Source organism: Stegostoma tigrinum, chromosome 5, assembly GCF_030684315.1.
Source record: "Stegostoma tigrinum isolate sSteTig4 chromosome 5, sSteTig4.hap1, whole genome shotgun sequence".
Taxonomy (NCBI): Eukaryota; Metazoa; Chordata; class Chondrichthyes; order Orectolobiformes; family Stegostomatidae; genus Stegostoma; species Stegostoma tigrinum.
The window spans coordinates 33,497,445-33,569,533 of record NC_081358.1 but is presented as its reverse complement, the minus strand read 5'-3'; the positions used below and the strand labels follow the sequence as shown (position 1 = coordinate 33,569,533).

General features: G+C 40.6%; 1 protein-coding gene across 2 annotated transcripts; it reads left to right on the top strand.

Annotated features, from left to right (window-relative positions):
* The first annotated feature begins 26,567 nt into the window (after positions 1–26,567).
* Positions 26,568–58,586, top strand: ythdf3 (YTH N6-methyladenosine RNA binding protein F3). 2 transcript variants are annotated; one of them, XM_048529226.2, is made up of 5 exons: positions 26,568–26,951; positions 27,196–27,220; positions 32,467–32,546; positions 42,806–44,374; positions 57,629–58,586. In XM_048529226.2, the coding sequence occupies exons 1-5, from the start codon at positions 26,928–26,930 to the stop codon at positions 57,647–57,649; spliced, it is 1,719 nt and encodes a 572-aa protein (XP_048385183.1). In that variant the 5' UTR covers positions 26,568–26,927; the 3' UTR covers positions 57,650–58,586. The 2 variants fall into 2 exon arrangements, with proteins under 2 accessions (XP_048385183.1, XP_048385185.1); XM_048529228.2 differs by lacking the exon at positions 27,196–27,220 and having other exon boundaries at positions 26,570–26,951.
* Positions 58,587–72,089: the final 13,503 nt, after the last annotated feature.

Sequence of the window (72,089 nt, the reverse complement as noted above, 5' to 3'; positions counted from 1 at the left end):
GTTGCCCCCTATTTTTTGCTCACATCCTGCAAAATGTTACTTGCAGATATTTATCAATACATAGGAATAGACAAAGAAGGAGCAACAGTAAGATATTCAGCTCTTCGAGCCAGCACTGTCATTCATTAAGATCATTGCTGATCAGATTGTAACCTCAAATTTGCATTTTCATCCACTCCCAATAATTTTCACTCCCTTGGCTTAATGACAATCCATCTATCTCCTCCTTAAAAATATTCAAGGACTTTACTTTAAGCCCTTTCCAGGAAGAGACTTCCAAAGGCTTATGATCCCCCAAGAAAATATATCACCTCATCTCTGCTTTAAACAGGTTTCCTTAGTCTTAGATTGTCCCAAGAGAGGAAACATCCTCTTCACGTCTGCCCTGTGAAAACCCCTCAGGATCTAACCCCCTTCTGTTTTGTTTCAATCAAGTCACCTTTTATTCCATTGAACTCAAGTGGATACAAGCAGAGTGTATCTTTTATCACAATACAAATACCACATTCCAGGTATTAGTCTCGCAAGGTTTTGGAGTAGATACGTAGCTCGGGTTGTGGGCGTTGAGGTCGGTTGGCTTGCTGAGCTGGTTTGTTGTTTTGCAAATGTTTCATTACCATGCTGGGTAACATCCTCAGCGCACCCTCTGATGAAGCATCGGTGTGTTTTCCTACCTGGTTTTTAAACTTTGGGGTCCGTTGAGATGGATTGCTTCACCTCCGGTTTTCCTTTGGAGTGGAGCGTATATGGGGTCAAGTTCAATGTGTTTATTAATAGCATGCTTCGTGGAGTGCCATGCTTCCAGGAATTCTTGTGCTTGTCTCAGCCTGGCCTGTCACAGGATCTTTGTCTTGTCCCAGTCGAAGTCATGGTTTTTCTTGTCCATGTGGATGGAGATGAGTGAGTATTGGTCGTGCCTTTTTGTAGCCAGTTGGTGTTCATGTTCTCTTGTTGTTAGTTTCCTTCCTGTTTGTCCAATGTAGTGTTTCTCAGTCTCTGCAGGGGATCTTGTAGATGACATTGGTCCTGTCCATGGCAGGGTGTGGGTCTTTAGATCGGGAGAGCAGTTGTCGTAGGGTTGACGTTTGCTTGTGTGCCACTCTGACTCCTAGCAGTCATAGGAGTCTAGTGGTGAGTTCCGACATGTTCCTGATGTAGGGTAGTGTGATGAGTGTGTCGGGGTGTGTAGAATCTTTCTGCTGCTACTCTTGTAGGCATCTTCTGACCCAGTTCTTTGTATAGCCATTATCCTTGAACACTTGGAAGAGGTGATATTCTTCCTCTCAGTGTAGTTCTGTGTTGCTGCAGTGTGTTGTTGCCCTTTTAAATAGTGTTCGCACGCAGCTTCGCTCGTGTGTGTTGGGATGGTTACTGTTGAAGTTCAGTACCTGGTCTGTGTGTGTGGCTTTTCTGGGAGTCTGGAGTTTCCCATTTGTCTTTTGCTCTACCATGACTTCCAGGAATAGGAGTTGTTTATTCTTCTCCTCCTCTCTGGTGAATTTTATTCCGGTGAGGGTGTTGTTTATAAGTTTGTGTGTCTCTTCTAATTTGGTCCGTTTAATGATGACAAAGGTGTCGTCTACGTAGCTTAGCCACAGTTTAGGTTGGATTTGTGGAAGGGCAGTTCTTTACAGTCTTTGCATCACTGCTTCTGCTTTGAGTCCAGAGATAGGTGATCTATTAGTCTACACTAGTCATTTGTCTAGTAAACCATCTCACTGTTGCCTGCTATGCATTTATATCCTTTCTTAAATAGAAGTGACCAGTTAATGTTCACAGTATTTCAGATGCATACTCACCAGTGCCCTATTTAACTAAAGCATAACCTTCCTACTTTTATAAACATTCATTATGAGGGGAATTGAAAACATTCTCTTAGTTTTCCTAATTACTCTAAAGCTGCATACTAACCTACTGCAATTCATGCATGAACATGCCTAGATTACATTACCTTTTGAAGGTTATTAGTGCATCTGCTTCCACCATCCTTTAAAACATTCCAGATCATTAATACTGAAGGAGTAATTATTTCTCATGTTGCCTCTGCTTCTTCTGAAAATTACTTTGCATCTCTGTCCTCTTGATACTAATTCTTCTTTAGGAACTAAAGATTAATTGTAACAATCTATCATGCGCTCATAATTTTGAACAAACCTGTTCTCTTAATCTTTTCTGTTCTTAGGACAACAATCTCAGTTTCTCCATGAAATGGAAGTCTTCCAACCATGTACATTCCAGTAAAATTCTTTTGCACCTTGTTTAGGCCTGGACAAATTGGTATTCATATTTGACCAAACAACCTAGCTGAAGCCCAACCTGTGTTTTATAAAGTTTAGCCAAACTTTTTTGATTTGCCTTCCATGATTGGTATAGAGCTGAGGACTTCTTTTTTTTACAACTTTCTCAACTGGCCCTGTCATCTTGAACAGTTTACATGTTTCTCCATTCCTATACCACTTTGAAAAATGGTACCATTTATTCTGTATCACCAGTTCTTACGAAATATGTTATTGTTCAGTTCTCTGTCCTCAGTTTAATTTGGCTTATGTGTTGTTTTTATTCACCAGCATTTATTCCCATCCCTAATGATGCTTGAGAAGGTGGCAGTGAGCTGCCTTCTTGAACTGCTGCAGTACATTTCTGTCCATTTCACCAGTTTCACTTCTTCTGCAGCCTGTTTCTTTCTATTTTAACTATATTGTGAGGATCTGCACCATCTGCAAACTTTAGATTCATATTCTATATACCTAAGCACAGAGTATTAATAGAATCCCTACAGTGTGGATATATCTTTGGACTGTGGGCACCGACCAAAGAAAACCCACATAGACATGGGGGAGTGTGCAAACTCAACGCAGACAGTCGTCCAAGGGTGGAATCAAACCTGGGTCCTGGCGCTGTGTGAGATAGCAGTGTTGACCACTGTGCCCCCATGATGCTCATGTAGAAAGTGCAATGTTCTCAGTATTGACTACAGGAGATATGAATGCACACTTAGCTGCAGATTATGAAAGATGTCAATCTGTATTCTAATAAATGCAAAAAATGTAGATGCTGGAAATCGCCAGCATTTTCTGTTTTTATTTCACTCAGCAGTCTTCTCTTGGTTAATACTGGGCAGAATCTTCTGACTACAGCACCAAAAAATATTTGCCAAGTTTCCAAGAGGTAGACAAAAGATATTTGAGGATTTCCCAACTAAGAATGAAAATTAGAGCAGGCAAAAAGGACAAAGCTTGGAATTTTGTTACCAGAGGCAAGGTGTTGGTAGTCGCCTCTGTAGAATTAATGAAAGCAAGATTCACTTGCCCTTATGGGATGGCATAGCAGTTCAGCAGTTAGCATTCCTGCCTCACAGTGCCAGGGACCCAGGTTCGAATCCAGTTTTGGATGACAGTTTATGTGGAGTTTGTACATTCCCCCTGCATCTGTATGGGTTTCCTCCTACAGACCAAAGATGTACAGATTAGGTGGACAGGCCATGCCAAATTGTCTGTGGTGTCCAGGTGATGGATTAGCCATGGTAATATGCAGGTCTACAGGGACAGGGTGTGGATTTGGAGTTGAGTGGGATGCTCTCCAGAGAGTTGGTGTGGACACAATGGGCCAAATGGCCTCTTTCCACACTGGAGGGATTCTATGATGAAATCAAAAATAAACTTGACTAGTACTCAATTACGTAATGAGTAGTCCAGACAGGATAAAACGTATAAGAAAGTGTGTTATGATTCTATGTTAAATCAATACTATGAGAGGGAGAACACTGAGGGGGAATGGTATGTTTACCGTGATGAAAGAAGTTGGGAGTGAAGTAAAATATTTGAGCAATGTAATAATGAATCAGAAATGGAAAATATTAAGGTGAATCTCCAATAATCAGATTGAGTAATGTGATGTGTTAGAAAAGTTACATGAAGATGATTTAAACTATAGTGGCAGGTGGGTTGGGAATCTGATCGGAGAGTCAAGAGTAAGCTGACATCAAAGTTGGAAAAGTAGAACAGAGAAGTGGAAAGCAGAAGAACCATAGTACATAAACTGGTAAATGTGTCAAAAAACATGTCTTTTGAATGCAACAGAGCATTCATAAGAAGACAGACGAATTAACATTGCCAGTAGCTATGAATGGATATGATATTACAATTATAGTGATATTGCTGCAGGGTGACCTAGACTGGCAATTGAATATCCAAGGTTATTCTATTTTTAGGAAGGACAGGCATAAAGGAAAGGAAGGTGGAGCATTGTTGTTAATGAAAGGTGAAATCAGCGCAATAGTGAGAAAGGATATTGGATCAGAAGTCTAGATGTAGAATCACAAAGAAGAAACAAGACATTGAAAACATCAGTGAAGTTGTCTATGGGCCTCCTAATTATTGTGGTACAATTGGGCATAGCATTAACTAAGGAAGTAGAGATGCATGCAACAGTAATCATGGTCGATTTTAAACTACATATAGATCAAGCATATTAGATTTCTGAAGAAGAGTCTAGACCCGAAACATCAGTTTTCCTGCTCCTCTGATGCTGCTTGGCCTGCTGTGTTCATCCAGCTCTACACCTTGTTATCTCAGATTCTCCCGCATCGGCAGTTCCTATTATTTCTATAGATTAAGCAAGCCTTGTTTGCAATTATAAAGTGGCAATGAATTCCAGACTGTACATAAGATGGTTTTATAAACCAGTGGAACCAATAAGTGAACAGGCCATCCCAGATTTTGTTTTGTGTGATGAGAAAGGATTTGTTGTGTATTATGTATGTTGGACTGTCACTTTAAGGTTCCGATCACGTGACATCATGGTGTCATCACTATTTAGCTTGCAGAGTGAGCATCTTATATTGTAAAGCTCCTGCTGTGTTAAATACTTCAGTTTCATACAAGAAGGATGTTTCCTATGGAGAATGAGTCATCATTTCACCACATCTGAGGACAGATATTAAATGGTCACTGTGGCATTGTTAGAATGAAGGAGATATACAGAAGCTATTTATCATGGCCAAGGCTTGATTCTGAGATTGTGAAGGTCAGAGTATGTGCAGCTTGTGCAAGAAGTCAAACTTAACACCATTAGCACCATGGCAAAGAATCCATATTGACTCCGCCAGACCTTTCGAAGGGCAAATGTTTCTCTTCATGATTGACATCCATACCAAATGGCCTGAAGTTGCAGTCACAAGTGTGAAATCTTCAGTGAAAACTAATGAAAAATAAGGAGAGATCTTTGTGAGATTTGGCTATCCAGGACAACTTTTTAATGAAAATGGTCCACAGTTTATTTGACAAGAGTTTAAGGGCTATTTAAAACAGAATGGAATTCCACTTATCTGATAGCTCCTTATCATCCAGCCACCAAAGGTTTGGCAGAATGGCTTGCTCAGGCAGTGAATCATTCCTTAATGGTAACTCAAGAACAAGGATCGCTATCCAAAAGAATTAACAATTTTTTATTAATGCAATGGAACACAACCCACCTGATGACTCTACATTCTGCAGCAGTGCTTCTGGTAAACTTTTAGTGGACATGGCATTTGATTTGCTGTAACCGCCCTATAACAAAAAATATTGTTGACAGAAAATGATAGAATTTGGTTTTTCAATAAGAGAACGAAGCCAAATGTTGCATTTTTTCTGAAAGGTCAAAATGTATTGGCAACTGAGAAATGGGTACCAGCCATCATTATAGCACAGGCTGGACCAGTTTCCTACATGAGGGAAGATGTAGTAATGAACAGACATGCAAATCAACTCTTGGCAAGCAGAAGGAATGTGCCAGAGACAAAATTAATCTAAAATCCACATATAACTGTGCCAGAGACTGACCTGGATATTCCTGAGAACAGAACTGAAATTGGAGCATCTGAAGGAGACAGTACCTTAATAGGGATTTTCATGACATTGTGTGTGGAAACATTTAGTTGTCTCGGGAAAGGATAATAACAGATGATGTTCCAAGTATACCTGAAGCACCAGAGCTGAAAAGCAATCAGAAAAATGAACAGATGCCTGAGCTGCACTGGTAATCACACAGACTTGATGTGCTCCAGAACTTCTTATGATTGTAAATATTGTAAATGTTTTTATTGCATTTTTTGTTTACTTTTGGGGAGTCCTCAAAATTAGTTCCTGTATAATATCAAAAAACATGAAATTGTTTGTAATATACAGGCGTGGTTTGACAATTGATTAGCAGAAAGGAGAGGCAGTGGTGTAGTGGTAATATCTCTGGACTAGTCATCCAGAAACCCAAGATAAGGCTCTGGATACATGCATCCATAATCCTACCATACAGACGGCTACATCTGAGTTCAATAAAAGTTTCAAATTAAAAACTGGCCAAATGAGGATCATGTAACCACTGTTGATTATTATGAAAATGCATCTAGTTCACTAATGTCCTTTAGGGAAAGAGATCTGCCATTCTCACCTGGTCTGGCTGACATGTGATTCCATAGCTATGTGATTCACTCTGAAGTGTCTTATGGACAACTATGGATGAGCAATAAATGCTAGCCTGGTCAGTGATGCCCACATCCGTTGAACAAATTTTAAAAAAGAAACAGACAGTACGAATAAGTAGGTCTTTGTGGAAGTGAAAGTGACAAATGTGATGCAGCATGGATCAACGTTTGGACCCTAAGCTATTCACAATGTACATCAACTGTTTGGACAAGGGCATAAACTTTAATGTTTCCAAGTTTGCTGATGATACAAAACCGGGTGGGATGAGGAAGATCAAAAGAGTCTTCAAGGTGATTTTGACAAGTTGAGAAATTGGGCAAATACATAAGAGATGCAGATAAGTTTGTAGTTGCCCACTCCGGTAAGAAAAACAGAATGACAGTATGATTTAAACAGTAATAGATTGTGAAGTTTGATGTACGATGGGATATCGAAGTCTGAGAAGCAGACAACAGGGTGGCACAGTGGCTCAGTTTTTAACACTGCTGCCTCACAGCACCAGGGACCCAGGTTCAATAACAGCCTCAGGTAACTGTTTGTGTGGAGTTTGCACATTCTCCCTGTGTCTGTAGGTTTGTTCCCACACACCAGAGATGCGTAGGTTAGGTGGAGGCCATGCTAAATTGCCCATTGTGTGCAGGGGAGTGTTGGTTTAGTGGTTTAGCTGTAGGGGTTGCAAGGATAGGAAAGGATAGGGTGGGAGTGTAGTGAATCTGGGTGGAATGCTCTTCAGAGAGTTAGTGTGGACTTGTTGGGCGGAATGGCCGATTGCCACACTGTAGGGATTTTATGACTGGGTAACCGGTCACTTAGAGCAAGCATGTAGGTACAGCAAACAGTTTGGGAAGGCAATAGGTTGTTGGTTTTTATTGCAAGTGAGTTTGGGAACAGGAGCTGGGATGTCTTCCTGCAGCAAGTCAAGGCTTGCTGACCCAACACATTGTGTGCACTTTTAGAAACATAGAAACTTAGAAGATAGGAACAGGAGAAGGTCATTCAGCCCTTCAAGTCTGTTCTGCCATTGATCCTAATCATGACTGATTGTCCAACTCAATAACCTAATTGTTCATTCACCCCATAACCATTGATTGCATTCACTCCAACTTCTACAGCTAGCCGTCTCTTGAATATATTTAATGTTTTGGCATTAACTACTTCCTGTGGTAATGAACTCCACAGGCTCACTACTCTTTTTGGTGAGGAAATGTCTCCTCATCTCCGCCCTAAATCATCTACCCCGAATCCTCATACTGTGACCCCTGGTTCTGGACACACCCACCATTGGGAACATCCTCCCTGCATCGACCCTGTCCAATCCTGTTCAAATTTTATAAGTCTCTATGAGATCCCCCTCATTTGTCTGAATTTCAGCAAAAACAATCCTAACCTAGTCGATCTCTCCTCATAAGTCATACCCGCCAACCCCGGAATGAGCCTGGTAAACCTTTGCTGCACTTCCTCTAGAGCAAGAGCATCCATCCTCAGAAAAGGAGACCAAAACTGCACATAATATTGTAGGTGACCTCACCAAGGCCCTGTACAACTTCAATAACACATCCTGCTCCTTTACTCGAAACCTTTCGTCATGAAGTCCTTGGTCTCCTTGCTAAGAAAAGATACACCTGCCACAGACGGAGCACAGCAAGGTTTCACTAGACTGGTTCCTAAAATAGCAGGTTTGTCATACAAAGGGAAATGCATTGACTGGGCCTGAATTCAATTGAGTTTAGAAGAATGAGAACTGATCTTATTGAAACATCAATTTCTGACAGGGCTGGACAGATTGGATACATGGATAATGAGAGGTCAAGACCTCAAGGTAAGGAACAGGTCATTTTGGACTGAGGTGAGGATTAATCTCTTCACCCAGTGGCTGGTGATCCTGTGGAATTCTCCACCCCAGAAGGCTGGGAAGGGCAAGTTACTGAATATGTTTAAAAAATAAATAGGTTGATTTTGAAGGGCTGTAGGTGTCAAGGGTATGGGAAAGAGTGAGAATATGGAATTGAGATAGGGGACTGTGACCATGTTGAATGGGGGGTTGAGATGGATTGCTGAATGGCCTACTCCTGCTGGTATTTTCTATGTTTCTATGATTCATACACTGTCACAGAGAACTATTGAGGTGACTTATGAAAGCATTATGGACTCATGAATCCATTTGTGTAAATAAGTAACGAGCAAAAACTATTTGGCAATACATGATGTTAATATAGGGAATGAGTCACCCATAAAGCAATAATCTCACAGGGTCAATTCGGAAAGGTTAGCCCAAATGCGGGAAGACATGAGGGTGGAAAATGCCATGATTGAGTTGAGCCAAAGCCAGAGCCCACTTATTGTGACAGAACATGAAATAACTCCTCAGAGGACAGGATCCGGTCTTCATGTCACCCTGTGTTTATATGAGGACAGTCCTTCACAATGATCCAGCTCCCTCTGAGCCGCTGTCAGAGAGACAGGATGTCTGAGACTACTATTCTTATCTGTCAGCCAGGGTTCCCTGATTGAACCGGGTTAGCAGCTCAACCAAGGACATCGTATTCTATGAGGTCCACCTGGCTGACCATGTTACAATCACTGCATCCCTCCCCCTCTGAGTCTGAGTACATAGGATGGGTTTTTTTTGTAGCTCCTCCTGGGGCATTTTAGCAGCAGGTCAGGTTCCTCCACCTCGCCCTCTGATATAGGCAGCATGTTGTGTAAAAGATGCATGCAGTATTTCTATCATCATTCCCGTGCTTGACAAATCAACTCTAGGCACATCCAACCACTTTGATTGGGTGATCAGACTGATTAAGAACATTGATCCCATTGAAAGGACTTACATAGTCTGTGAATTCAGCCTGAAACTATGGGCGGCATCTTTAAGTAGCCCTAGCAGTAATTGTGATCTGTTGTTATTACAGATTTACATCTGTAAAGGTAATGGTGGAACTTTCTGGTTCCAATATGACCATCAAGTTCTCTGTCTGGGCATATTTGCACTCTGCCTTAACCAAAGTCCTGGGCGCATACAGCTGTTGAGTTTTCTTCTTCATTGAACTACCTATGAGCTAATACTACCCGATGCCATATGGGGAGACACTATACATCAATACCAGATCTCGTTTGGGATCATAATGTGCCAATACTTAAGAGGATGGTAGCTGCTTCTTCACTTCCCTGAAGGCCGTGGCTTGGCTTTATGACCACCTCCAACACCGACCCTTTTTTTAAGAATTGATACAGAGATGCCAAGATGGAGGCCAGGTTACGTATGAACTTTCTGTACTAATTCACCAGCCCTTGGAAAAAATCAAGCTTCCATACATGGGAGCTGGGGCACTTTTGATTGCCCTCACATTATCTTCCAACTGGAGTAATGTGGTGTTGTCGACCCTGTAGTCTAAACAAGTCACTTGGTGCGACTGGAACATACATTTTTCCTTTCTAAGGCAAACGTCCACCTGGGATGAGTATTTAAGGACGATTCCTGTTGGAGTTCATTCATCAACACTGTCATCCTGGAAATCAGTCTGGTAAATCATTGCAATACTTGTTCCATAGCCAGAACATCCTTCCTCAGATGAGGAGATCAAAACTGCTCACGATACTCCAGGTGTGTGGTCTCACCAAGGGCCCTCCACAATTACAAAAGACATTTCTCCCCCGTACTTGAATTTTCTTGCTATGAAGGCCAACATACCCTTTGCCTCTTCACCACCTGCTGCACCTGCATGCTTACTTTCAGTGACTGATGCACAAGGGCATGCAGGTATCATAGCCCCTCCCTCTTTCCCAATCTATTGCTAGTCAGACAATAAACAGCCTTTCTGTTTTTGCTAGCATGGGGATAATCTCACATTTCTCCACATTATAGTTCATCTGCCACGCATTTACCTACTCAATCAACTTGTCCAAATCATACTGAGGCATTTCTGTATCTCCTCATAGTTTACCTTCCCATCCTGCTTAGTGTCATTACCTCACAGCACCAGGGACCCGTGTTCATTTCACCCTTGGTGAGTGTCTGTGTAGAGTTTCCATGTTCTCCCTATGTGTGTGTCGGTTTCCTCTGGGTGCTCTGATTTCCTCCCACAGTTCAAAAATGTGCTGATTAGGTAGAGTGGCAACAGGAAATTGCCATTGTGTTCAGGGATTTGCAGGCTAGGTGGGTTAGCCACGGAAAATGCAGGGCTACAAGGATAGTATAGGGTAGGGGGTAAAGGTGGGATGCTCTTTGGATGGTCAGTGTGAACTGAATGGGCTGAATGGCCTGCTTCTGCATTATAGGGATTCTATGAATCGGTGATCTTCAAATTTGGTGAGATTCAATTTAGTTCCCTCATCTAAAGTATCAACATACGTTGTGATTAACTGGGGTCCAAGTATTGACCTCTACAGTACTCCAATGACCACTGGTTGTCACTTAAAAAATGGCCTGTTTATTCCTACTCTATGCTTTCTGTCTGCCAACCAGTTCTCTATCCATGTCAGTACATCAACCCCAATCCTTTGCAATTTACTTTTGTGGGGTCTTATTGAAAGCCTTCTAGAAGTCCAAGTAAACTACATTCACTGGCTTTCCCTTATCATATTATATCCTTGAAAAATTAGATTACTCAAATACCCATTTCCCTTTCGTAAATCTATGCTGACACTGGCTAATCCTGTCACTATCTGCCACATGCTCCGCTATTCAATCATTTATAATAGGCTATCGCATTATCCCTATTTCTGATTTCGTGCCAATCGGTGTATAATTCCATTTTCCCTCTATAATCTTTTTAAAATAGTGAGGCGAAAGCCAGCAACTCTGCAGAACCTGTTTCATATGTGTATCACAACCCTTTAATTTCTAGCAAGGTTCAACTCCAAGAATGTTGGACAGTTTTGTTGGTGTTTAATGCTACAATAATACAAACTGAAAATCATTCATGTGCAGAAAGAGGCAATATCACAGCAGATGCTTTATCGTGAGCAAACATAGAGGAAAACAGATGTCATGATCAAAATTAACTTGTGTAGAAATCAATGTTTTATGGGTCAATAACAAGAGGCACACTTTTAAGATGAAAATCAGGAGATTTACAGGGGATTTGAAGGAACCTTTTCATGCAGAGGGTGATGGGGTCTGGAATGCATTGCCTAGGAGGGTAATTAAGACAAGGAACGCCGCAACCTTTAAATAGAGCTTCAATGAACATTCAAGGTTATGGCCTAATGTGAGAAAGTAGAACTGGAGTAGATTGTAGTGTATTTTCGTGGTACAGGCTTGATGGGCTGAAAGGCCTCTTTTATACTATGTGATTCTATGGAAAGTTCTTGTGCCTTAGATGTAAATATATTATTACAGTCAAAGTGAAGTCTGTATAAATAGAAATAGTAAGAACAGGAAATTATGAAAGAAAATGAAAATACCTCTTAAAGATGCATTTTCTTGTTTTGGAGGGAGGTACTGTGAAGGTTGATAATATATTCTCATTATTTGAGACACTGTGTTCTGAAATGGAAGTAAAAGCGATTTTACTTTTCAGTTCTGTGAAGGTTTACATTTTTCTTTGAAAAGGTGAGAAAGTAACTCTGCACTTGCTATAGGAAGGGTGTTATCAAACTGGAAGGTGCAAAAAAAAGTTCACAAGGATGTTACTGAGACTGCAGGCTTTGAGCTGCAGGGAGACGTTGAATAGGCTGGAACCTTTCTTCCCTGGAGCATAGGAGGCTGAGGGCTGACCATATAGAGGTTTATAAAATCGTGAGGGGCACAGATAAGGTGAACAGCAAAGGCCTTTTTTCCTGGGTAGGGGAGTCCAAACACTGGAGGGCATAGTTTTAAGATGAGAGGAGAAAGATTTAAAAGGGACCTAAGAGTAACTTTTTTACACAGAAGGTGGTGTTTCTATGGAAAGAGTTGCCAGAAGTGATAGAGGCAGATTCGATAACAATATTTAAACACTTAGACATGTAATTGGCTAAGAAATGTTTAGAGGGGCATGGGCCAAATACAGGTAATCAGGACTAATTCAGTTTAGGAAACCTGGTGGGCACAGATGAGTTGGGCCAAAGGGACTGTTTCTGTGCTGTATGACTCTGTCCCTATTAAGTTCAAATCAGCATTTACAGGAAATCACATCATTTCAGTGAAATGATGAGCATGCCAATGGGGAGATAATTGCTAGTGTTTACTGACTTAAGTTTTTCAACCACCAAAGAGAGAGATAGGGAGAGAGATAGGCGGGAGGCAGAAGCAAGTTCATGCAGGTGGAGAGGCACATAGTTTATGTGATGATGTTATAAGCAGCATCCGAGCAGTCAGAGCTGGTGAGAATTCCAGAGCTGTTTATAAAGCAGTGAGATGAAAACTGAAGAAGCAGAAGGTTGGGAGGGTGTTAGAAAAGAAGACATCCTGTGAGGCTGTCAGACATTTGAGTTTAGGGAAACCAATTAAAGTAATAGTAAACTAGTTAGAAGTTTATTTTAAATTTCTTGGGAAGAGACATTAACTGAAGAAAATAGCATCTGGTGAATGTGCAATTATTTGTGTAAAGGAAGCTATTTACAGTCATGGCAACAAGAAGCTTTAGTGTGGAGATAACTCTTCACTGACGTTTGAGTGGCTGTGAGGGATTAATTCTGTAAGATTAAAAGGATGAATTTTTTTTCTGATATTTGTAATGATATCTTAAGTTTTTTTATTGTTTCTTGTGAGGTTAGTTTATGCTTTTCTTTTGAGTAACGACTTAGTGCATTCTTCTCTTCGGTAGCCTTGTGAATATTATTGTGATTTTAAAAAAAAATTCATTTATGGGATGAGGGCGTCATTGGCTATGCAGCATTCATTGCTCATCCCTAATTGCCCAGAGGGCAGTTCAAAGTCAGCTACATTGCCATGGGTCTGGAGTCACATGTAGGCCAGACCAGGAAAAGATGGCAGTTTCCTTCCCAAAACGGCTTTAGTGAACCAGATGGGTTTTTCCTGACAATCAACAATGGATTCATGGTCATCATTAGATTCTTAACTCCAGATTTTTTTTTGATTGAATTCAAATTCCACCATCTGTCATGGTGGGATTCAAACCTGGGTCCCCACAGCATTATTTGGGTCTCTGGATTAACAGTCCAGCACTAGGCCATTGCCTCCTCATATATGTGAATATGTTCGGTGACTAGCCTCAGTAGAAAACAGAAAGAGATCTACCATGTTTCGTTTTGAGACATGACTGGTCAGTATTACCATCAGCTAATACAAAAGTATTTTAATTTTTTTTGTAACATGCATACACAAACATTAACCATGCATTAGCCCTCTCTTGACCTCATCAATGGATTCAATCAAGTGAATAAAATAAGATTTGCTTTTAAAACATTTATGCTGGCATTAATTTATTAACCACTTTTTTTCAAAACAGAATAAGGGAATAGATTAGCAAACAACATAAAAATAGTTTTACAAACATTTTTTGCAAACCAGTAAAGGGGTGTGTAGCACAGCAGTAATGTCCCTATCTCTGAGCTATGAGGCCCACCTCAAGACCCACCTGCTCCATAGATATAGAACAACATCTCTGAACAGCTTGATGAGAAAATATCTATGATTGCCAATAGTTGTTTAGTAACATAAAACTTGAAGATCAATAAAAAAAGTTTTGTTGGAACTTTTCCTCTTGCACTCATCATGACAATTCACAAGAAATATCAACATAAACAGAAAACAAGATTTATTGTATCCGAGATGACAGTGCTGATTCTTTTTCAAGTGGACTCTGGTCGGTACAAACATTGCCATGGAGAATGCACCAGTTAATGGTAACTGAGTTAACGGCAAGCTTAAAACAGGCACGTAGTCTCTGAGGAAATTCTGAGGAAGGGTCATTGGATCTGAAACATTAACTCTGATTTTTTTCTTCACAGATGCTGCCAGACCTCCTAAACAGCCAGCAACTTCTGTTTTTGTACATTGTCTCTGATTTGTCGAGGAACTGCATTGAGAAATGAACTAGAGAATAGCTATCACCTATTTTGTTGAGTTGAAACAGGCACATGTGTGTACATATTCTTGCTGTCTGGAAACAGCCTTTTGTGTTAATCTGTCTAGTTTCCAGTACATACAATCCTGACCTGGTGATCCTAAATTGATTATCAGCATACTTCTTGGCATACTCAGGAATATTCAGGTGAGATTTTAGCCAATTCAGAATTATAGAGAGTTACAGTTGTATTCTAGTTTGGGTACATCTATCTTTTCAGCTAACTGTTATAGAAACACAGATGATAGGAGCAGGAAGAAGCCATTTGGCCCTTTGAGCCTGCTCCACCAATCTTCATGATTATGGCTGATCATCCAACTCAACAGCCTAATCCAGCTTTCTCCTCATAACCTTTGATCCCATTCACTGTATGTAGTCCCCTCTTGAATACATTTAATGTTTTGGCATCAATGACTTCCTCTGGTAACGAATTCCACAGGTTCACCACTCTTCAGGTGAAGAAATGTCCCCTCATATCCGTCCTAAATGGTCTACACGAATCCTTAATGTGACCCCTGGTTCTGGACGCACTTACCATCAGGAACATCCTCCCTGCATCTACCCTGTCCAGTCATGTTAGAATTTTATAAGTCTGTATGAGATTCCCCACCTCATTCATTTGAACTCTAGCAAAAACAATCCTAACCTAGTCAATCTCTCCTCATACGCCAGACTTGCCAAACCCCAGAATCAGTGTGGTAAACCTTTGCTGCACTCCCTTGACAGCAAGAGCATCCTTCCTCAGAAAAGGAGATCAAAAGTACACACAATATTCCAGGTGTGGTCTCACTAAGGCCTTGTGCAACTGCAACAACATATCCCTGCTCCTGTACGCAAAACCTGTCGCAGTGAAGGCCAACATAACATTTGCCTTCTTTACTGCCTGCACAGATCCGAGTGACACCCCTTTAGTTACTGCCTGCCTACTTGAAAAGGACCCATTAATTCCTACTCTTCATTCCCTCTCTACCAATCAGTTTCATATCCATCTCAATACACTCCCCCCAATCCCATGTATTTTAATTTTGCACATTAATCTCTTATGTGGGATTTTGTCACTTTCTGAAAGTCCAAATGTATCACATCAACTGATTCCCTCTTGTCAACTCAACTCGACGAGTTATGTCTTCATAGATGTTCTATCTTTTGACATCCTGTTATTTGATCCATTCGGGTTTTCTGATTGTGGATTGACCCAGAGAAGGAGAAAGATGGACATTGAAGTTGGTCTCATGTAGGAATGTCACTTGTTTATTTTACTTGAAGTGGATAAAGAATTTCTGCACATAAACTGAATGGCTGCTTTAACATTGAGCTTGATAATCTTATCTTCAGTAATGGTGGGGATTAGGTTAGTGTGTTGTTTATGGATAATTATGGCTTTTTTGCTATACTTATGCAATAGTAAAATCGTCACTCATTTTGTTCACTCAGCAATATCTATGCAGGCAAATCCTTTTGCAATTAATTTCCAAGTTATTGTGTCACCGTTTTGTAAGGGAATGCTTCTTCTGGGATCATCTGTTACCAGTTCAATGTGCTCAGCCAATGACTAAAGATTCTGTATCAAAGTACATAATATTCAGGCAAATTGTTCATTATATCATGGAACTGTTACTGCCAAAAATAACCAGACTAACATTTTCATTTATAGAAAAGAAACTGTTACTTGTCATATAATTTGAAATCATTTTTACTTACAAAAATTAATTATCTACTGGTCTAAAATCAGTAATTACTGAATAAAGTGAAAACTAAATATGGACTAATTCAGGATAATAGAAAAGCATTTTTTTGAAGTTCATGCTCAGTTCCACATTTTTTGTATTTAGGAACATGCGAACAAAGCAGTAGGAATAAGCCATTCAGCCCCTTAAGCATTCCTTGCCATTCTAATTATGGCTGATCATTGACCTTAATGCTTTATTCCCACACTATCCCCATTTCTCTTGCTGTCATTCGTGACTAGAAGTCTATCAATCTCTGAATTCACCTTACTCAAGGTTACTTTGTAATTTTTGTTAAGCAAGGGTATTAAGGGATTTAGCCAACAGTAGGTATATGGAGAGAGATAATGGGAACTGCAGATGCTGGAGATTCCAAGATAATAAAATGTGAGGCTGGATGAACACAGCAGGCCAAGCAGCATCTCAGGAGCACAAAAGCTGACGTTTCGGGCCTAGACCCTTCATCAGAGAGGGGGATGGGGGGAGGGAACTGGAATAAATAGGGAGAGAGGGGGAGGCGGACCGAAGATGGAGAGTAAAGAAGATAGGTGGAGAGGGTGTAGGTGGGGAGGTAGGGAGGGGATAGGTCAGTCCAGGGAAGACGGACAGGTCAAGGAGGTGGGATGAGGTTAGTAGGTAGCTGGGGGTGCGGCTTGGGGTGGGAGGAAGGGATGGGTGAGAGGAAGAACCGGTTAGGGAGGCAGAGACAGGTTGGACTGGTTTTGGGATGCAGTGGGTGGGGGGGAAGAGCTGGGCTGGTTGTGTGGTGCAGTGGGGGGAGGGGATGAACTGGGCTGGTTGAGGGATGCAGTGGGGGAAGGGGAGATTTTGAAACTGGTGAAGTCCACATTGATACCATATGGCTGCAGGGTTCCCAAAGACATTTTTCACCACCCAAGACATTTTTCCATCCCCACCCCTGTCTGCTTTCCGGAGAGACCACTCTCTCCGTGACTCCCTTGTTCGCTCCACACTGCCCTCCAACCCCACCACACCCGGCACCTTCCCCTGCCACCGCAGGAAATGCTACACTTGTCCCCACACCTCCTCCCTCACCCCCATCCCAGGCCCCAAGATGACATTCCACATTAAGCAGAGGTTCACCTGCACATCTGCCAATGTGGTATACTGCATCCACTGTACCCGGTGCGGCTTTCTCTACATTGGGGAAACCAAGCGGAGGCTTGGGGACCGCTTTGCAGAACACCTCCGCTCAGTTCGCAACAAACAACTGCACCTCCCAGTCGCAAACCATTTCCACTCCCCCTCCCATTCTCTTGATGACATGTCCATCATGGGCCTCCTGCACTGCCACAATGATGCCACCCGAAGGTTGCAGGAACAGCAACTCATATTCCGCCTGGGAACCCTGCAGCCATATGGTATCAATGTGGACTTCACCAGTTTCAAAATCTCCCCTTCCCCCACTGCATCCCTCAACCAGCCCAGTTCATCCCCTCCCCCCACTGCACCACACAACCAGCCCAGCTCTTCCCCCCCACCCACTGCATCCCAAAACCAGTCCAACCTGTCTCTGCCTCCCTAACCGGTTCTTCCTCTCACCCATCCCTTCCTCCCACCCCAAGCCGCACCCCCAGCTACCTACTAACCTCATCCCACCTCCTTGACCTGTCCGTCTTCCCTGGACTGACCTATCCCCTCCCTACCTCCCCACCTACACCCTCTCCACCTATCTTCTTTACTCTCCATCTTCGGTCCGCCTCCCCCTCTCTCCCTATTTATTCCAGTTCCCTCCCCCCATCCCCCTCTCTGATGAAGGGTCTAGGCCCGAAACGTCAGCTTTTGTGCTCCTGAGATGCTGCTTGGCCTGCTGTGTTCATCCAGCCTCACATTTTATTAACTATTAAGTAGGTATATGGAGTTGGGCCAAAGATTAGCCCTGATCCTACTTAATGGCAGAACAGTCTCAAGGGGCTGAATGGTCTACTCTTGATCGTATGTTCTCATATTAATTACTGAGCTTCCACTATCCACTTAATAAAGAAGTCAAAGCTTTACCACTCTTCGTGAAGCTCAGTCTTAGTCCTCTACACCTTAGTCCTAAATGGCTAGTGTTTTATTCAGAGACTGTTTCCCTGGGACAAGAACAGACAATGAGGGTAAACATTTTTTTAACATCTACTCTGTCCAATCTGTTAGCAATTTTGCAAGTTTCTATGAGATCATCACTCATTCTTTTGAACTCCAGAGCATGCAGGCACAGACTCCTCAATTTCTCCTCACAGAACAATCTCACCATCCGAGGAAACAGTCTTGTGAACCTCTGTTACACTTCCTCTTTGGAAAGTATGTATTGTCTTAGACAAGGAGAGCAGAAATTCATATAATACTCTAGGTTCAATCTCACCAGTGTTCTTTATAATTGAAGCAAGACTTACCTTATGAATTGAAACAAGAATTCATAAACCTCTTGTGATAAAGCAAACATACAATTTGCCTTCTGAATTACTTACTGAACCTGCATGTAAGCTTTCAGTGATTTATGCATTAGGCCCCTATGCATATCAACACTTTCTAATCTCTTACCATTTGAGAAATATTCTTCATTCTGCCTACAAAAATGGATAACCTCACACTAACCCACATTATATTCCATCTAACGTCTCTTGCCTACTCACTCAGCCTATCTGAATCCTGTTTGACGCCTCTTTGCATCTTCCTCAGAACTCACATTCTCCCAAGCTTTGTGTTGTATGAAAACTTGGAAATATCGCAATTGATCCCCACACTCAAATTATTAATCTACATTGTGAATAGCTAAGGCCCAGGCACTGATCCTTGCAGAACCCCACAGGTCATAGCCTGCCAACCGGACCTCAACCCATGCTTGTATATCACTTCCATGGATTTAAACTTGTTTACTACCTCCTGTGTGACATTTTATCAAAAGCCTTCTGAAAATCCAAATACATGACATCCATTGGTACATTGTTGTCATGTCTGCTGATAATACTCTCAAGGAAGCTCTACCAGTTTTGTCAAATATGATTTCCACTCATAAATCCAAGTTGACTCTGTCCTATCAGACAGTTTTCTAAATATCTAGCAATCACACTCTTTCTAATTGACTTTAGCATTTGCTATCCTTCTAAAAACAAGTTAACAAGCATGTAGTTCCCTATTCTTTCTCTCCCCCCCTCCCATTTCTTAAACAGTGAGGTTAAATTTTCAACTTTCCAATATCCAGCCACTGTTGTTGAATCAATGGAATTTTGGAGGATGATTGTCAATGCATCTATAGCTATTTCTTTCAACATTTTAGATGCAGGTCATCAGATCCTGAGTATTTGTCAACTTCAAGTATAATTAATTTCTTCAAGAGAACTAATACTGATTTATTTCTGTTCCACGTTCGCACTTTCACTAGACTTAAATATTTCAGAGACACTTCTTGTACCGTCTTCTGTGAAGACAGAGACAAAATGCTTAGTTAGTTGAAGTTTTTATTTAGGTATAAATAAAAACCAAAAGAACTGCGAGTGTTGTAAATCAGGAACAAAAACAAAGTTGCTGGGAAAGCTCAGTAAGCCTGGCAACATCTGTGAAGGAGAAAACAGACTTAACGTTTCAGATACGGTGACCCTTCCTCAGAACAGTTCTGAGGACCGGTCACCGGACCTGAAGCGTTAGCTCTGTTTTCTCCTTCACAGATGCTGCCAGATTTGCTGAGCTTTTCCAGCATCTTTTTTTTCTTACTTATTTAGGTGTTTCTTAAGAAGAGTCATTGGAACTGAAACAGCATCCCTGCTTTCTCTCCACAGATGCTGCCAGACCTGCTGAGTTTTTCCAGCAATTTTTATTTTTGTTCTGTATTTAGTTTGTCTGCCATTTATCTAGTTCCTATTATAGATTATCTTGCCACTACCTGTAACAGACACCTTTGTTAATGAAGTTTTTCCAATATGTTTTTATGTTTCTTGTTACTTTAGTATATTATGGTCACTATTCCCCAGAAGTTATTTTACAATAAGACTATTCATTAGTTAATTTTTCATTGCATAATAGTAAATCTAAAATAGCCTAGTCAAAGTATTGCTCCAGAAATCTATCTCAAACATGTTTTAAGAATTGTTCTTTTACAACATTTACTAGGTAAATCTAATGGACATCAATGTGAAGATTGAAGTCACTCATTATTTCTGCACTCCCCTTGCTACGTACACCTTTAGTTTCTTGATTTATACCTTTCCTACATTGCTGCTACTGTTAGTTGGCCTAAAGACCACTCTTACAGTTATAACTCACTGGGCTATCATGATAGAAATCAGCTCCCCTGGAAGAAGATCCACTCTTCTTTGCGTTATCACTAAAGTTAAAGATTTTTAAAAGGTACACAATATCCCTTAATTTACCTGAATCTCAGACCAGCGTTAATAGAAAGTTTGTATGAGGTTTTTGTATTGAACATGAATCACTATTTGTTACAAATAATTAGACTCTAGCAAAAGTACACAGTTATAAACTATATAATTAATTAAAATGCTAATCCCCTTATAAACCCCCCTTTTCAAAACGTCAAACAGAGAGGATAAAATTCGTTTTGGCCAGAGGGAAAAGCTGAAAACAGTCTGGTCATCTATGTTCCCAGGTTCTGTTGTTGATATGTTCCTCATGACTCTTCTGCTGGTCAGTATGTTTCTTCAGATATCTTTCCCCAGGTGCTTTCACTGGTTGGTAAGACATGGTATGTAATCAGTTCACTTATAAAAAGTCTCTGATTTATCAATTAAAGGTCAGACCACTTCAAACCTGAAAAAAAAGTTTAATTTTGACTGTAGAGAATAAAGAGACCACTCCTGAGCTGGGGAAGAACTGATCACTTCTCTCTGTCTACAGCTTATTGCTGGCAGCAAGCAGTTGAATTACCTGAGAACCAAGCACACAGGAGGTGGTAAGCAACTGGTCTCCTTCATCAAAAGCTGGTCGTATACCTACAAACAAATCAAGTTCTTGTTGCCAACAAAAGCTGCATCTGTACAATCTTGTGGCTCCAAATTGTTTGCAACTCAAACTTCACTGTCTACTTGTTTAAACAGTTGTTTACATGATGCTTGCAATGGATGTCAGGTTACGTGCATTTCAAAATTGCTACCAAATTTTCACATTCTTCCTTTAAAAGCACTCTTTCCCATTTCAGTCCACAGCTTTTAAAAACACAAAATAAAAACATACATACACTACACATATTTGCTGCCCTTGCTGTTTTGTAGCTCCACCCAGATTCTATATCCCATTCTTCCAACAGGAGATTCTCTTTCACTAATGCACTGTGTTTTGATCCCAGCTACAGGTACTACTGGACATTTCAGATCACAGATTGAAACTTGGCTTGATAGATCATAATTTTAATACATCTACTTAATTAAAATGAGTCACCAAAACATACTCATGAGGCAGGTGTTCTTTAACAACAGAACATAAGTTTCTTTCGCAAAAAATACTAAACTGCATGTATTTAATAAATAGAGATCTGAACACAATCATCAAAATGAAGCTTCAACCTGTTCCCAGCACATATCCATTACAGAGACTCAAGTCCAGAGAAATTACATCCCAATCTCAATTCTTTAGGTTTCCACTGAGCTGACATCTTCCAGACTCTTGCAGGTCAGACAGCATCCATGAAGACAGTGCAAGTTAAAGTTTTGAATGTATTTTATTCTTCAAGGGAGCTGAAATGAAGATGAAGAGTCATTTATACTTAAAAGGTTAGTTTGCTCCCTCTATGAATGCTGCACGACCTGCCATAATCTCTGGCATTTGCTGTTTTCAGTACAGATTCCAGCACCTGCAATAATTTGCTCCTCTTCCAGATTCTTTTCTGAAAAACTGTGGAGACAATTTAATAAAACAGACAGCTGGAGGAACACAGTAGGCCAGATAGCAGAGGAGCAGGCAAGTTGACATTTCAGGGACCCTTCTTCAGAATTGGGGGAGGGGGAAGGGAGCTCAGAAATAAAGAGGAGGGGTGGGTTTGGGGAATGTAGTTGGGATGGTGATAGGTCAGTGCAGGTAGGGAGTGGTGGTGAATAGTCAGTGAGGTGGGAGGGGCGGGTTGGAGGGAAAGAAGATGGGCAGATTGTGTCAGGTCAAGAAGGTGAGGATGAGAGGGAGGGTTGGTCATGGGATGAGGCCAGGGGTGGGGACATTTTGAAATTGGTAAAGTCCACATTTAGGCCTTTGGGCTGTAGGCTGCTGAGGCATAATATGAGGTGCTGCTCCTCCAGTTTGCGGGTGGAGTCATTGTGACACTGGAGGAGTCCCAGGATGGACATGTCACCCAAGGAGTGGGAAGGAGAGACGAAATGGTTTGCAACCGGAAGGTGGTGTTGTTTGTCATGAACAGAGCGCATATGCTCTACAACACTGCCTGTCATAAACTCAAAAGTTTAAAGATCTTTCTGTTAACACCACAGGGATCTCAAGAGAGTTGAATGTCTTCAGAATTCCCTTCTTCAAAAGGTAGTGGATGTAGAATCTTGAAGTAATTTTAAGACAGAGGTAGGTAGATTTTTGGGATGAAAGATTATAAGGGATCTGCAGGAATGTAGAGTTGAGTTTCAAGTCAAATCAGCCATGTTGTTATTGAAGGGCAGAGCAGACTGTACGTTACCCATCAGCCTACGCTTGTTCTTTGTTTGCATTCATACTATTGTAAGCACATACTCTCCAAGTAACGCTGCATTGAAATGGTCACGATTCCAGAATGAATTGCTGATCTTTCAAAAAAAACTTCATCTTAATATGGGTCTAACTACTCACCCTCCCATCCTGATCGTTAGCAACTCCTTTATCTGTCCAACTGTCTTCCTCTCTCTTTGGGCTGTATCCTGTCATTTACTCCCTACCTCACCCACATCCCTATTTTCTGCAATATAAACTGACATTTTCCCAGCCACCGTCAGTTCTGAGGAAGGGTCACCAGACCTGAAACGTTAACTCTGTTTTTCAGTTCACAGATGCTGCCAGACATGCTGAGCTTCTCCAGCAGCTTTCTTTTTGTTGCCACCATTGTGGAGTTGTTTCTAGGGTCACAAAAACGTCTCTGTTCTCTTCACACTGAATGTTTATCCCTGTTGCCTTTTGACTCTTCTGTACCCCACAGTCCTTGCCATGTGCAGCTCAGCATCTTGCTGCATTCCTTAGATGAACCATTGCCCTCACCAGTATCCTATTTGGAATAAAGGTTAGTGAGTGAGATAGGCTCAGGGGATTCCTGCACTTATTGCCTGGATTTTCTATGCTCCTACCAATCACTTGTTTCCCCTCTGCATGCCAGGTGTTAAATTGCAGTCTGACCACTTTTTAAAATTCCACCACCACAAAGTTCGCGACTTCATGGATGCACCATGCACTGTAGCTCCAGCCTGCACTCAAGTTACTGAATTTGGAGCTGAGGTTTTTGAAGCTGGAGACATTTTCTGCACATGATCATTTAGACCACATGATGCATCTACAACTCCTCATTTGGCGCATGATGGGCATTCCATAATCAAGTTATCCTGCCATACCTTAAGCCTACTTTCAGACTATTTACCATAAATTGCAGTTAAGAAAGCAGAAAGTAAAATGACTCACCAATTGCTGCAATGAGTCTATCTCTATTTCTACCTGCCTGTCTCAGGGTCTCATTCTTAGCTGTTCCTTTTGCGAATACCAACTGCCTGTCTCAGTGTCCTCTTTCACCTGCACGTTTAGGTGCTGTTGACTTCCTGACTCAGTATGCTTCTCTCACCTACCCTCTAGATAATGTTTGCTTTTGAACAAATATACTTTGTTCATAAAATAATCTTCATGTACATTCAGTTTTGAAAGCAGTTCAGTTCTGTATATTTTTTGCACATTGAGAAGAAACAAACATTGGAACTTGACTTTCTCTAAAGTTACAACAAACCCAAAGACATTTCTTAATTATACAAAGTACGGATCATGGTCTTTCTGCACTGTGCCTTAGCGGCAGCTGCTCCAGGCTTTAGTGCATCCCTCAGCATTTATTTTTCGACCATGAAATGTGCCAGTCTGCAACGTTCAGTTGGGGTTAAGCCCTTGCTCTGGAAGACCACAAAGCATCATTTACAGAGATGATGGTCCTCCAGGTCCAGTCAGTTTGTCTTGGTATGCATCCTGGGAAGCAGACCATAGTACACAGGATCCTGTAACCAGCGTTGCTTGGAAAAAAACTTGACAAAAACCACTGCATCTCTCTCTCCAGGCCTCATTTGTGAAAGTACACTGCCGAAGGAGACGTGTGACAATCACATCATCCACCACCCCCCCACCCCTTGCAACCAGTTCGAGGTGGTGGCGCAGACCAACTGGACATTCATGAAGGATCTCACAGTTACTGGTCTTCTCAGCAGCAGCCAAGCGACGTCCTGTTGCTTGTTGCAAAGTTCTGGTGATGAGGTATTCTGTCAAATGACTTCGACATTCTGCTCAGGGAACGACCTAACATGATCAACCTTCTCCTATTCCTGCAGGGTCTCGAGGATGCAACATGCTGACCACTTCTTGATGGACTCATAGCCAAAGGTGTTTTCCTTTCACAAATTTCAAAACGAGGGACAGGGTGATACAGAACGGTGATACTTGGAGCATTCTGCAGCAACAAGGCAAGACCTATCCTTTTTAACACTGGAGATAGGTAGAACCTCAGTACATAGTAACACTTGCTTTTTCTGTCCTGAGCGTCTATGCACAGCTTGATGCAGCCGCACACAAAGGTGATCATCAGGATGAGAGCGGCATTGGATACATTCTTCCCAAGCTTTATTTACAGCTTTATACATGGCATTCCTTCAGACCTGGTCCATCTTTGACCTCTAGGTGCATTGTAAGATGGCTTGAGTAACTGCAGCAGAACAGGCTTGGCAAAAAGGCAGGGCCTGCATCACATACAACACAGAGGGCGCCTCACAACTGATGACGAGGTGTTTACCCACGATGGAGAGGCGGCCCTGACTGACTCCAGAACTCATCAGGGAGCTTGCTGATTCCCAAACACTGAATAAGACTGCACTAACGATTTTGGTGTGGAGTAGTCGAGTCCAATGGTGGATTCCTTCCCCAAAGCCCAATTTGGAGAGCACATCCCGTACGTATGTGATAAAAGTCAAAAGAATAGTGGATGCAAAAAATCAGAAACAAAAACCTATTGGAAAAACTCAGTAAGTCTGGCAGCATTAGTGAAATCAGAGTTAACGTTTTGGGTCCGGTGCCCCTTTCTCAGAACCTAGGTGTGTGATATCCTATCAAAGGCCTTCTCCTGGTCCAGGCTGATGAGGCAGGCAACCACCTTCTTGTCCTGCACATAGGGTGATTGTATCCCTGAGGAGTGTGAGGCTTTCAGAGATAATCCTGCCTGATACAGCACAGGTTTGGTTGGGGTGAATCACTGATCCTCGAGCAGACCTGACCCAGTTGGAGATGACCATGGTCAGGACTTTGGGGAGATTGGTTGCCAATTTCTAATTTCATCCTTCTCCCCCTTCTACTGGTAGATGAGGGTAATGATGCCTTTTCTTATGGATTTGCACATGCTACCTGCCAGAAGTGTACTGTTGTACCCTTCCTTCCAGCTGGTCTTGGTCTATCAAGTCCCACAGAGTGAAATACAACACAGATGATAAGCTGAGATAGCAAGAACAGCAGATGCTACAGTCAGATAAAAAATTGTGGAGCTGCAGGAACACAGCAAGCGACGCTGCATCAGAGGAAGAGGAAAGCTGACGGGACTCTCCTCGCTTCTGGGAATGTGCCTGTCTCAGTGACTCCTCTTGCCTGCTCCTCTAGGCCTGCTGGTCCTCCAGATGCGGGTGTCCATCTGCCCCCAGGGCTTCTCTTCTTTCTTGCTCCTCCGCCACAACACATCAGAGTTGGAGTTTCCATATTTGTGCTCGCCAGAGGGAATAGTGAAAAATGGCAAAGGTGAGAATAACAGGAGGAATGGAGTTAAAGTGAAGTGAAGTTGAGGAACGCGATGGAGACCTATTTGTATCCAGCTGTACTACAGCTTGAGATCCTTAATACTTAATGAAGATTTCAGTTAAAGACGTCAGTGAGGCGAAAGATGTAACTGCCCCAACTTCCAGCTGATCTGGAGGACTCCAGGAGGAACTGACACCACCGTTCAACCTTACTCTGCCTATTCGTTTTGGACGCTTGCGGTCCTCCAACCTGAGCGCCCTCTGTTAAGGAGGACTATATCGCAGCTGGCGCCGCAGCTCGCTCTTCCACTGCCTGTCGTGTTGTAAGTCCTCCACAGTGTCCGCCCCCTGGTTAGGAGGACCTATGATCGCAACTCGCGTCGTTGCTCACTCGCTCTCCCTTCCTTCGCTTGTCCTTCACGCCATGACGTCAGATACCGGAAGGTCAGAGGCTGTGAGCGGAAGTAAGTGCTGGAGTGCTCCGCCATTGTGTGTGTGTGTGTGTGTGTGTGAGAGAGAGAGAGAAATCGCCGTCCGCTATAGAGGCAGCCAGCACCACCTCAGCAAATACCATACACACACACACACCGGGGAGGGGAAAGTAAAACTGCACGGCGGAGACTAAACAAACCACCGCCCTCGTGTTGGGCTTTTTCAAAAAAAATTGCAGTTGTTTGAACCGGTATTGCTTCAGGCTGGTGCTGGGAGCGCGTTTTGAAGAGGATTCGGTCGAGCCGGAGGCCGAGCTCCTGCCGCCAGCCTGCCGCTGCTCTTTGATGAAGAATGTCTGCTACCAGCGTGGATCAGGTGAGTGCCAGGCGGAGAGTGAGGGCTGAGTTTGGGCCACCGCCTCACAGGCCGTGACTCCTCTCCTCTCATCATTTCCTGTCGTTTACAATCGTTTACAAGGTGTGTTTTTTAAAAAAATATAGTTGTTAATATTTAATTCAGAATTTCCATAAGGTACTGACGGGTGTTTTCTTCTTTTTTGTGTGTTTTTTTTGTTTTCTTTTGTATTTTTTGCTTTCTATTAAACACGATACTACATCAGAGACCGAAAGGCCAGGGAAGTAAAGGTGAGTTGGTCCGTTACTCAATCTGTTTGATTTCACACAGACTGAGTACTTTGACTTTTTTTGTCTCTTTTTGTTTGCTTTGCTAGAGTGCGCTTAACTTGATTTTCCTAACATCAACACCTTTTTTTAATTTCACTTCTGAATTCATTAAGTCAAACTTTGAAAACTTTCAAATGTTTTCTGCACTTGTACCAAACTGAAGAACACTTTTAATGTTCGTATAGCAAGACATGATTTCCAGCTTTGGGGAAACTTGCCCCTAAAGGAAAAATGAGCTTCCCACCTTTTTAGTATTTGAATCAAATATTAATTTATCCTGATTTTCTACATATAAATGTGGTTACATGTTGTTCAGGCTGAAGCCCATGCTGCTTTATCACTTTAATTTCATTTGTTTGCACTTTTAAGTTTTCAAATTATTTTCTTTCTCTTTCAAATTCTTAGTTGAAGTTATTAAATAACTATAATGGTGATTTCAGTTTTAAATTGGTTAATTACTATCTTAATACAAATAGTTTGAAACCTAGACTTTATTTCTAAATGCAGTAAAATAGTTATTTTAGTTAAACATTCAAAATTGACTCGAGCATATTTTCATGTAGGTGCTAAACACAGTTGGACTATTGTGTTATATCTTTGAGGCACTAGGCCAAGTTTGTGTGTGTTTGAATGCAAACGCAATATCTAATTGGCATGGATGAGTTGGACCAAAGGGTCTGTTTCTGTGTTTGCTCGACATTTCAGTGACATTAATGAAATGTTTAGACATTCGTGGAACTTCATTTATTTAGTTTATAAATTAGTTGATTGAAATACTGCATTAGAAAGAACTTTTTCTGTTTCAACTCTTGTGCTGACCTCGATTCATTTGTTGATTATGCCATATAGAACTGTATACATGTAATCTGCAGTGGAGGGGATGAATTGGGTGTTCGTGCTCCCTCCCTTGTTGACGTAACTTTTTGTAGCAGGGCATCCAATAGTATCTGATATTAGCCTCGCTTTTGCATGTGTAGATTTTTAATTTTGCATGAAAATGCACGCTGATGGTGAAGGAAGGGAAATGGCATTTGGGACTTTCCCAAGTTGAACTAGGGTAAGCAATTGTATCCCCATAATGAAACAGATTGAAGAATTGTGAAATTAATTGTCAGTCATTGTGCAAAATATCAATTGGTGACCAAATTCAAGTATAGGCCAGTTGTAGAAGTAGAGAAAAGAAAGATGAGATTGAAAGAAATGAGACACAGAAGGGAAAAATTTTTTACATTATTCAAGTCTTCTGCTAACATCAAAATAGTGATTCTGTGACAAATTGATACATAAATGGCATGCGCACAAGCAAAATTTTATTATTTAATACATTTCAGTGGTGAGACAGTTGCCGAGATGAGCTTTCATAATAATCATAATAGTTCAGTACAACTTGTACGTCAATTTTGGATTATCAGGCTTATAGATTTTTTTGTTGAAAGCTGTGTCATTTGCACATAAATAATAGTGGGAATCTGTTATTTTGACAAAACTTGAGCCATTATATTTGAAATTGAATGTGAGTTGGTCATTTAACTAATCCTTGTAGAATTGTGAAATATTTGAAGTTTCTCCAGGAAAATTCAACCTTTGTCAGTGTGCCCATGTGCTGTGATGGCGCACACCCAGTACACTTTCTGTGCTGGCATGGTGTAGTAACGCGCACTTAGCTCTGTTGCTGTGACCATATTATGCAGTAGAGGGCTACGATGTGCCCAAATTGTAGTGGTATAAACCCACTGCTCTGGTGTGCCCATGTTGTGACAGCACACACCCACTACTCTGTCAGTATGTCCACATAGTAGCAAACCCTCCCCGCTCTGGTGTGCTCATGTATAACACACACGCAGTTCTCTGTTATTGTGTCCACATTGTGATAATGCACTCAGTGCTCTCTGTGTGCCCATGTTCAATAGGACACTCCCAGTCCACTGGTGTGCCTACGTTGATGAACAATTTGTAAGAATGTACATAACTCTGTCTTCTCTGTGTACACTTGTTGCATCTGGCTAATTGTAATGTATATTGGTCACTACTGAAGTGTGCTCAAGTGGTTAACAGTTTGATGAAAAGTTTGATTCCCAGCTGTAGAGAGGCCTTCTTTAAAGGTTCTAAGATTTGTCACCATTTGAATGCCATGTAGAAGTAATTTGTTAAATTGCTCGCACATTAGAAAGTTGGCATTGACTCACTGTATGGCCAGTTGATCTGTTGGAGTGGAAGCCAATCTGAAGTCAGGTGATTTTTCTAACAGTGGATATGTCTTTTGAGAAAATAGTTGAGCTTTACTAATAACTGAGGATGGGATTTCTAAACTTCAACTGCAAGTTTGAACTTTGTAGTTAGGTTAATTGTTCACCTTCTCAGACCTTGACTGCATTGATAGTTGATGTCTATACAAAAACTGTTCAACTGAATTATTCATTTATCCAGAAAATAGATGTCAACTATGTGCCCAACAGTATAACATCGAACTAGTATGTCTTGTGCAGTGTGAAATTGCTGACTAGGCACAGGTACGTTTGAACCACATGCACTAATTTTACTGGAAAATATCATTTACACAAACAATGCAGGTGAATGTAATTCATGCACAACTATTTATTTAATATACTTTTGCAATCTAAAGCTAAGTAAGTACGCAAACAAACAAAATGTGTTGTTTTTGTCGTCTTGTTTACCAGTAAATACCAAAAATATGTCCCTAGCAATGGAATGTATTGCAGTGACTTTATTCAGACTAAATTTGATACGATGGGCGCATGGGGATCCCCAATTGGTCATATAGGTAGTAGCTTGCATTTCAGCTCTAGCACTCATCAATTTGCGTGTCTTTTCAGAGAAATATGAAGAAATAGGGATTTCACTGAAACCTAAATGGCCACAGCTGATGTGTCACCTGCATAAAACTTGTTATCAATTGCAGCTACTTTATTGATGTGTGAATCAATTCATTACAAATTAACTAATTGTATTTTGGACCCTCTGGAACAAGCATTTGCACATTAATAAAACAATACTGCAATATGTTTTGAACTGTCTGTAAAATTTAAATGCCATTCTTTCTCAAAATTCTCAGCAATGATAAAAGGGCAACAAACAGCAATTACTTGCAGCATTCAGATTGTCCCTAGCTCATAACTAATCAGTGCATGAACTTATCTCATGATTACTTTAGTCTTTGTGAGATAAATAATGACTTGTCTATTAGATGTTACAATATTCCTGTACTTTCAGCAAATCATCTGACTTTCATTAGCATTGCACTAGCGCCTCTTTAATTTTTAATAAAAACACTATTTGGATCCATCAAGCAGTTATAAATGAGAAACCAATTTTTAAAAACTAAAAGGTAATTAATGCTGGGAATTTCTGACCAGGAATTTAAATTGATTACTACTTCTGCAGTTTGCAAAACTGCCTGGCTGAAGAACATTTTAAAAACAAAGAAACAATAGGCCATTCAGCAAGATTTTTTTACTTTTCAGCACTATCTCCTCATCCTTTAAATGCCTTAATATTAAATTAAAACTTCTGTCTTGAATGTGTTTGACAAAGGAGCATCCACAGCTCTCTGCGGCAAAGAATTCCAGACGTTTGCCACTGTTGTATTAAGAAATTTCTCTTTGTCTCGGCCGTAAATAACTGACCCCTTATTCTGAGGCACTGATCTTGTCTGAGTTCTAGATTGCCCAGCCAGGGGAATCACTTTCTATTTTGTTTCATGGTCATGTCATTATTTTTCTAAACTGCAGTGACTGTAGGATTAGTCTAATGTCTTCAATGTTTCCTCTATTATCTGGTGTGTCAACGGACCTCTTGTCTTAAACTTGATCTTTCTCTGCACCTTCTGACTGCAGCACTACATTCTGAATTCTGTTCTATTACCCTGACGTACTTATGTAAGGGATGATTTGTCTGGTTAGCACATAAAACAGTAGTTTTCGCTATCTGTGCATGTGGCAATAAAAGAATGAAATCCTGAAAGTAATGTCCCTCATCACAGAAACAAGTTGTGAACTTTGGTTGCGCACACTTGAGCAAATGAAGAACACTCTGCATAGTATTCTAGGTATGGTATTCCTGATGTCTTCTATAACTGTAAAAATGATTTCTATATTTTTACATTCTATCTGTAACAAAAGCTAACATACTATTTGCTTTCCTAATTGTTTACTGTACCTGTATATTAAATTCTATTCATATAGGAGGCCACCCAATCCTCTCTGAACACAGTGTCCCCAATTTGTCCCACCATTCAACAAGTTGTTTTTCAAGTGCATAAATGGATGACTTTATACTTTGCACTGTGTTCCATCTGTTCTATTTTTGCCCTCTCTAGACCTGATTTTATGTGTACGTTATACTTATCTGGCAGGGGAGATACCACGATCAGTATTTAGTTGATCTTATTACCTCAAATTCGATCACCATCACTGTAGCAGAATTAATTACCATCAACAATTTAAAAATCCAGTTCTTTAAAAAGACAAATGTTTGACTCGAATAAGTAGTATCTCGGGAAAGCCAGTTACATGCCCGTGCAATTTTTTGTGTATGCTGTACTTTATCGCAAGGAGTCTTAAAATGCTTATGCTTTCAAAGTTTCACATGGTAATTCACACAGTTCACTGAACAAATAATTAAAATCTGACCTAAGGCTTTGTTTACTCCTGCAGTTGGACAATTTTTGGCATTAATATTGCTCGTTAACCAGCTTACATTGTATATTTCATGGTAGAATGTTTATACTATTATTAAACTATGCATCATTCAATTTAGTGAGTTTTTTGGGACAGTTTTCTCTTCACTTTTGAAGGGAAAAGTTTGTTTTGGAGTATTAACCATTTGAGCTTTGTGATGAGAAGTGACTGTTCATGTCATGGCATGCTAGATATTTTTTGCATTCATACTATGGTTCTGAATTATTCAAAATTATCCTTTGAGATAATACCATTTTTGAAAGACTGTGATCTGCAGCTTGCAGACTACATAATGTTCCTAGTTCAGAGTACTATGTATGTTGATACGCTGTGTTCTGAAACTGCTTTATAAATTCATTAGCATTTCATGAGACACCTGTCCTTTTTCCGCCATTGAATCTGATGTATCCTGTAACACTGTCTAATGTAAAATAAACTTTAGAAAGTTAATTTTCAAAAGTTGCTGTTTTGTTTAAGGGACGCTTTCTAATGGAATGCTTTCCGTTACAGTTCAGAACGGTTCGATGCATCAAAAAGACTCAGTGAACGATGATGATTTTGAACCTTATTTAACCAGCCAGACGAATCAGGTAATTAACTTCTCATCTTCAAAATTCACTAAATTTTATGCTTTGTGAATTTCCAATTTTAACAAAGGAATGTACACTATGGAAAGGTTTTATTTCCATGAATCTGTTAATGGTCTTGGCTTGTTAAATACATACGTAAAATTACTGTACTAAAGTGGTGAAAATAATTTTTGCTAGAAATATTTTCTTGCAGCATGGTTAAAGCAGAATTTTCTTTTTTTTAAACAATGTATCCTCAATAACTCAATTTGTGTGAAAGTTGCAATAGTGAAAAACAATCCTGGCAAAGAACCATTTGAAGGCAAATAGTGTGGAAATAGTTGGGCTAGGTGCACTGCTTTTCTGGAACCAGTGTGGCCAGTCAGTCAGCTACAGCTGGCAGCAGTATTAAATGCTGGCAGACTCTGCTACCTTCATGGCATCTTGAAGTCTGTCTCTTGTACCATTCCCCTTACTTTTCAATGCTACTGCTGAAATTGGGATTGTTGGAGATAGCGCAACATTTTTGGGTGCTTGCTAAAATTTACAGTTAAATTACTTCAATACCATGACATTTGCCAAGTTAACACGTGTTTGTGAATAGATCAGAAGAAAGCAATTTCAAAGCACAAATTACAATCCTCTGTTGCAAATTCTTGTTAGCACCCTAAAGACAAAATATTTTGCATGACTTGCTGGATAGGAGGCAATGTCTGAGAGTCATCATTCAGGAAGGAGATGGAATTTGAGGTAAAGATTGAACAAAAAAATTGAAAATGTACCTAAAAACAAGCCAAGATCAGAAGTTAAACATGTTAGTTTATGTTCAGATCTTCTATTTAAACTGTCTTTTTTTGAGATGTATAGCACTTTTAGGGTAATCTAATTTGAAAGCATTTTAATTTATTGAATTGCTAAGTGCAGTTCCCATTTTAAACAGGCAACAAGCTGGACAAATAGCATTTGCATTTACTAATGTTCTATAGTTTTTTATTGTAGATGTTATGACGAACTTCTGGAGCAGGTAGGATTTGGTTCAGAGGTAGGGACACTCTCAATGTGAACAAGACCCTTCAGCAAAGTTCTGTTCAGAGACAAATGGGTCTGTAAATTTGTTAATGCTAGTGACCAAGGGTTGAATATTGAGCAAGGTATTGGAAGAATTGCCCTGCTTCTTTGCTCATGGTGAGATGGGATTTGTACCTCCACTTAAGCTGCAGACGGATTTGTTTCTCTGAGTGGTAACACTTCTAACAATGCAAAATTTCCTTAGAACTGTATCAAAGTTCAGTTGATCATAATCTCAAATTCAGTGGTTAAGCTTAAAATTGTTCCAAGCCTTGAAAATCAAAATGCAAATCTAAAAAGCAGTGTAATATTACAAGAGGAAATACACAGCCCATCAATAGATGGATGCATGTGGCTGTTCTTGGGTGAAGTGATAAACCAGTGCAAATGTTATTGTTTGGATCATGGAAACCTATGATACCTACCCTTACAGTCTCTGTGCAATTTCTAGCAAATGTGGAATCCCCATAAAGGTTGTGGTTACAAACTTTCATTAGTGACTGGCAACTGCAGTGCACACGTAAATGAGTACTTGCAATAAATTAGTACTGGGTGTGCTCTTGATCTGATGCTTGCTGGTTCAAGCCCCATGTTGACATCACATTACCTTTAAGATTCTTGATATGTTAAACTTAAATTCTGTCTCTAACCCAGATGGTTGTAAAATATTTATAGCGTTGTTATAATACTGCCAGTTCTGGAATCCTATCCAGGCTGGTTGTTTTTCGCTCTCTCTCAAACAAAAGAATCTGGTCATTTCAATTGCTTCATATAGAACTTCTCGCATTTGCTTATCTGAGAAATAATCCTGTCACTTGAAAGAGTGGAATTAGTTATGAATTGCTACGGGACACTCCTGCATGGTGTATTTATAAGTTCAAGTTTGTTGCTCCTTCCCTCAAACTCATCTGCATGTACTCACACCCAGTGTCCCTTCATTGGTGTGGCTGATTCATCCCTGGAATGTTAATAGTATACATTAGTGTTATGAAAAATTGTTTTGTCATTATTGTCAGTTCAATCATATTAATTTCGGTGAGTGGACAACTTTTACTTATGAGCACTATTTAGAATTAGGTCAGGTGCTATGTATGAAATCTCAGTCTGTTCCTTCTCTTGTCTGTTGAAAAATGGTCAATGTTCTTGCTTCTGCAGCTACCTCTAATGTCCCCAAGGATTTCTCATCAGCAAGCTTTCGTTCATAGCAATATCATCTGAAAATGCACCATCAGTTTTCATGTGTATACCAGCATCCGGGTCTACTTGCTACCATTTATGGCTCTGTCACCGTCTCCAATTTCAGTTGTCAAGTCTATGAATGCTGATAAGCATAAATTTCTCTCACCCCTAAATAGTAGGAAGGTGGAGGCCATTTGTCTGCTTTCTGTCACAAACTCTGCCCCGTCCCTGTTGACTGTCTGAGATAAACCAGACTGTTCACATCTCTGTCACGTATAGTCACAAGGTGCACTCTGACCACGTAGACACAACATCGCTAACAGTGCCTGATTTTACCACCTCTGTTTTTGTCCTTGCCTCCCCTGCTATCAACATCTTTCATGTCTTTGTTATCTAAAGACTAAACTATCCAATGGGTTCCTAGCCAGCTTCCCATGTTTTATTCTCCATACTTTCTTTCATACAAAACTTTGTCCTTGTCTTGCACCTTGTCCTTGTAATGTTTTTCATTATCATGTAATCTTTTCTACAAATTCTGCATCTCTCTTAAAATTGGTATTCTTGTCTTCAAATTCCTCTGACCGTGCTCTTCCTTAACTCTTTGATCACCTCTAGTTTTACAACCCTGTGTAATACCTGCAATCAACCAGTTATGGCCTCTTGAGAATCCCTGGGTTTAATTTCACTGCCATTGCAAGGTTACATTTTCAACTGCTGAGACTGTAAGCACTGTAATTCCCTCCCTAAACGTCTCAGCCTCTTTCCTTCTGCTAAGAAACTCTTCTTCACACTGTGCCTTAGTATCTCCTTATGTAGTTTAGTGTCAACTTTTGACAACACTTCTTTGAAAACTTTAGAATGTTTTATTATGTTGGCACCATATGTATACAAATTGTTATAATTGCTGTCTTACCTGCTGCTTCTAATCATCAGTGAAGTAGTAGTAATTATTGTCAATAGTACTTAGTTTAGGTTCTGCAAGAATCATGAGGTCTGGGTTCCATTTTAATCTTAGTACAAGTATTGGATAAGAGCTGAGTGCTAGTGCACATGAGTAGCGACAATTTGGAATTGTTTCCTGGATACTGTTGGCAATAACTTGGGAGACCAATCTAGAAAAGTAATGTTCAAACTTTGGGATTTGGCCTTTTTTCCAGACTGCTTTGCCTCTACACTTTCTATGAGGTCCAGATGTGGCCTTTATTTGACATAATGGAGTCGGTCTCCACTGGCTCTTTCAAAGTGAAGATGTTTAGCTCATGTTTGAGATTGTTTGTTTGAGCTGCGCAGCAAAGGGATTTCCTGACTCGGGCCATGGTGGCAGGCTGCTCCTGGTATATGCCATAGACAAGAAGGGGTAAAACTTATAGAAGAAGTGAAGTTGCAATTGCTGGACTCTCAATGGAGAAAATAGCGCATTAGAACATTTAACAGCAAATTTACCAACTGGAGATGATCCATTTCAGAAATGTTCAGAGTAAATCACTGCATCAAATGACTTTTACTTTTACTATCACAAATGGTATTCTCTGACCTTAGTCAGAATTTCAGATGGATTTTGGGCAAAGCCTAATGCTCCTTTGATTAGTCGTTAGCAGCATTATTTTAATAGAAGTGAAAACCACCATTTGTACAAAGTCATTGTGGAAATGATTATTTTAATTATTATTTTTGCCAAATGTTCTAAATTCAATGATTCTGGCATTGACATACAGTCTGATGACCAACACTAAAGATTTAAAATATCTCTTCAATAAAACATCAGTGATTCGAGAATTCTGGTTAAGTTTGAATTCTGATGGTAATTTCATCCTATTCAGACTGAAGGCCCTCAGGTCACCCATCTGAGACTTTCACCTGGGCTCTGTAGCTATACTGACACTGCTGCAGAGGACCTTACATTTACTGCTTGGTCGAAACATGAACAGTCATGATCTAGCATCAAACTTCCAGGCATATGTCCAACAATAGTTGTTAACTTGAAAGATTAATTGGGTACTCTGATGACTAATGTCTGTTCAAATGAAATGCTGAAGGGTAGGAAGTGTCTGTAAAACCGTTTTTTGTGGAAGTCAATCCTTTGAGAGAGAAAACTATCAAGGAAACGTGATTTTTCCTTTTTATCTATTTTGGTCTCTGTGGAAGGTATCAGTTGCCTTCTGGGATACGTTTCCACGATGCAATAAGCACCTAACTAAAGGGGCTATTTCTGTATGAATCTTCAGTAGGAATCAACGAGTTACTGACTATTCATTGAAGGAGATCAGAGGCAATCCTAATCCTAATCACTCCCATTGTCTGCATTTTTGCTTCTGCTCAAGACCACTGTAAAGATTGAGTTTACATGCTTTAGTTTTTTTATTGTCTTTATTATAACAAGACATTACTCAAAATTTACACCATTATGGGAAAATTCCAGGAGTTTAAAACTTATGGTAACGTGAATGTATAATTATTTTACAGTGACTCAATTGTGACTTTGATATCACCTAGTAAAAGTAAAATGTAGAAGATTGTACGATGTCAAAGAATATTGTCAAACTTGGGTAATTGAAAGGATGATCACATTTTATAGAATTTTGTACATCCCTTTGAGAAAAATGGCACATTGGGGAAACATATGACTCATTGGAAAAGGGAGATAAATTTGCAGAGTAGGATGAGATAGTCTTTAAATTAAGATCATTGTGACTAATAGATCATTATGGTTACAAAATTTACAGAAGTCTCGAATGTCCTTTTAAATGAAATTTTACATTAAATGAAATGTAATCTTTTATTTATTTAAAGGCTTTTGTGTTTCTGCTGGAAGCACTAAGTTGATCAAATAGCATCTGCGGACGGAAGAGTTATTCATTCAAGTTCCGTCTCGTTAGATATTGTCTAAACTGATGAATGTTTCCAGCATTTTATTATTTCTGATTGAAGTCCTGCAGACTGCTTGCAATCAACTCTTGAACATTTCCTATCTCTGCCCTTTTTAAACAAAACTGTAATCAGGTTTGACAGTGCCTGGTGGGGTACTGTATGAAAAACACAATCAAGTGATGGAACTTACAAAAAAAGAACGGAAACCTATTAAGAGATAACAGTGTGGAGCTGGAGGAACGCAGCAGGCCAAACAGCATCAGAGGCACGGGAAAATTGACATTTCTGGTTCGGACCTTTCTTCAGAAATTTTCTTGAAGAATTTATCATCTTTCCCTCCATCCAGCATCTGCAGCTCTTTATTATGAGTGAGGAAACCTATTAAGTTAACATTCTCCAGGGTGATGATGCACCAACCACTGGGGGCCCACTAGTCTCTGAAGGCCTGTATCGTGTCAATGACACTGCATACTCCCTCATAGTGGGCACCTGAATACAGGCGTAACCACAAAAAAGGAGCAGACAGTCAGCACTGTGACCACGTCGACAACCTGCTGCCCAGACCTATTAATTGGCACATTGGCCAGGCCTAGGAACAGGCCCAATAAAAAGCCCTTGACTCTCCACTGTTTCAGATCATACACTGCTGAAATGCTCATCTAATATTTTTGCCACCTCCAGACTTGACTATATGAATAAAAACTGAAAGAATCGTGGATGCTGTAAATCAGGAACAAAAACAGAAGTTGCTGGAAAGGCCCAGCAGGCCTGGCAATATCTGTGAAGAAAAATCAGTTTCTGGTTAGGTGACCCTTCCTTGGAACTGGGACTGTACGAGTGTTCTCCAAGCTTCTGTTCTCCATCCTCCATAAACCTAAGCTTGCCAAAAATGCTGCTATGAGTTTTCTAGCCCATGCCAAGTACAACTGGCCAATCCCGTTTGGTGCTTGTAGACTAACATTGGCATCTTGTCCACCAATACCTCATTTACTTGCGTTATTCTTGTGAAAATGCATTAGTAGGCATGACATTTTCTATTTCTGTATTTTCTTGTATGCTTTATACTTTATCATAAACCTTTACATCAGCTACATTTCCCACTCCTTGGATCGTATAATTGGTGCCTGTTTAGTCACCTAGGCTATAGTCTTGAATTTCCTTCCTAAAGCTATCTTATTTTCTGTTTCTCAAATAGTTTTTAAAACTTATTGACTCCATCTCATTTTCTATCCAGGTGTACCTTTGTGAAGTGTCTTGGGGTGGTTTCATACATTAAAGGTTTGATATGTGCAAGTTGGTATTGTTCAAAAATTGGCTCATAAGATCCCTGCATTGCAGTTGAGGCCGTTTAGTCAATCAAATCTGCACCAATCCTCCAAAGAAAATCCCACCACCCCCCTTAACCCATGTGTTTTCCTGGCTGATCCACCAAATTGTGGGTTTAAATTGCATGTGTTTAGCTCTGCTTTGTCATTAAATATATACATGTGCACACAGTAGTTTACCCTGACAGACAGACACATTAGAAATCTTTTGTTTCTGTTGAAAAGTAAATAACATTTTTTGTTTCAATAAATGCACACTTTGGAGCTAATCGTAACTGCTTTTTGGGCCAATGTTTCTACTTTTATTGACTGGTAGCTATTTCAATTTTGTTCGGTACTTTGCATCATAATTCTGATTCTTCACCCCTCTAAACTGGCCCCAGTTGTAAGTGCTTAGCATAGTATCATAGATTCCAAGAAGTTGCCCAATCAGATAAGCAAATACCGGTAAGCAATTGTCAAAAAAAACTTGTATCGCAATGGATGATGGCTGTATGTATAATGCAAATCACCCCTCCCCTAAAATGATTTGAATGCTAACTGTTAAAGTTTAATTCTGCTATTGCATACAAAAAAACTAGGAAACCTTAAACCTCCTGCATACAAATATCTCAACCATTGTATGGCATGAATTAAAGAATAATTGTTTCAAGCATCCCTTGTCCTTTCCAGCTATTTCCTTTCCTTGTTTGAATTGGCTTTATTTTAGCTAATTTCATTGAGATCTGTTGGCTGCATGTTAACAGGAAGTGATGCACCCTTTACTCCTCCATCTTTTGTTCTGCATGATTGACCAGATTTTACTTTGACTTTGATCTGTACAAGTTGGCAAGCAAACTGCTTAATGAAGTAAAACTGCTGTTTTTAAAAACAGCACTAAGAGGAGCAGTTCCTACAAAATCAAACAATTGCCATGCTGATTTTTTTTCCCCCAAGAGCTATGTATTTTTACATATGCTGTTTAAACTTCTATTTTTGATCTTTGGATGCCCTCTAGAAGATTTGGTGTAAACATTGATTAACTCCTCTAGCACATTTAAATAGTGTATATTTTCTGATTCTGACTATTGTTCCATATTCATTTCACCAAAATGTCTGGAGAAACTATTGTTAATAGTGGATGAATGCTGCTCCTATTTTGTATATTTGAACCTGCTGAGATCTTTGAATAAAAGTGTGCTGAATTATATTGCTTCATGCATTCATGACCTGAAAGCAGAATATTCATTAGGTGCAGTTATACAACCAGAAGTATCAGAGTTTTGACTTGAAGATTAATTGAACAATTAAATTAATTTCAAATGAACCCAATGGAAAATGTGATGCTAGATGTAATTCCATGGTTGGATGGCACTTGATGCATAATCCCAACTGTGCCTAGAATTACACTAACAGCCAATTTTAAGATTAAGTTTATGATGTATTTGCTTTAATTTACTAGCAGCTATATTCCCATGCAGAGAAAGACTCTTGTCTGTTGTGAAAAAGAATGTGTTCAGGCCTGTGCCTCTTCAATTACACAGAAGTATGGATGCTGATAGTTCCATGGTAGAGTCTTGATAGCAAAGCCTGAAGCAGTTAGTCGGTTTGTCAATGTATCTGTGTATTTTTCTCATGGAGTTAGAGTTGTTGCTTTGTTTGAGATTTAACATTCCTTTATCTACCTTGATAGATATTTCAAAAACATATCTTTTTTCCAGCAAATGACAAAAACAAAATAGACTGATCAACAGCCTGTTATGTCATTGTTTTAATTATGTGTTTTCCATACAGCGGGGTGTTCAAGGTGGGGGTTAATTTAATTTAATTTGGGACTGGTGAAGATTCTGTTTGAACTAAGGCCCTGCAAAAAGCTTTGTTGATCCCTTTCTTCAGACCCAACTTTAAATTTCATTTTACAATGTGAGGTGTTTGAAGCTCTGCCATAATCTTATTTTTAATGTTTTCAGAAACTGCACAATACTGCAGGCAGTACATCAAATGCAGTTTACTGAGCCTGAAATCTCAAGTTAATATGTAGACTTTTTATATGTCAGCAGGGAAAACCAAGCAGGAAGAGATCTGATGAAGCAAAGAGTAAAATTGCTGTCTTTTACATTGTAATTTTGCAGAATGCTGCAGCAAAGAAGAAAGTCCTTAGGTTTTGTCTCTGGAGTATAGGTAATGCAGTTGTGAGAATGAAGAGTTATATCTAGTTCTTAAGTTAGGAATAGTTAAAATTAACTCGCGGTTCAGTTTTGAATGCAAGCCTCTAATGGCCACTGGAAAATCCACATCTTGGATATAACTTCTGATTGCATTCTTTTGGTTGTCATTCATTGTCCATATCTCGAAAGAATGGCTAGTTGGATGTTTGCCATTGAGGTGTTTGCCAAGCGTTTCTAAATACATGCCATGCAAAAACAATGTCAGGTTAATTTCTGATTTTGGAAGTACAAACTTATGCTCTTGGTAAATCCAGAAATCTGTCTTAAGGCTGCTTAATTTTTGTAGTCAGGTTTTTGGACCAATTTTATTTAGCGAGTTGAATTCCCAGGGTATTCTTAGGTCTGTAAGATGTGTTTAGCGTATAGAATAGCTATTTCTTCCTTTCAAACATTTTTGAGTTGACCATTGAAACAGTTTAGGGTTATAATGTAAAGTAAATGTTCAACTATAAAGTGGATTAAGCCATATCACTGCTTTTAATACATCTGATAATTTAATAGAATCTGACCGTTGAATGTCGACCAAATAACTGATTTTATTGATGGCTTTGTATTAAATTTGCTGTGACAACAAACGTACTGAGATTGCTTGTGTATTAAAGTTGCTTTAGCTTCTTGCCATTCACTTTGAAGTGAAGATTTTATTACCTTGCAAGTAAATTTGTGTCATATCTGAGTGAGAATAAATTAGTTTGCTCCAAGTGCAGAAAAGCTTTCCCAGCTAGAGGCAAAAGTTTGAATTAAATTGATTTAAAATTAAACTCAACCTCTTAATTGGCCAGAGGATCTGCCTAACATCAACCATGGTCTCACTTTGGAAGGTGCAAGAGTTACACTTTATGGCTTCAAAGGAAGTGCTGTGTTTAATCATGTTAGACTATGTAGCCATGTTAGGTTATGGTGGATCAGTAGTTAGCACTGCTGTCTCACAGCGCCAGGGACTTGGGTTAAATTCCAATCTGGAGCAAATGTCCGTGTGGAGTTTGCATATCTTCCCCATGTCTGTGTTCTCTGGTTTCTTTGCACAGGGCAAAGATGTGAGGGTTAGAAGATAGAATCCTGACAGTGTGGAAACAGGTATTTTCGCTATCGAGCCCACACCGAAGAGAATTCCGTCCACACCCTATTTTATCCCTGTAACCTTGCATTTCCCATGGGCAGTCCACCTAACCTGCACATCTTTGGACTGTGGGATGAAACCCTTGCAGACATGGGGTGAATGTGCAGACTCCACACAGGCAGTTGCCCAAAGATGGAATCGAACTGGGGTTCCTGGCACTGTGAGGCAGCAATGCTACCGCTCGGTGGTCCAGGTTAGGTGAATTAGCTATGATAACTGCCCCCTACTTTGCAAACTAGGTGGGTTAACGATGGTAAATGTGGTGTTACAGGGTTAGGATGGGATGTTCTTCATAGGGCGGGGGACGAAGAGGGGGTTGGAGGCAGAGGTTCAGTGCAGACTTGGTGGGCCAAAAGGCCTCCAGCTGCACTGTAGTGATTCTGTGTTGCACTTTCTAATTCCTTACATCCTAAAACCGCATGCTGTTTTGCCGTCGAAGTTGTGCTGTTATGAAGAAACAGTGTAGTCTTTGTTCATACGTTTATAGGCTAAATTTTGTTTTATTTCTTGCAGAGCAACAGCTACCCACCAATGTCCGATCCATACATGCCCAGTTATTATGCTCCTTCCATTGGATTTCCGTATTCTCTTGGTGAAGCTCCCTGGTCAACAGGGGGAGATCCTCCAATGCCATACTTAACAACATATGGACAGATGAGTAACGGTGAGCATCACTTTATACCGGATGGTGTATTCAGTCAGCCTGGGACCTTAGGGAGCACCCCACCATTTTTGAATCAACATGGATTTAACTTTTTTCCTGGGAACGCAGACTTTTCTACTTGGGGAGCAAGTGGATCTCAAGGACAGTCAACCCAAAGTTCTGCATATAGTAACAGCTATGGGTACCCGCCTAGTTCTCTTGGAAGAGCCATAGCTGATGGACAGGCTGGATTTGGCAGTGACTCTTTGAGCAAGGTGCCTGGCATAAATAGCATTGAACAAGGCATGACTGGACTGAAGATTGGAGGAGATATGACGACAGCTGTCACTAAAACTGTAGGTTCTGCTCTTAGTAGTACAGGTATGTGCAGTAGCATTGTTGCTAATAGCACCCCAGCTACAAGCACTTCAGCACCTAAGCCTACATCCTGGGCTGCTATTGCTAGGAAACCCGCAAAGCCTCAGCCAAAATTAAAGCCTAAGACTAACATGGGACTAGGTGGACCTGCAGTACCACCTCCACCTATAAAACACAACATGAATATTGGAACTTGGGAAGACAAAGGCAATGTACCCAAAGTCCCGCCTGCACAACAAGTTATGCCTCCTCAAGTAGTTGTGCAGCAGCATCAGCTTCCCCAGCAACCAATTGCTATTCAGACCCACCCAACAAATCAGCAACAACCACAGAATCCAGGACCTCAACAACCTCCGTCTCAAGGTCAGCAGCAGCCGCAAAATCGTTGGGTGGCTCCTCGCAATCGGGGAGCTAGCTTTAGTCAGACCAGTGGAGCAAGTAGTGAGAGTTTTGTGTTGGGTATAGCATCGTTAAGCACTTCGCCGTCTGGAGGAGAAGTACATCCTGTATTAGAAAAACTAAAGGGCATACACAACTACAACCCCAAAGATTTTGACTGGAGTCTGAAGACAGGTCGAGTATTTATAATTAAAAGCTACTCTGAGGACGATATACACCGTTCTATCAAGTACTCTATTTGGTGCAGTACAGAACATGGTAATAAACGTTTGGATGCTGCTTTTCGCTCTTTGAATGGTAAAGGACCACTCTATTTACTCTTTAGTGTAAATGGGAGTGGACATTTTTGTGGAGTGGCTGAGATGAAGTCAGCAGTGGACTATAATGCTTTTGCTGGAGTTTGGTCACAGGATAAATGGAAGGGCAAGTTTGAAGTTAAGTGGATCTTTGTGAAAGATGTACCCAATAACCAACTTCGGCATATTCGTTTGGAAAATAATGATAATAAACCAGTTACCAATTCAAGGGACACACAGGAGGTGCCCCTGGAAAAAGCCAAGCAAGTGCTTAAAATAATTGCTACTTACAAGCATACCACTTCAATCTTTGATGACTTTGCACATTATGAAAAACGACAAGAGGAGGAGGAAGCCATACGTAGAGTAAGTATCAAATAATTGTTGAGAATGATGTTTATTCTTAACAGAGCTGCAGACTATTAAATTTTTGCTTCTGATTTTTAACAAAAGTGTGTGCATATGTATGGTATACATATACAAAAACATGAAATATATATCTAAGATAACACGGTGTGAAGCTGGATGAACACAACAGGCCGAGGAGCAGGAAAGCTGACTTTTCAGGTCAAGATCCTCCTTCAGAAATGGGGGAAGGGGATTCTGAAATAAATATTATAAAATATTTATAAATATAAATATTTATTTCAGAATCCCCTTCCTCTCCCCCATTTCTGAAGAAGGGTCTCGACCCGAAATGTCAGGTTTCCTGCTCCTCTGATGCTGCTTGGCCTGCTGTACTCATCTAGCTTCGCACCATGTTACCTCAGATTCTCCTTTATCGGCAGTTCCTACTATCTCTAACAAATCTACATCTAATATCTATTTCAGATAATCTCTCAATTTGTAAATAACTTTCAATGCAAGTCATAAATCTGTATTAAAGAATAAACTGTTCATGGTATTGCTGATGCTCAGTTACAGATCTGAGACCTTTAGAACATCTAAGAATCCAGATAATAGTGTTCAACTTTTGAATTAAATATTTAAGCACATCATTTCAAAATTATCACTGACAGGTTTATTTAGATGTCACTAATTTGAATGACCTTTAAGTGCAACTGAAAATTAATTTTTCTAGTATCCATTATATTTGGTTTAGATTTTGTAAGCATCTGAAATTTAATCCTAATTTCTGATTACTGAAATTAACCCTAAGAGAACCTTAAAAACATTAACCACCTTCACTCAGTTGAGTAGCTATCTAAGGAAAGCATTAAGAACAACTCAACACATGATTTTCCATTCATCTCTAAGTAACGTGCCATGGTGTCACCTGGGAGATTTTAGGCAGTCATCATAGTATATTGCTGCATTTACCCTTAAAAATATTTCCAGTATAAAACATGTTTCTTTTAAATTGGTTATTTGTAATGCATGCATAATCTGTTGGATTTAATGAGTTTGCCGTGGCAGCCTGTCAGAACCGATAGATACTGTTGGTACTTTGGAGCAGTGAAAGCACAAATAAGAGTCATGGGAATTTACAGGGAACAAAATTCCTTTATTTATAGTCATGATATTATGTGTTACATTGCTAATGTTTTAGAGAAAATCATAATAGGAAGTGTCGGCAGACTTCAGAGAAGAGACTAGTTAAAGGTTGTGAAGATGAAGACATTCTGGTGTTGACAGATACTTGGTTCTGATAGGGCAGGGGTAGGGATTAAATACTCTTGGACATAAGATGTTCAATAAAGAAAGGAGAAGTGCTGGTCGAAATGATTATGGAGAATATCGCAGTTCTGGAGATAATTGTATTGGGGATATCAGGGACAAAAGCTATCTGATTAAAACCTGAACATTAGAGTTATCATTGCACTGGGTATATTCAGTAGTCCTCCCAACTAGCAGGAAAGACATGGAGAAATAAATATACAGAGTAATTATGGAGAAATTATGCAAATGTGTTGAGTGGGACATTCTGGTGAGAGAAATGGTGAACAAGAGTACCAGTGAGGGGAAGCAGTGGGCAGGAAGAGTTGGTGGGAGGATTTTTGGGGTTGGTTGGCTTCAAAGTGACCAGGTTTTTAATGTAAATATGGCTGATGCATAGTGTGAGAAAAAGTAAGTGACCGATTGGATAGGTGAAAAGTTTCTAGAGAAGGAAATAACATGGTTGGCTGAAAGGAATTAACATGGTTGGCTGTAATTTAAGTTGCAGAGTCATCTGGACCAAATGGGATACACCTAATTATGTGGAGGAAAGTGAGGGTGGAAATTGAGTGCTACAATTCCTGTAGAGAGCGATGACTTTTAATAAAAGCGTATGTGCTTCCTAGAAACTAGTTGAAAAGAACCATATAGCAAAATTTCCTGGTTTTAAGACTTGGACTATAACGAGCCAACAAGGGGCGGCACAGTGGCTCAGTGGTTAGCACTGCTGCCTCACAGCGCCAGGGATCCATCTTCAGCTCCACCCTTGGACGACTATCTGTGCAGAGTTTGCATGTTCTCCCTGTGCCTTGTGTGGGTTTCCTCCGGGTGCTCTAGTTTCCTCCCACAGTCCAAAGATATGCAGAGTAGGTGGATTGGCCATGCTAAATTGCCTGTAGTGTTTGGGGATTGTGTAGATTAGGTGGGTTATAGAGGAATGGGTCTGGGTGGGATGCTGTGAGGTTTGGTGTGGACTTGTTGGGCCGAAGGGCCTGTTTCCACACTGTACGGATTCTATGAAAGAAGAAACATCGACTAACCTTTGTACAATGGACAACAATTATACCAAACTATAGGAAAGATCCTTTCCTATTAACTCAGTTATTTCGCTCAGTCTTCTGTTTATCTGTGACTGACTTACATCCAATCTGGTGCATCCTTGGCTCTGAAATCTGCTCAAGCCCCTTCTGAACTGAAAATCTCTTTTCTGTAACACTTAGGAACAGAATTTAAGTATATATCCTATTGAGTCTGCTCTGCTATTTGATTATGGCTAACGTTTCTCAACCTCATTCTCCTGTCTTCTCCTGATAACCCTTGATTTCCCCTTACTAAATAAGAACCAATCTATCTCTGTCTTAAATATATTCAGTAGCTTGATCTCCACAGCCTTTTGCAGCAAAGAATTCCACAGATTAACCATCCTCTAGCTGAAGAGAGTTCTGTCATCTCGGTACTAAAGGGTCATTCCTTCACTCTAAGGCTGTGCCTTCTGGTTTCAGTCTCTCCTCCTATTGGTAACATCTCCATGTCCAAACTATCCAGGGTTCTCGATATTCCATGAGTTTCAACGAGATCCTTCCCCCATCCTTCTAAACTTGGCTTACAGACAGAGTCCTCAATCGCTCTTCGCATTTTAATCCTTTTATCATCTAGGATCTTTCATGTAAACATCTTCAGGATGCCCTCCAACACCAGCAAATTCTTCCTTCGATATGGAGTCCACAACTACACTCTAATATTACAAATGTGGTTGAATCAGAGCCTTGAACCACTCTGCTGTGTATTCTGGCCCTAGTAAGATAATTGCTGACATTGCATTTGGCTTCTTAACTCTCATGTTCCATCTGCCACTTCTTTGCCCGTTCTCCTAGCCTGCCCAAGTTCTTCTGCAACCTCCTAACTTACTCAACACTACCTGTCCCTCCAGCTGTCTTTGTGCCATCTGCAAACTTAGCAACAATGTCCTCATTCCTTCGCCCAGATTATTCATGTACAATGTGAATACTTTAGTTTGAATATTGACCCCTGTGGAACTTGTCACTGGCTGCTTTCCTGAAAAAGATCCCTTTATCCCCATCCTCTGCCTTCAGCCAGCCAGTCCTCTGTCTATGCCAATGCCTTACCCCTAACACCATGGGCTCTTACTTGACAGCCTTCTGTGTGGCACTTTGTCATAAGACCTTCTGGAAGTCCAAATAGATTGCTTTCTTGGCCTTCCTGTGCCTAATGTTATTACTTCCTCAATTCTAACAAATTTGGCAGATATGGGATCTCCTTGATGAAGCAAGTCTGAAGAAATGCGGGTTAGGTGGATTGGCCATGCTAAATTGCTGCATAGTGTTTGGGGCATGTGATGCTAGGTAGGGTTAATTGTGGTAAATGGTGGGAGAGTCAGTGCAAATTTCATGGGCTGAATGGCCTCGACTGTAGGGATTCTATAATAACTCTGGGGTGTAGCTTACCCTCATTTCATCTTTTCTCCCGTCATTGCTGTTTCACTTACTGTCTGCTGCTTTTTAAAGGCTTCCTACTTCCTTCACCACATTCTTCTCTTGTTTATCTGCTGTCTCTGTCTTCCCTTGTCAGCCATATCTCCTGTTAACATTTCTTCTTCCTTGAGTTGAACTTCTGCTCTTTCTCCTGAACTGTCCCCAGAAACTCCTGCCAGGGTTGGAGGGTTTGAGCTATTAGGGAGAGGCTGATTGGAGTGGTGCTATTTTCCCTGGAGAGTCCGAGGCTGAGGGGGGACCTTGCAGAAGTTTATAAAGCGTGAGGGACATGGATAGGGTGAATATTCAAGGTCTTTTACCCAATGTAGGGGAGTCCAAAATTTGGGGGCATAGGTTTAAGGTAAGAAGGGAAAGAATTAGAAGGGACCTCAGGTGCACTGTTTTCACACAGAGGCTGGTGTGTATATGGAACGAGCTGCCATAGGAAGTAGTGGAGGCTGGTACATTTGCAACATTTGAAAGGCACTTGGATGTGTATTAAATAAGAAGTGTTCAGAGGGATATGGTCCAAATGCTAGCAAATGCGACAAGATGACTTGAGGATATCTGGTTGGCATGTGCAAGTTGGACCTAAAGGTCAGTTTCCATGCTGTATGTCACTGCCTCTGTGACATTGCTGCTCCACCATCTTCCCTGCTAGACCCTTCATACAATCAACTGTACCCAAGTGATAATGGGAACTGCAGATGCTGGAGAATCCAAGATAATAAAATGTGAGGCTGGATGAACACAGCAGGCCCAGCAGCATCTCAGGAGCACAAAAGCTGACGTTTCGGGCCTAGACCCTTCATCAGAGAGGGGGATGGGGTGAGGGTTCTGGAATAAATAGGGAGAGACGGACCGAAGATGGAGAGAAAAGAAGATAGGTGGAGAGGAGAGTATAGGTGGGGAGGTAGGGAGGGGACAGGTCAAGGAGGTGGGATGAGGTTCGTAGGTAGGAGATGGATGTGCGGCTTGGGGTGGGAGGAAGGGATGGGTGAGAGGAAGAACAGGTTAGGGAGGCAGAGACAGGTTGGACTGGTTTTGGTATGCAGTGGGTGGAGGGGAAGAGCTGGGCTGGTTGTGTGATGCAGTGGGGGGAGGGGAGATTTTGAAGCTGGTGAAGTCTACATTGATACCATTGGGCTGCAGGGCTCCCAAGCAGAATATGAGTTGCTGTTCCTGCAACCTTCGGGTGGCATCATTGCGGCACTGCAGGAGGCCCATGATGGACATGTCATCTAAAGAATGGGGGGGGGAGTGGAAATGGTTTGCGACTGGGAGGTGCAGTTGTTTATTGCGAACCGAGCGGAGGTGTTCTGCAAAGCGGTCCCCAAGCCTCCGCTTGGTTTCCCCCATGTACAGGAAGCCACACCGGGTACAATGGATATAGTATACCACATTGGCAGATGTGCAGGTGAACCTCTGCTTAATATGGAAAGTCATCTTGGGGCCTTGGATAGGGGTGAGGGAGGAGGTGTGGGGGCAAGTGTAGCATTTCCTGTGGTTGCGGGGGAAGGTGCAGGGTGTGGTGGGGTTGGAGGGCAGTGTGGAGCGAACAAGGGAGTCACGGAAAGAGTGGTCTCTCCGGAAAGCAGACAAGGGTGGGGATGGAAAAACGTCTTGGGTGCTGGGGTCGGATTGTAGATGGCGGAAGTGTCAGAGGATGATGCGTTGTATCCAGAGGTTGGTGGGTTAGTGTATGAGAATGAGGGGGATCCTCTTTGGGCGGTTGTGGCACGGGCGGGGTGTGAGGGATGTGTTGCGGGAAATGCGGAAGACGCGGTCAAGGGCGTTCTCGACCACTGTGGGGGGAAAGTTGCGGTCCTTGAAGAACTTGGACATCTGGGATGTGCGGTAGTGGAATGCCTCATCGTGGGAGCAGATGCGGCGGAGGCGGAGGAATTGGGAATAGGGGATGGAATTTTTGCAGGAGGGTGGGTGGGAGGAGGTGTATTCTAGGTAGCTGTGGGAGTTGGTGGGCTTGAAATGGACATCAGTTACAAGCTGGTTGCCTGAGATGGAGACTGAGAGGTCCAGGAAGGTGAGGGATGTGCTGGAGATGGCCCAGGTGTACTGAAGTTTGGGGTGGAAGGTATTGGTGAAGTGGATGAACTGTTTGAGCTCCTGGGGAGCAAGAGGCACCGCCGATACAGTCATCAATGTAACGGAGGAAGAGTTGGGGTTTGGAGCCTGTGTAGGTGCGAAGAGGGACTGTTCCACGTAACCTACAAAGAGGCAGGCATAGCTTGGGCCCATGCGGGTACCCATGGCCACCCCCTTTGTCTGTAGGAAGTGGGAGGAATCGAAAGGGAAGTTGTTGAGGGTGAGGACTAGTTCGGCTAGGCGGATGAGGGTGTCGGTGGAGGGGGATTGGTCGGGCCTGCGGGACAGGAAGAAGCGGAGGGCCTTGAGGCCATCTGCATGCGGAATACAGGTGTATAGGGACTGGACGTCCATGGTGAAAATGAGGTGTTGGGGGCCAGGGAATTGGAAGTTCTGGAGAAGGTGGAGGGTGTGGGTGGTGTCACGGGTGTAGGTAGGGAATTCCTGGACCAAAGGGGAGAAAATGGAGTCCAGATAGGTGGAGATTAGTTCGATGGGGCAGGAACAGGCTGAGACAATGGGTTGACCAGGGCAGGCAGGTTTGTGGATTTTGGGAACAACTTCTCTTTCGGTTCCTCCCACTTCCTACAGACAAAGGGCACCCGCATGGGCCCCCAGCTATGCCTGCCTCTTTTTAGGTTACGTGGAACAGTCCCTCTTCGCACCTACACAGGCTTCCTCTACATTGGGGAAACCAAGCGGAGGCTTGGGGACCGCTTTGCAGAACACCTCTGCTCAGTTTGCAATAAACAACTGCATCTCCCAGTCGCGAACCATTTCCACTCCCTCTCCCATTCTTTAGATGACATGTCCATCATGGGCCTCCTGCAGTGCCACAATGATGCCACCCAAAGGTTGCAGGAACAGCAACTCATATTCTGCTTGGGAACCCTGCAGCCCAATGGTATCAATGTAGACTTCACCAGCTTCAAAATATCCCCTCCCCCCACTGCACCACACAACCAGCCCAGTTCGGCCCCTCCCCCCACTGCATCCCAAAACCAGTCCATCCTGTCTCTGCCTCCCTAACTTGTTCTTCCTCTCACCCATCCCTTCCTCCCACCCCAAGCCGCACCTCCATCTCCTACCTACTAACCTCATCCCACCTCCTTGACCTGTCCGTCTTCCCTGGACTGACCTATCCCCTCCCTACCTCCCCACCTATACTCTCCTCTTCACCTATCTTGCTTTCTCTCCATCTTGGGTCCGCCTCCCCCTCTCTCCATATTTATTCCAGAACCCTCACCCCATCCCCCTCTCTGATGAAGGATCTAGGCCCGAAACGTCAGCTTTTGTGCTCCTGAGATGCTGCTGGGCCTGCTGTGTTCATCCAGCCTCACATTTTATTATCTTCAACTGTACCCAAGTCCTTCCTCACGTGTTTGTAGTTACCTTTACTCAATTGTAATACTGTTCCATTTGATTCCGGCTTCTTCCCCTCAAACTGCAGGGTGTATTATACTCGATATAATATATAGTTTTATATATATTACATTAATTATACTATCATATTATGGTCACAGCCCCCTAGGCTTTCCTTCACCTTTAAACCCCCTAATCATGTATGCCACTTCACACATCCAGAACTGCATGTTCCCTAGTGGTCTCTACAAGGTGTTCCAAAAAATCTATTTCACATTCCACGAGTTCCTTTTCTTTGGATTTGCTACCAACCTCATTTTTCCAGTCCACCTGTGTATTGAAATCCCCAAGATTATTCTAATAGTGCCTTTCTTACAAGCTTTTTTTAAATCTTCAGGTTTATTTTCTTCCCAACATCCTGATTCCTGTGAGGAGGCCTGTAATTAACTCACATTAAGGTGTTTTTTTGTTTTGCATTTCCTCAAGACTACCCACATAGATTTATGCCTTTTGACTTGATATCACTTGTTATTGATTTAATTTCATTTCTTACTAACAAGGCAACTCTGTCCATCTTGCATATCTTTGATATTTGGTCCTAAGACCCAATCCCATTGCAGCCTCGTGTCAGTGATGCACACAGCATTGTACCTGCCAATTTCAATCAATGCTTCAAGCTTGTTTGCCTGTTTCCTATATTGCATGCATTTAAGTACAACACCCTCAGTCCTGCATTAGCTGCTTCCATTTTCATTGTCCTCTTATCTGCTGTGTCTGAAGTTAGATTCCTGATCTGTTCCATACTCTGGCCTGTAACTTGCTTTGGAAACAGTAATAACCTCTGAGCTCTCCCCACCTCAGTCCCCATATACCATTTCATAATTTTTCCATGCCGCTGTACCACCTCTTCTCCGTGCCACTATTTAGTTCAAAGCCCTATCCGCAACCCTAGTTATGTGATTTATCAGGACTTTGGTTCTTGGTAGGATGCAGAACATAAGATGGACTTTTCCTCTGTTATTCTAGCAGTAGCTGTTTTAATTCCCTTTCTGGTTCTCTTAGTCAAAATGCAGAAAGTCCAGGATACCCCCTTTTATGTGAGTGTGTGAAAATGGCCCCTTGATTTTTAATATGTTTTACGTGGCAGCACAGCGGCTGCTGCCTTACACTCCAGGCCCTGAGTTCGATTCCACCCTTGGGTGACTGTCTGTCTGTCAAGTTTGCATCTTCTTCCTGTGTCGCTGTGGGTTATTGCCGGGTGCTCCGGTTCTCCCCCCCGTCCAAAGATATGTAAGTTAGGTGGACTTAAGATGGTAAATTGCCATATTGTTCAGGGATGGGTAGATTAGGTTTCTGCTGCGTGCTTCAGTTGCCTACCACAATCCAAGTACATGTTAGGTGGACTGAGTGACCATAGTGTTCTGGGATACATAGGTTAGATGCGTTAGCCATGGGAAATGCGGACTTACAGGGCTAGGGTAGGAGGATGGATCTGTGGGATACTGTTTGGAGGGTCAGTGTGTACTCATTGGGCTGAATAGCCTGTTTCCACACTGTAGGGATTCTATGGATCTCTGCACATGGCAGTCAAATCATATGATCTTTGAGCAGTATTTGTTAGAAACTCTCCATCCCCTGAAACAGGGATTTCTGTTTGTCCTTAAAGAAGAATGCTTAATACATAACTATCTTATGAAGCCTTATATTTGAAAAGAGAAATACTGATCATAATTTTTGAATCCCCCTTTAATTATAAGGTCATTCCAGAGAATTGGAGAATTATAAAATGTTATGCCCGCCTTCAAAAAACTGGAGAAGTTACTGTCCAGTCAGTTTTAAGATTAGTTCTAAGAATGTTTTTAGAAATGATGAAGGAATAGAATTAAGTCACTTGGATGTATTAAGGGAAAGTAGTGCTGATTTGATTAAAAGCAAATCATTTAATTTGCTTTTAATTTTCTGGGCTCTTGAAGTGTTGATAGAGCTACCAAAGATGTTTGTTAAAGTGTGGTGTAATAGGATTACCACTAAGTTGAAATAAATGGAACAAAAGACAGTGGTGAGATTGGCACGAAGATTGCCGAGTAGTATGAATCAAGGAGAAGTGGTGACTGTGTTTGATTTTTAAGACTGGATGAGGGTATACAGTGAAGTAGCTAGAGGCTCAAATCGCTGTTTTCCTTGATTATGTTTTAATTACTTACTTCCTCGGGTCTATGCTATACACTCAAAATATGTAGATGATATTATGAATCATGAGCAGGATAATGAAAGACTTCCAAGAGAACAGACAGGGTGGTGGAATGCGCAGAGTCTTCCCAAGTCATTTTAACTTCAAATGTGCAGTAATACATTGCAGTAAGAACAATAAAATGGAGCATTACAAAAGTAGTAGAAACTTGGTTTTTGTTCATAAATTATTGAACTGGACAGACACCCATTTGAGAGAATGGTTAAAAGTATTTGGGAATTATTTGTTGGTTTGGAAAGAAGAGGAGTTAATTTCTGCTTCAGTTGAAGTATTGTGTCCAACTCAATCGCTTTTTAGTAAGCATGTGGAAGGTTGAGAGGGCTCAATGTTTGGGAATACCTCTAGGGATAATAAACTTAAAATTATTTGGATAGATTAGAGAAACTGGGCAGCAATAAGAAAGTTGCAAGGAGATTTCTACAGGTATTAAAAATTGAGTCAGATGGGTAGAGCGAAACTGTTCCAGTGATGGAAAGCTCAAGAGCCAGAGGGCACTGATGTAATTTGATTGGGAAATAGATCAGCTTCTGCATGAGGAATATTTTTAATGTAATGAGTGGTTAGTATTTGAGACGTTCTGTATGAGTGTGGTAGGAGCCAATTCACTCGGAGTGCAGAATATACAGGACTAGCTAAGTTCCAAACATGGACACAATGGCTGAATTGCCTCTTTCTGTGTTGTGACCAAACTAAGAATTCTTTGAACTAAAGCCAGGATTTCAAGTAGTGAAGACCTTTGTAGCCTGTTATATTTTTGCTTTGTAGTTAGGTCTGAGATGTCTTCGTTCTGGATGGCCTGCAGGTGAAATTTTTTTCCCCATGTGGTTTATGAATTAATGTTTGGGATTAGTAAATTTCATGTATGGTGATCCAATAGACATGATTAACACAAATTTACTGACTCATTTATTTTTATTCTTGTTTTGTGATATATTGGCTAATAATTCAAAAATGGCAATATAATGATCGAGGCCATTGCTGCTTTGAAAATTTGGAGTAAACTCAACGAACCTCGGTTTTGGAGCTTCATTGGGCAGATTTGCTATGTCTGCAGTAATTCTAGAGCTTTATGCCAGCGTTGTTTGTCCTCATGATTTAATTTGGCTTGTCACCTCTTTTCCTTTGTGTGTATAGGTTATTATTCTATCCTGTTTTCTACTTGAATCTCATTCTCTTCCTGGCTGTCAGTTTTGTTCAAGAGCCTTAGATTTCTACTTTTTCAAAATCTCTTTTCTGTTAACTTTTAAACTCCATTGCAACCTTATTAAAAGTGCCCAGGTAGTTACCAGAAATTAAGAATTTGCACCTAGATCAGTGCACTTTGTGCTTTATTGATGCTAGTCACTCCCTTAAACAACCTGAGAATCTTATTGTGTTTATGGTACAAAACAGATTTAATTGCATCAAGCAGTATATTAGTGATCATCTTAAGGCAGCTCATCCACTCGTTGCAGTGTGCCTTGTAATTTTGTGCTTTCCACTTCTGTTGTTTGTAGGACCTCCAATTTTCAATCTGTACCATTCTCGGTATGTCCTGTACATTAAAAACACAAATCCAATGTGGCCAGTTACCGCCCCATCCGTCTATTGAACATCAGTAAAGTGATAGAAGGTGACATCAACAATGCTGTCAAGCAGCACGTGCTCAACAATAATCTGTTCAGTTACACCCAATCTGGCTTCCACCAGGATTACTCAGCTTCTGTCCTCATTATAGCCTTAGTTCAAACATGGGCAAAAAAGCTGTATTCTCGGTGTGGTAAGAATGACAGCCCTTGACATCAAGGCTGCATTCAACCAAGTGTGGCGTCATGGGGCCCAACTAAACTGGAATCAGTGGGTATTGGGGAAATTTCTTCAGTGGTTAGAGTCATACCTGACACATGAGAAGATGGTTGTGGTTGTTGAAGGTCAGTCATCTCTGCTCCAGATATCTCTGCAAGAGTTCCTCAAAGTAGTGTCCTAGGCCCAATCATCTTCAGCTGCTTCATCAATGATCTGCCCTCCATCATAGGGTCAGAAGTGGGAATGTGTGCTGATGATTGCATAATGCTCAGCGCCATTCACGACTCCTCAGACACTGAAGCAGTTTGTGTCCAAATGCATCAAAATCTGGCCAATATCCAGGCTTGGGCTTACAAGTGGCACGTAACATTCGTGCCCACAAATGCCAGGGTTTGACCATCATCAACAAGAGACAATCTAACCACTGCCCCTTGAAATGCAATGGTGTTACCATCACTGATCGACATCCTAGGAGTTATTGATCAGAAACTCAACTGGATTAGCTAAATCAACACAGGTTACAAGAGCAGATCAGAAGCTAGGAATACTGTGATGAGTAACTCACTCCTGACTCCCCAGAGCCTGTCCACATCTACAGGGCATAAGATAGGGTGTTGGAATACTCCCCACTTGCCTGGATGAGTGCAGCCCCGACAACACTCAAGAAGTCTGACATCATGCAGGACAAAGCAGCCTGCTTGATTGGCATCACATCCACAAACGTTCGTTCCCTCCATCAGAAATGCTCAGTAGCAGCAGTGGGTACTATCTGCAAGATGCATTACAGAAATTCAGCACCTTCCAAACCGACTACCATTTCCATCTCGAAGGACATTGGCAGCAGTATATGGGAATACAACCGCTTTCAAGTTCCCCTCCAAGCCACTCACCATCCTGACTTGGAAACGTATCACCGTACCATCACTCTCGCTGAGTCAAACTCTGGGGATTCCCTCCCTCTTGGCATTGTGGGTCAACCTACAGCTGGTGGACTCAAGAGGCACCTTACTACCACCTTCTCGAGAGCTAAGGATGGGCAGTAAAAGCTGGCCAGTCAGTGACACCCACATCTCACAAAATGAATTAATAATTTAAAAAAGTCGCTACCTTAGTCCCCATCACTCCAGCCTTCCTTCAGTCCTTTCCTTTCACAAGTTTGTATGTCTTAGAATGTGGCCAGGCCATGCTTGGAGCCTGTTCTTGTAATTGCACAAAATTGAAATTCAAATATCAATTTCAATTGATACTTGAAACTGAATCAAATTAATTACAAAATCCAGTAGCATCTGAATTACATGTCCTCTTGTTTTGTAATGCTCCTGTAAAGTACCTTGTGTTTCATTATGTCAAAGACACCATATATAAGCATAGTTTGCTCCTAAAAAGTGAATATGCTATAAATAGGCAGCTTAAAACAACTTAGGTTATATGGACTTGGTGAACTATGTTTGTATGGTTGGGGCTCACTTTCTGTGAACACTGCTTGCTTGAGTTGCCGTAAGTATCTTAGTATACTGTTTCCATGCTCTTGATTTAGCAGTAAAACAAAACCTGACAAACATTTTATATGGAGCATATACAGGGCTGTCTACTAATCCTCATACTACTTCAATTTTGAATTATATTCTAATAACATTGTTACTTTTATTTTTGATTTGTGTATTTTTAGCTCAACACTGGTGCTGATTCACCTGTAGCAGAAAGTGATTGTTATTAGGCCTTGCTTTAGACCTAAAAAAATAGTGAGAGTGGGTCTGTCCATTTTCAAAAGAATGCTACATGGAGAACTGTGGAATTTCATTCAGTTGATCTGTTCAAAACTAATCTGGATTTATCATTTATCCATTTTATGGTAGTTATAGTTCATGGTTTACATAATGACATTCATTGTCATTGGAAATAGAAGTTTTGTTAAAACAATTGTTGCCAGAAATATGTATAACATCTATGTTTCTTGCTGTATTACAGGAGCGGAATAGAAGCAAATAGTAACTGAAAGGGCATGCTGCACCATTGTTACAACACTAAAGACACGAACCTTGGAAATTTACTAGTATCTTCCAGGAACCATGGTTATTGGAACTTTACTGCTCAAGGCGACCTCTTTTGAACACTTGAACACAAGATTGGCTTTCCCTGTTGGTTCTCATTGCTGCATTTGCCCTTATACTCTTGTTTCACAAAACACATTTGAGCTCTATATTTCAAGCACTTTCTGCTTTCCTAAAGCTTTTTATCAATAACTATCCTTCTAAATTCAGCCTCTGTTGAAATCCAGAAATTGAGTGAATGTGAGAATCAATTAATTTTTTTGGATTTGTTTAATACTAACAGTTAATGAGTGTAGTTTGGTCAATGATCTGAGATTTCATGATGCTTAGCTCTTCAACATACTTTTTTTTCTGTTGTAAGATTCATTTTTAAATTAATTTTTAGCTCTTCAGAAACCATTTGGATATCATGTAATTTTTAGTTCAAACTAATAAATCCAGTATATTGCCTATGTGAAAATTATTGTAGTAAATAAAGTGAATAAATGGAATTAATATTTTTTGCCAAATGTGAAACAAAGCAGAAGTTATGCAAGATTCTTCCCCAAATTATTCTTGGTTCTGAAATATAATTTTTAAAAATGTATGTGCAACCAGTTAAATACAATGCTTTCTTTATTGTACGATGTATTACATAGGTTTCAGAAAAGTGCATTTGTCTATGGAGGAGATGCTAGATGTTTGATACAAACATTGATGACACTGTCCTAAGTAAATGTACCTCAGTTTGATTTAACTTTTTAGACTTCTGTAATGTCTTTTAAATACAGCTTCCTACCTTTTGAATGTTTGCCTTTCTGGCAGATTACTATCATGGAAGTGGAAAATTTTCTCCTCTTAGGTGATTCACTAGCTTAATAAATCCAATACTTGTTTAGCAAGTGTTATGGTATGAGTTAATTTGCAATGTTTCGCATTTTCATACTACTATACAGAAAATCAATCAACTTAGGAGATACTGAACCCATAGTCTCCTGTTTACGTAAACCACTATATTGACACTCTGACATAATTGCCTTAATTTATAGTATGTATGTTCAGTAGGTTTCAGTAGCCTAATTAATAGAAAATTGACTTTTTATAAGCACAGAGCTTGAAATCACTGTTTGTATTTTAAAGGCTATTTAAGTTATTTTAGCGCACTATTTTTCAATGTATTTAAGTTTGGCACTATCCTAATGTGATCTTGTAGCTGTGTGTTTAGAATGTCCAGGATCATTTAAATCTATCACATTAAGATAGCGGTGCATATTTAGAATTTATCAACCCCGAGTAGTTGCATTGCGTACATGTCTAAGTAACATGGCTTATTTGCTTTTTAGTCCTGCATATATTGGAATTAAATGAACTAGCATAAAAACAATTGTGTAAATTAGCATTGATATGTGTAACTTCTATGCATTTATTTTATGGAGTTCCCTGATTGCAGTCTGATCGATATTTTTTCTCTCTCTTGGTTCAACTACCATGCAGCTAGCAGTTAGCACTGTACTGGCTAAAATAGCTGCCTTTGGATCGATTTCTTCTTGGTTCTTCTGGCAACAAGAGTTTTTTCTAAATTACTATAACTTTCTTCATGTTTTGTAGATCACTGGTCCTAATTGATAGACTGCAAGTGTTTTGGGACAAAGTGTAAATTCCTTAAAGCTTTCATGAGCGTTTCAAAGCTATTTTATTACCTATAAGAATTGCATGCACTTTTGTCTCTTGCTGTGTATGTTGCATGGAGTAATGCATCTTTTCCTGATCTCTCTCCAGTAATTATCCATATAGCTGTCTTTAAATGATTTGACAACGAAAGAATATTCACCCGGGAGCTTCAATATTGCAGTTTGTTTCCCTGATTTTAAAACGGTGTACTTGGGTCAGGATAATTTAACTTGAATGTTGATCTACTTCAACCTTATTTTTTAAATTGTGGGTCTGTGAAAGAAGATTGAAGTAGAATGCAGGGTAAGAAGTATATTGTGATTAAATGAAATGAAGGTATTGCATGAATGGGGTAAAAACATTCTCTTGATTTCAAAAACAGTACCATTTTTATCTGATTTATTATACAAGTGTCAAATTTGGAGGCTTTCCCAAACCCTGATGGGACTTATTATGCTAATAAATTGCTGGTATAATTTGATTTGTTCAGTAGAAGTAACTTTGGAACAGATTTATAAAACTGAACTCTTACTAAGGCCATTATCCAGGAAGCAGTATTGCAATCATAAATATAAATTGCATAATGTTTAGAAGATCTATTTCTGATATTTCTTGTACAAAACTTGATTAAAAGCTGGTCTCCTGTTGTTCTACTTCTAAAAAATATGCTGTTTCCATTTGCATTAATAAGCCATAATTTCTTGTTATTTCATTTACTTTATCTTCTCACTCATCATTGGTCACTTCCCATTTTCTATCTCAAATTTTGAATTGCTGATTCATGTTTAATTAAAGATCAAAATATCAAATTGTCTTGCCTCATTAATTTGAGTATTTAATGTTTTCACTTGTGTATGAATATCTTTGTATTGTGCCAATTAGATTGCATGGTTTTTGTCAATGTAATTTATATTTTTGTATGCAGTATATCAGTTATACATATGAAAATTTCATCTGAATAGCTTTAACTTTGAGGTAAACATGGGGCAATTCAGAATTACCACAATTCTCTTGAGTTATGGTACATAGACAAGCAGTCCATTTCATTCCTTGCATGAATTAGTGTGAAATTCATAACACAAAACTACAATGACAGTATCCAAAGGTGTATGGCAAAGGAAGTAGGCTGAATATACTAGTCCCAAGAAAGAATTTTGACAATTTTTATTTGAAACGAATGATTGAACAATAAATGTGTTCATCTCTTCACACCTTCTGTAGTTAAATATTTGTAACTCCTGTGCTTCATCTGAACGACTTGCTCTTCTGTAGCACTTGGAGTATAAAATGTGCCAAGTCTCTTGCAAACATATAATTGAACAAGCTTTGATATTTGAAAAGTTGTTAAAGCTGATGAGCAAAAGCTTGGTCAAAGATGTAGGTTCTAAAGAGCATCTTGAGAGAGGATAGCAGTAAAGGGTCAAAATTCCAGTTCCAAGGTTTGAACAGCTGAAAGCATGACCATCAATCGTGGATCAAAAGAACAAAAGACTTGCAGCGGAAGTATGCAGACTTCTCAAAGAGCTGGTGGAGCTATACAGATAGGATGGAATGTGAGCAGAGATTTGGAAACAAGCAAGAGAAATTTAAAAATGAAGTGTTGCTGATGAAAAGAGTGGTGAAGGATAAATAGAACTTGGTGTGAGTAACTAACAGGGTGCATTGTTTTCAGTGTGAATTATTTATGGAATGTGGAAGATGAGAGCCTGACCTCATTGGAGTCCATCAGTCTGAATTCAAACTCTGGTCTTTAAAACAAAACGTCGCAATATTGAATTTATTCTGTGAATGCACACAGATTGTGAAATAATTGTTCTGAGTTTGCTGATTTTAATTTAAAAAAAACAAACTTGTTTGTGACATTCAATTTAATATGGTTCTGTATTTTTCTGTTCTAGGTAATTTTGTGATTCATCATACAAATTGGAATTCATGCAAATTGTTTGCGGATCCACCAAGAACATGTTTAATTCTTCAGTTGTCTCGTGTGTATATAAAGAAGACCTCTAATGAATAGAGAAGAGTTAAATCATACAAAATTGTTCTCCTGTGTTAAACACAGGGGTCCTCTTTGGGGAGCATAAGGGCCCTCGTCATTCATGCACTTGAGTCAGAAAAGAAATGTACAGTTTATTCAGTTTTGTAAGGCACAGTGATTTTTTTTTAACATGCTCAGGGCTTAGCTGATGAATAGAGATATGGTCTTTATTTACATTGGTTGATAATACTCCATCTTTTGGTTCACGCATAAAGAATTGTCATGTGGATAAGGTAGCAATGGGTTATTATGTCAGCAAAAATACATCTCAACATCTGTCGGGAGAAAAGAACATTCCAGGAACATTGAGTGTTTTGAATTATTTTTAAATATTGTGCATCTTCCTACCCAGTAAAGTGGCAGGGCAAGTTATTTAAGCATGTGGGAATTTGGATTTTAGAAAGAGAAGCATAGTGTACACAAATCAACAATTTACTGTTGAATCTATATCAAACACAAGGATAGCTCCAGCTAGAATAATACATTCCTATTTCCCCACTATCATGGTTGTTCATGCCTTTTAACAGGGTGCAGAAGAGATTTGATAGAATAATTGTATTACTGAGTAATTATGTGAAGAGACTGGGGAAACTCATGAAGGCTAAGAGAAAATAGGATGGGAGATCTTCAAAGTCATGAAGAATTTGGGTAGGATAAGTTGAGAAAATGTTCAAATGGCTGCAGCGCCAGTAACCAGAGAGCACAGATTTAAGGTGATGGCTGAAAAGGTGACTAAAGTATTATTTTATGCAAGGTAGCTAGATTTTAGATACAGTTTCAATTGTTGTCATAAGGCAACTGGATAAATACCTTGAGGGCAAAAAATATCCAGTATGCATAGAAAAAAGATGACTGGGGAATAGTCTGAATGAGTTATTTCAGTGCGACACAGTTGTGACCCAAAAATAGCAAAACTTCTGGCAATTATGAAATGAGAAGACTAAGTATTCATTGCTTATTGGAACAGAGTTAATGAAGTTTAACAATCAATATTTATATATTGATAGACTACCATAGGTGATTTTTGTTAGAAGTGGCAAGAATGCAATTTAAAATATACAGTCCTTGGAATTGACTTACATGTTTTGCATAATGTTGTAGAGTATGTTTTGCCACACAAAATGATCCTCATGTAACTGAGTGGATCATCACTTCCAGAACACTTCCTGTGTTCCTACATTAACTTTCAGACCAGTAATCATTCCAGTGCCATTCTGAAGTGAAATTCAGCACTGAGTTTCAGTGCAATCTACAAGTCAGCTCTACTGTTAACCATAATGTCATAATTCATTGTTCTTGAATTTGACCCTCAAAACATGCTTCAGCTACTTCACCATCCTGAACAATTCATTCTCTTGTCTGTATATTATCTACAGCAATCCACTGTTTTCCATTGACTATTATTTTGTGATCTCTGGCCCTTTCTATTTCTTAACCTAGATCTCCTTGGTGTGCTTTTTGATGTGTGACAGCAGCTGTGACTCACTTGCTTTATTCCTCTTCCCTGATCAGTCCTATTGGTAATTTTTTTCAGCCACCACTATCTCTGAAGTGTTTTAAATCATGGTGTGCTTACCCTCTGTCTGGCAGCAATCCAGCCCATGATCACTGATTTAATACACACACACACACGTTCGTACATTAGTAATGTACCAGGATTGCTTAACACCTGATTTTTTTTTTCAGGTGATGTTTTATATTTTACCAAGTTTCCTGTTCAGAGAGCAGTAATGGTGGAGCTCTCATTCCAGATTCTACGTGGTCCATTTCTTAATGTTCCATTCTTTATTTCAGTTTGATTTTCTGTCTTGAAACACCTTGTCCCTGCTATCTCCTCTTAAATTCTTACCACTTAACTCTACTACAAAGACTCTAATCTTGCATATTTCGGCCACTTGTTTAAAAGGCTTCTATTGTGTTAACCTGCCATTTCATTTGAAACCAGGAGTTCCTCTCAAAGCTTCCTCTGGTATCTCTCTCTTAATTGGTTTAAAATAAAGATGAAAATTGTGCTCAAATTCTGGATGTGAGGAAGTAGTTAATGAGATTGTTCTTAAATCTGTTAATGTTAAATTGCTATTGATTATATTGTTGCAATAGTTCCATTTGTCTTGCCCTTTTCCTGATGAAAGTCAACAAAGCCACTATAATTATAGTTGTGGCAGAAGTGCCAGTCATCAGCAATAACTTCCGTGTAATGGTTTATGCATTTTTTTCGTATAGATTGAGTCAACAGTATTGTTATTTTGTGACTGTTATACTGTATTACATTCAAGGATAAGCAGGTAATGCAACTGGGAGATAACAAGAACAAGCTGCTGGGGTCTGAGTCAACACAGTGTGAAGCTGGAGGAACAGAGCAATCTGCTGTAGAATGCAGCTGGGCACATAGACCTGGGATTGATCAGTCCATACACTGAGTTGCCTGAAATGGTTGTGTCCTTCCAACTGAGAAAGTAGAAACTTAATATTACTTAGCTCCTTTAATAATTCTCATATCTGTTATTGCTTTCTCAGTTTCTAATTGTCCAGTTTTTCTAGCTCTGCTATAATGATCACTAAGAAGGTGGAGGCCTTGTTCTCTGATCTTGGCTGAGGGGGATAAATCTACCTCACTATGTTTAGGATTATGCTGTATCTACGGCTATCCAAATAACACAAGTGCTAGTAGTTTCCATGATTAGCATATGGGTTTCCTGGCAACTAGTCTTCTTATGTAGATGAGGGTCACCCTAACCTGGGAATTACAGCTAAAGGACACGTAACTATTATCTGACATCTCTCCTTCTTTGCAAGCATTAAAGAACGAGTCAATCCATTCACCTCACTGCCACGTTGTCCTTTGACTGAAATACTACTTCTGTTATGACAGGATATATAATTTGTAATTAATATTACTGTAAAAACTGTGATCTGGAGATCTACTGTGTTACAATTTGTGTACATGTTCTCTGTGAATTGACTTTTTTTTACTTTACGCTTTAAAGATGCTTCAAAATTGCTTCGTCTGTTGTAAAACACCAACTGGCAAGAAATTCAGGGGGAAAAATGCTCCAGCTAGCTTGCTGATTCAGTTAACCTTACCATCATGATGCTAGTCTCTTATGGAGGCAATGTCAATGTCAAGTTTCCTATCAATGGTGTTGGTACAGTAATCAGGTCTATCATTGCTGACGTTATCCGTGGGATATACCCGTTTAGTGTACGTACAGTAAGTGGAAACAGCATTATGAGAGAGCATTGTTTTGAATGACAGTGAAGGGTTTATTTCTCCTCGTTTCTACGGGGAGGCTGGCGTTTCACTTTCCAAATATAATTTTGACGACTGGAAGATGCTTTTTGTAATATGGATCACATTATTCACGGACGGACACACGTTCAGAGCAGAGTGAGTTCTCAGCCCTTTGTCCATCTCGCGTGATCGGAGGCCAGTCTCTGTGGTGGTCTATTAGTGTATACTGTGTGGTTGTACACAGACGTAACAATGCCCTCTGGCCAGGAACAGACTGGAGCTGATTAATCATTTGGGCCAAGATCTCGCCACAGACTGAGGTGGCTGAAGTCTTTCTATCATTGCAGAGGTGCAACAATGCCAGTAGATTGACCAGGGATACTTTAAACATTGTAGAAGACTATGTTAGAATTTACATTTTACAGTCTGTTCATTCCCGAGCGGAGAATGCAGCCTCAAAATTAAGATGTGGCCGGGGTATTTAAAACCGATGATGTACTTCTCGGAATAAAAACAAATGCTGGATAAACTCCAAGTCTGGCAGCATTCATGGAAAAAAAGTTCCGAGTCCCACCTGTCTTTTGAACTTAGAACTTTATCTCATCTGTACCAAGTTACCTTATCTCAAAACTAGCTCTCAGTTCCCTTGCATTTTTCCCATCCAACAGCTTAACAAGAAATATTTTTTCTTCCTTTCAGATTTGAAAGAAGGATTCTGAAGACAGGTGCGGTGAGATCTGTTTTTCTTTCCACAGGTGCTGCCAGACCTGCTGATTTTCCCTAACAATGGTTTTATTGTGGATCTTGCAGTATCTGTGAACGAGAAAACAGTTTGCGTTTCGGGTCCGGTGACCCATCTGCAGAACTGAACTCGGTTCTGAGGAAGGGTCTTTGGACCCGAAACGTAAACTGTTTTCCCTTTCACCGATGCTGCCAGACCTCCTGAGCTTTTCCAGCGACTTCTGTTTTTGTTCCTGATTTACAGAATCCGCGGTTCTTTCGGTTTTCTTTCATTGTGGATCTCCAGCTTTCACAGTATTTTGCTTTTGTTCTCTGACGTGGCTCTGAGTATTTCCACAAGTTGCAATCAGTAAAGAAGAAAGATAACAGATTCTTGATAGGGGCTGGCTGTTTCCTTATTGCCAATCGAGTTCAGTGAAATCCAAGAATTTTAAAGCCAAGGCCTGAGAAAAGTGTAACCAGGACTTATCAGGTTTTCTAATCGATTAGAAGCTTTTTTTAGTTGAAAGTGCACCCATAGTTTGAAGCAGAAAAACGACCAGAAGTGAGAATTCAGAGGGGAGAAAGGATTTGGTAGTCCAGGTGCTACCTTGGATTTTAAAAAAACATAATTCCACCACTAGTTTCTGTCCCACCAACTGAAAAGATCCTGTTTAAACAGTGCTCTCTTCCTAATCATTTCTTCTGTATGACTTCCTTCCTTCAATGTTCCTTAAAACGTACGCCACTGACTGAATTTTTGGTTGCTATTCCTAATCTTTTTGTGGGTTCGGATTCAATTTGATCACCGCTAATCTTCAATTCCATTTTCTGCTTATATCTCCCGAGATACTCAAAGCCTGCCTGTCCCAAGCTTCAATTTATTGAGTGACCCCCACAGCACACTGATAAAGAGAATTCAAAAGATTCACAATCCTTCAAGTCATGAAATCGCTCCTCATCTCAAGCGTTAATGATCTAACGTAATGAAATTGCACGACACCAGATTGTAGTCGGAAAGGTTTATTTGAAAACACAATCAAGTGAGAGAGGTGGTAGCAGGCACAGAATTTATACATATTGAAACCGACGACATCTGGTCGTGTCGTTTAGTTGTCTCACGTACTATTCCACAATAACACAGGACAGGACCACACAAGCAAAAAGAACAGCACTCCAGAAAAAAATGACCAAATCGACCAACGATAGAGGAGACAACATGACTGACAAATGGATAAGCAACATCTCTAACAGATGGCTCCCAGATTCAGAAAAAATGACCGTACCAATCAAAGGACTGAACTACAACCGCAGAGGCGCTGAGAAAACTAGAATCCACATTCACTATGTGGGACAAACAGACAACCAGCAACGCACATCCACAAGCACTGGCGAGCAACAGGTTTCAATATGCACAGACGAGAAAAAACACTCTTTCAATTGGGACAATAGTACTATCGCAGGACAAGCCAAGCAAAGGACAGCCAGGGAATTCTTGGAGGCTTGGCATTCACCTGCAGACTCATCAGCAAGCACATTTATACCGACTATTACAATGCAGAGCCAGAACTGACACCTACAGGAAGCAGCGAAAGCCAGCCCATATAAATTCGAACGGGCACAAGGCAACAGCCCTTCAGAGGAGGCCCCAGTGCACTGACGAAGTCACCTTGTAAGGAAACAAACTTCTGCTCTCAAACCTCCCGGCTCAGCGAACACACCAACATTTAAAGCATGTTAGTACTGCAAAACTGATTAATCGCCTTTAGGTAAAACAAAATAAAGAGGTGCAGATACTGGAGATCTGAAACAAAACCAGAAATTTCTGGTGAAAGTCAGCAGATTTGGCAGCATTCATGTAGGGGGTATGGGGCGGTGGGAGAAACAGAGTTGACATTTTGAGTCAGGGGCCTCTTTATCACAACTTCAGCTGGCTGTGTAAATCACACAGAGGTAGCAGGAACGGCAGGTCCTGGAATTAGAGCCAATGCAGTTTGGAGTTGGACTCCCGATGAATGGCCTGGGCCCAAAACGTCAACTCTCCAATTCTGACACTGCCTGACCTGCTGCATTTCTCCAGCTCCACACTGTATCAACAGTTGGCTGTATAATTCTGGATGATGTCAAGGGAAGAGGTAGTGAGATCGTGCCCACATTCTCCACTTTGGTTTGAGGTGTACGAAATGATCAGGGGTACAGGTAGAGTGGATTGCCAGAGACTTTATCCTAGGGTGGAGGTAGCTTTTACGAGGGGGAATAGTTTTAAAGTGAGATGAGGTAGATATAGGGGAGATGTCAGAGGTAGGTTCTTTACTCAGAGAGTCGTCGGGGCATGGAAGGCATTGCTGAAGAGGGTAGTGGAAATGGCCTTGTTAGGGGCATTTAATGAGGCTGTTAGATAGGCATATGGATAATAGTGTTAGGTAGAGGTGGAGGTTAGATAGTTCTCAGGTTTAGGGTAAAAGTTCGGCACAACGTCATCGTGTGTAGGGCCCGTACTGTGCTGTACAGTTGTATGTTCTATGTTTTTGAGTGTTGTGGGAGCTGCACTCATCCAGGCAGGTGGGGAGTATTCCATCACACACCTGACTTGTTCCTTGTAGATAGTGGGAAGTCAAGAGGTGAATCACCCACTACAAGAATCCTTGCCTCTGAGTTGCTCTTGTAGCCACAGTACTTATCTGACTAGCCCAGTTCAGTTTGTGGTTGATGGTAACCCCCATGGTATTCATGAACGTATTCAGTGAATGTCAAACGGCAATGGTTAGAGTGTATCTCAGAGATGGCCATTGCCTGGTACTTGTATGGTGTGGCTGTGATCTTCAATTGTCAGTTCAAGTCTGGATATTGCTCAAGTCTCCTTGCATTTGTGCCCATACTGTTTCAATATCTGAGGAGTTGCGAATGGTGCTGAGCATTGTGTGATCATCGGTGAACATCCAAATTCTGACCTTATGGTGGAGGGAAGGTCATTGATGAAGCAGCTCAAGATGGTTGGGCCTAGGATACTGCCTGAGGAACTCCTGCAGAGATGTCCTGGAGCTGAATGATTGACCTTCCATACTAAATTGGCATTAAAAACTGGAAAAAAAAACTGTGGATGCTGTAAATCAGGAGCAAAAACAAATTTGCTGGAAAACCTCAGCAGGTCTGGCAGCAATTGGGAAGGAAAAAACAAAGTTAACGTTTCGGGTCCAGTGCCCCTTCCTCAGAACAGTGTGTGTGTGACAAAATCGCCTTTGCTGAGTAAGAATCTCACATCGAAACTGGAATGTAGTTAAAAGATACGGTGAGTTGTTCCTGACATTGAATTCGGCCCCAGTGCACTTCTGATGTGGTTCTGCCACATTTCTCACTTTAGCTCATGTTGTTTACAAACCTATAAGATTCCACACTGAGTTTTTCTTTAATAACCGTTCAATGCCCTCTGGAATACTTCAATTGAACATGCCTCCACATCCTTCTTGACAGTGCATTCCAGACCCAAAGGGCTTTCTTAAATTGCCAATGCTTCTTTTCCAAAAAACTTTATAACTGCGTCTTGGATCCACACATGGCTGGGAACAGGTTATACCTATCAGTTCTGTCCAGATCTTTCATGATTATGAAAGCTTTCTAAAAGAGAAAGTGTCCCAACTTCTCCAATGCACCACCATGAAAGAAATTTCTTAGAAACCTCCTCTGCACTTTCTCTAACGCATTCACATCCTTCCTACTGTGTGACACCCAGAACTGTACACAATACTCCAGCTGATTCTCTAATATAAGTTCATCTTACCTTCCCTGATCTCATATTCAATACCTGTATGTTCGAAGAAGGGTCCCAAACCGAAACATCAGCTTTCCTGTTCCTCCGATGCTGTGTTCCTCCAGCTCCACATTGTGTTATCTCTGATTCCAGCATCTACAGTTCTTACTATTTCTGTTTGTGAACAGCTCTTTTTACCTGTTCTTTAAAGACTTGTGCACATGTACACCTAGCTGTCTCTGCTGCTACATATCATTTAGAGTAGTCCCTTTTGTTTAAAACTGCTGTCCCATGTCATTTGTACCAAAGTGCAACACTACACACTTCTCTACATTTATTTTCATCTGCAGCCCATATGCCCACTGCACCAACATAGCAATGTACTTTTGCAGTGCTGCACTCTCCTTGACATAATCTACACTTCTCTTAAGCTTTGTAACTTGCACAAACTTTGAAATTACCCTCTGCATACCAAGATCTAGATCATGAAAACGAAAGGTCCTAATATCTATCCCTGGAAAACGCCACTACACTCCTCTCTTGTAGTCCAAAATATACCAATTAACAATCACTCTGTGTTCTCTAACCTTCGGCCCATTTTGTATCTGTGCATTTGTGCCCCATCTTTTCCATGATCTATAATTTATCTCATAACAGTAAGTCATCAATATCAACATGTGTGCTCTCGCCAACCTTCTCTGTTACCTCTTCAAAAATTTCCAACAAGTTATGAGGAAGTTATCATAGGGCACCGAACTCGAAATGTTGACTCTGCTTTCTTTCCACGGATGCTGCCATACTGTTTTTATTTCAGATCTTCAAAATCTGCAGTTCTTTGTTTTATATCTGTTAACCCACATCTCCATTTTCCTTTACCCCCATATAATTAAGTCATTATCAGACTCCACTATTCTTAATGCAGCCTTAACAGCTCTTTGCAGTTAAGAATTCCACAGATTCTTTAGAGAAAAATATCCTTTCTCATCTCTGCATTAAATGGATGAACTCCGAGAGAACTCCCACAAGGGAAAACAATCTATCTGCATCTCTCTGCTCTCTCTTACTCCACCTATTAACTTACTATTCTCTATCTTAGTGTTATTTGCTTCATCCAACATTTTGTATACTCTTCTATCACTATTTCATATTCTCTCCTGGATCCCAAATCCTTGCTGTGTTGTATTACACCCATGCCAACAGCACTAATCAAACATGCATAAGGGGCTCAGTCCTGGTTTGTTCAATTGTGTAACCAGTCTGGTTTGTGCAGGTGTCATTGTTCCCAGAGTTAGTCCCAATATCCCAGAAATCTGAAGCCCTCTCTTCTACATGATTGTTCCAGATGGACAGTCATCTGTCTTAATTTCTTATTTTTGTATTCACTTGAATCTAGCACTGGGAATAAGGAGTGGATTACTACTTTACTGTTCCTACTTGTTAATTTTCCCTTCATTCCCACATTCCGCTTCCTGCCTGCCCTGTTAGTATCTATATGGATGATAGTTTCTGGCTGTTTTCCCTCTCCCAGAAAAAGAACCTGCTGCTGTTCTGTGACATTGCAGTCTCCAGCAATCAGGAGACTACAGACCATCCTAGAAACACATTGATGGATACAGAAACACACATCCATTTCCCTTATTAAAGGATATCTCATCAATACTTCCCATCTGCTGTTCTTCCCCTCCAGAACAGCTAGGCTACTAGGGTTTGATTTCTGTCACATTTCTTCAAGAAATACCTGTCTCACTGACACCAGATTGGAAAAGCAGTCAGTGAACAGGACCTCTGAGGACTCCTGCACTACCTGCCTATTTTTCTTGCACTGCCTGATGGTCACCCATTCTTTATTTCCTTGCTTGCCCCTGAACTGCAGTGTTACCCACTCTCTGAATGTGCTAACTGCATAGTTCTCTGCCTCAGCGACATACCTAAGTCACTCTGGTCACTGGTCAATCTGTGAAACCTGGAGTTTAAGCTTGTCCAGCTAAGAACACTTCTAACACAAGGCTCATTTAGTTGGTGGTAAGTGTCCACAATTCCCCACAAGCCACTGATGTGCATTCCACTTGGCTGAGCTCCCTCCCTACTTTTATTTTGCTTTACTTACTGTCCCTTTTAATTATTTTAATTTAACTTAACCATAAGACCATAAGACCATACGACTGTAAGACATAGGAGTGGAAGTAAGGCCATTCGGCCCATCGAGTCCACTCCGCCATTTAAATCATGGCTGATGGGCATTTCAACTCCACTTCCCTGCACTCTCCCCGTAGCCTTTGATGCCATCTGAGATCAAAAATTTGTCGATCTCTGCCTTGAAGGCATCCAACGTCCCGGCCTCCACTGCACTCCGTGGCAATGAATTCCACAAGCCCACCACTCTCTGGCTGAAGAAATGTCATCTCATTTCAGTTTTAAATTTACCCCCTCTAATTTTAAGGCTGTGCCCACGGGTCCTAGTCTCCCCGCCTAACAGAAACAATTTCCTAGCGTCCACCCCTTCTAAACCATACGTTATCTTGTAAGTTTCTATTAGATCTCCCCTCAACCTTCTAAACTCTAATGAATACAATCCCAGGATCCTTAGCCGTTCATCATACGTTAAACCTACCATTCCAGGGATCATCCGTGTGAATCTCCACTGGACACGCTCCAGCGCCAGTATGTCCTTCCTGAGGTGTGGGGCCCAAAATTGGACACAGTATTCGAAATGGTAGTATTCTTAACCTCACTCCTTTACCATCAACTTAAAAACTGAAGATTGTTAGAAAATACAAATTATTCACCCTTGTGTACAAACCAATCATCCATGATTTCTTTCCATGAGCTATTTTGGAATTGTATGTTTTTCTAAATTACTGGAGTTGAAACAGAGTCTGTAACAGCAGAGCTCAACAAACAATCACCTCATGACTTTCCTGTGATGTTACTGTTGGCCATTTTTCTCTTCTCGCACTGTTTGATCTGGTGTCCACTCCCTCTCAACCTCA

Bases quoted from the DNA above. Each gene is read 5' to 3' on its own strand.
- ythdf3 (XM_048529226.2), top strand. From the start codon at position 26,928: ATGTCTGCTACCAGCGTGGATCAG. The intron at 32,547-42,805 runs GTAATTAACTTC...TATTTCTTGCAG, and splicing joins TAACCAGCCAGACGAATCAG to AGCAACAGCTACCCACCAAT. The intron at 44,375-57,628 runs GTAAGTATCAAA...GCTGTATTACAG, and splicing joins AGGAGGAAGCCATACGTAGA to GAGCGGAATAGAAGCAAATA.